The sequence below is a fragment of the Nymphaea colorata genome, chromosome 9 (genome assembly GCF_008831285.2).
Source record: "Nymphaea colorata isolate Beijing-Zhang1983 chromosome 9, ASM883128v2, whole genome shotgun sequence".
NCBI lineage: Eukaryota > Viridiplantae > Streptophyta > Magnoliopsida > Nymphaeales > Nymphaeaceae > Nymphaea > Nymphaea colorata.
The window spans coordinates 8,679,887-8,751,975 of NC_045146.1; the positions used below are offsets into that span (position 1 = coordinate 8,679,887).

Genomic DNA, 72,089 nt, shown 5'->3' on the forward strand with positions numbered 1-72,089 from the left:
TGTCTCGGTTTTGGCTTATATACAAGTGTCAAACTGGTTCTAAACAATGTCTTGAGATGATATGCAAACAAACCGAATCAAGTAAAGAAAACGGTACCAAAGCAAATGAGTCTTTAAATTAAGTCAAACAAGTAAAGTAAAAGTCTGAATTTGGGCCGAAGCCCCACTTCGCCCAAGTTCTGCTAGTCTAAATCGTGCAGTGGGCTTCAACCCAGTATGCCTGAGTCGTACTAGGCTGAAGTGATCTACTCTCCATGCCGAGCCCACCTTCTTCTAGGCTTGATCGGCCTAGTTCTTCCTCTTTCGGACTAGGTGGGTCCTGGTCTTCTTCATCTAAGCTAGGTGAGCCTAGGTCTTCTGCACCTAGACATGGTGAGTCTATGTCACCTAGGTCTTCCCTGAACCTCGCACTCTTAACCTTCCAAGGTTTTGCAACGCGTCTTCCACTCTGCTCCACGTAGATCCATGCTTGAGGGTTAGCCTCACAAGAGAAAACACTGCCTTCTCTCGAAAACACCTTTGAAGCTTTTGGGAGTTTAACCTCCCTAAGCTTTCCACCAAGTTTGCTAGTTAATGCCTTAGGTGCTAACGCTAGGCAGGAACCAGGATAGTTAACCTCCCTAGGCGTTTGACCTGCTCTCGAAGTCGTTCCCACCTATTCTTTGCAAAACTCATAAGCACAAAAGTTAGCCTCACAATACGAAAGAGCGCCTTCAGCGGAGGTACCCACATGGGATGTACGGGCCATAGGTAGGCTCGTATCAACCCCACTCTCCTCAGATCGAACTTGTCCCCAAGCTCGTGATGCGGGAAAATGGAGGCGGATTTAATCCAACTTCTCCCAAGAGGTCCCACCATCTGGACCTTCCCACTCAACCAATACTTTATGTCGTTGCCTACCATCCTTCAAAGCGTATCGATGTCTCAGGATCCGGTATGAAGTAGGTTGTTGGTTTGGTATATGCTCTATGTTCCCTGGGAGAGGTCCATGGTGTGGCTTCAATCGAGTCACGTGGAATACCGGATGGACTTGGGCAGCCGGTGGCAAAGCTATACAATAAGCAGTCTTCCAAACACGCTAAAGCACTTGGTATGGACCATAGTACTTGGGAAGGAGGTTAAAATAAGGCTGCCCCAATAAGGATTTCTGCTTGAAGGGAAGTCGCTTCAGCCATACATAATCTCCCACACTGAATTCTCTATCTTTTCGCCCCTTGTTGTAGAACTGACGCATACGGTTCTGGGCCTTTGCAATGTTCAGTTTGAGCGACTCAGGAATCTCTTTCCTAGTGTGAAAAGTACTGTCAAGATCGTCACCCATGGCTGTTCCTTCCTCATAATGTGGGATCGTGGGTGGTGGAAACCCATACACTGTCTCATATGGAGTGACTCCTGTGCTCGAGTGGAGGCTAGTGTTATAAGACCATTCTGCCCACGTTAAATGTTTGACCCAAGTGTGGGGTCATGTCCTTTCTTAACATTTGAGATATGTCTCTAACGTCTTGTTCACTACCTCACTCTGTCCATCAGTCTGTGGATGGTGGCTAGTGCTGAAATGTAAAGTGGTCCCTGCTAGACACACGTATTCTTACCAAAATGCCCCTAAGAAGATCGAATCTCAATCACTCACGATGGTATTGGGATCCCATGGAGTTTCCCCACATGATCATGATCTACTACTGCAACTAGGAGACCCTGATATAAACATGGTAAGGGTACGAGGTGAGTATATTTTGTCAATCGATCAACTACCACCATGACTGACTCTTTCCTCTCAGATCTCGGCATAGCCTCTAAGAAATCCATAGAGACTTCTCTCCACGGTTGTGTAGGAATGTGCAAAAGAACTAGATGTCTTAGAGGCCTGACTGCCTCATATTTCTCCCTCTGACATATCTGATAGTCTCGCACAAACCATTTAACGTCAGCCTTCAAGCCTTCCAATCAAAATTGGGGCTTGATTCTGCCTATGGTCTTGGTTACTCCCTCATGACCAGATGTAGCCGACTCATGAAAATGCTTCATTAGTTCGTCCCTCAAGGTGGACTGTTTGGGTATCACAACCTGGCCTTTGCGGTATAATAGTCTCCCACGCATTGTGTAGTTAGGGATGGATCCGGGGTTCTGTGTGATGGATCCCTTCAGCAATCTAGTGCTATCCTCAACATTCTGATCCTGCTCAATCTTATCCCATAAGTTGGTGCTCAATACAGATAAGGTCATCATCATATGCTCACCCAAACATGAAAGTGAGTCCGAGCCATGTTTTTTGGGTCTTTCTTGTACTCTATGGTGAAGTCATAACTCAACAACTTAGAGAGCATCGTTGTTGGATTGGAGTGGTCACACGCTGGTTCACCATATACTTCAAGCTATTGTGGTCGGTCCTAACCAAAAACTTGCGTCCCAACAGGTATGGACGCCATTTATCCACTGCTAATACCATCGCAATGAGTTCCTTCTCATATGTGGAGAGGGGTTTAACCCATTTTGTAAAGGCTTTAGACATGTAGGCAATGAGATGCCCATGTTGGCTCAAAACAGCCTCAAACCCTACATCACTAGCATCGGTCTCGATAATAAACTCCTTCTCAAAATTCGGTAATGTCAAAATCGGTGTTGCCATAAGTGCTTGTTTAAGCTGAGTGAAACCCTCTCTCGACTTATCGGTCCACCGAAATGGGCTCTTTTTCAACATTTGGGTCAATGGTGCAACTATTGACCCGTACCTACTGATGAAATGCCTATAATAACCAGTAAGCCCCAAAAAGCCACATAAACCCTTTGGGTCTTTAGGTAAAGGTCACTGCTCGATAGCTACCAATTTCTCTGGCATGCTCTAACTCCATTCTTGGAAATGATGTGTCCCAAGTATCCCACCGATGTCTAGCCTAGCCAAAGGTAAACTTAGACATCTTGGCATATAATTGGTTGTCCCTCTAGATAGTGAGGACAGAGTCTGAGTGCTTTGCATGCATCTCTAGTGTTGGACTATATACAAGTATATCATCAAAGAACACCAACACATAATTCTATAGATAATTCCTGAAGAGGTCATTCATGTACCTTTGGAATGTGGCTGGTGCATTAGTCAATCCGAATGATATTAGTAAGAACTTGTAATGCCCATCATGTGTTTGGAAGACTGTTTTATGAACATCCTCTTCTTGCATGCGTATTTGGTGGTAACTGGCTTTTAAGTCTATCTTCGAAAAGTAGAAAGCTCCAATCAACTCATCCAATAACTCATCTATGACTGAAATATGATATTTGTCTTTAACTGTGACTTCGTTGAGAGTACGATAGTCAACACAAAATCTCCAAGTACCATCATTCTTTTTAACCAATCAGACCGGCGAAGAAAACAGACTATTGCTTGGCTTAATAACTCTACTGTCAAGCATTTTCTTGACCAACTTCTCAATTTCGGCCTTTTGGCTATAGGCATAATGATAAGGCCTCACATTAACAACCTCTGCCCCTTTAGTCAAGGTAATACGATGATCACAAGACCATGTAGGAGGCAAGCCCTTAGGCTCTGCAAAACTGATAGAAACCGATCCAACACACTATGAATAACCCCAGGAATTTCTTCAACATTTTTTGTGGCTGGGGTAACGTCCTTCACCATGGACACTAACCAATATGTGGGCTGATTAGCAACAAGTGCCTTTAAGGCTGGCTTAGGGTCCACGTTTGGCTTGATTGCCTCTAGGGTTACTTCGCCTCCACCCTCCTTAGGAAATGTCATGGTCATGTTATAAAAGTCCCATGATATTTTTCCTAAGGTCTTCATCCAAAGAATTCCAAGAACCACATCTACACCTCCTACTTGGAGAAGGTATAGATTCACTTTGAACGAAACTTTATGCATCACCAAATTTACTTTTTTGCAAATCTCATTGCACGAGAGCTTAGATACATTCCCTATCATGACAATGAAGGAAGCTTGCGGATTGGTCTTTCCTTCTACTAGATGAGCCAACTTCAAATTGAGGAAGTTGTGGGTGGCTCCAGTATCGAGCAAAACTACCACTCGGTTTGTTGTTGAGCTTACCCACAACCTTCATAGCATTAGGTCCATTAGTGATAAGTGCGTGACACAAACCCTCTTCATCTTGCTCGGCCTCTCCTTCTAACTTGGCTACCTCAGTGCCCTCGTTGTCCTCCTCTTCTTCCTCATCACTATCAATTAATTCATAAAGCTGAAAATGTTTGCACTTATGACCCGCATGCCACTTTTCTTCACAATTGAAGCACAACCCCTTTTTAATCTTTTCCTCTCGTTCTTGGCGAGAGATATATTTGATCAGGATATTGTTACGAAAAGCTGGTTTTTCTACCTTTTTGAAGTTTGGAACATTTTTCACCAAATGGGTCTTGGACCTAGAAACAAACCCTGGTTTGGTAGCCCTTTTCCGTGCCTCTTTCCTTTTCAATTTATCTTTTAGTTTCCGTGCCAATGCAAAACATTTCCTTAACTCTGTGGGTGGATTCATAAGTATTTCAGTTTGGATATCTTCATCAAGACCCTCGATGAAGTGAGAAATCATAGTCTCCTCATCTCTATTTCTCACCATTCTTGAGAGAGCCTCAAACTTGTGTTGGTACGCCTGCACCGTAGATGTTTGACAAAGGTGTTTGAGCTCTATCTCATGGTTAACGAAAGATGTGTCACCAAATCGTAGCAATAAGTCCTCTTTAAATAGGTCCTAAGGGGTGCCCCTATTTAAGTCTTCCCACCACCAATACCATTGCATGGCCTCCTCTTTTAAGTACATCTTTGCTAAAGTGATCCTTTGCCTTTCGGCGATGTTTTGGCACACAAAATATTGTTCAGCCTTATATATCCATTCACGTGGTTGGTTCCCATTAAACTTAGGGAAATCCATCTTAGGCATAGGGAGCCGTGGCTCCTCTTGGTTCCTGCCTCTCTGTCCTTGGTGGAAACCAGCATGGTGCTGACCTCTCCTTTGCCCTTATAGCATATCAATCTCACGGTCTAACTCCTCTTTGAAATCACCCAAAGTCATGGAATGCATAGACCTATGCTCGGGCTCTCTCCTAGGTTCCTCATGGTGCTGTCCCATGTTCGGGTTTGGCCTCTCATGTTGTTGCCTTTCTTGATTCCGCCTCATCTCTATGAAGGCTCTCCTTATGTCCTCTAGTGTTGGTTGCCCATTGTTTCTTCTAGCTCTTTTCCCCACATGGATTGGCTCCCCGGGTTGAGTTGCCCCATTGGTCAATTGAGGGTGTTCAATTTGGCGTGGGATAGAAGGCTGGTTTTGAGGAATGTGGGTATGGGCTCGTGGTAGTGGAACTACCCCATGGCCTTGTTGGCTTCCCTCTTAGCATCGTCTAAGAAAGCTTCACTCACTGCTCCTATGGGTGCCCCTCTATGATAGTAGGAAGTAGTATGAGAATGGGGTTGGTCCTTTCTTTTTTCCAACGTGTTCATCCATCCATCTAATTGGGCAATGGGTTGGGTCATTCTAGCTAATTGGCTTAGGATTAGGTCCAGCTTGGAATTGGCACCCGACGAATCCCCTCACTCAACTACATGGGTCTCCTCTACCATGACTTGCTCACCCTCTACCTCATGGGTTTCGGGTTCTACAGTCTTAGCCTTTTGTGGAGCCATACCTACTCAACTCAAGCAACAACTGAACCAAACAAAGGGTTGAAAATGCTGAACTGAAACCACTACCAATCTGAAAACTGCTAGAAAACCGCTGCTGAAATCTGCCACAAATCTGCCCGGACTGCTCCTGCACCGGCCGAACTCGCACTGAAATCTGACTGTCCTCCATGGCCTACAAGCAGCCAAAACAGCAACAAGAAGTCCTCCCACGGCTCTGATACCAACTGGTAGGACCGAACCTGTTGCGGCCAAAGAAAACACAAGATGTCGTCGTCGATCCCTCTCCAAGATCTAGGAGGAGGTTATTTCTTTTGGTATCACAAACTGCTTATATATATATATATAGTTTTATTGTTATCCTTGTAAATTTCTTTTGGTACCACAAATTGCTTATATATATATATATTGGAAGAAAGGAGGATTGAACCTATATTGTCACCCGGCACCCGACACCCGGCTCTTTGGTGTGATCGTCCAGCTCTTTTATTGTCATCCTTGTAAATTTCTTTTGGTACCACAAATTATATATATATATATATATATATATTCACACAAATGGAAAGGTTCTTGAAAGGTCAGGATTCTCTGAAAAGGTTTGCAGACAAGGATGGAGGTGTCTATCGATGATCTAGTCGTTCAGTCTAGAAAGCAGTGCGTTGGTTCGACCCGTCTGAGTGGTTTTATAAGGAGCTGACATGGTTAGGAAATCAACGTCGCGTTGAAAGACGAGGCACGAGATGGATCCCATCCCGACGGTGGAACCAGATGAGGTTTTGGAGACGGGGGATCTTTTGCTTTTTCCCAGGACTTGAGTAGAAACCAGCAGTAGCTATGGATTCGGGCAAGTCTCGATAGCCAGGTCAGTCGGTCAAGACTCATTATGGTCAAGACTCTACCAAAAAGGTCAGGACTCTTTTGAAAGGTCAGGACTCATTGCAATTGTATGTCATTAGTACTCACTTGACTATATCTTGATTCGAAAAGTGTCTTAACAAATGCATCTCAAGCTCTCGTGAGGTTTCCTCGGAAGTGGAAGAATCGACCTGTGGAGTCAAGAAGGCTCCACTTGACAGCTTTATGAAAAAAAAAGCAAGGACTTTCAATCAAGTCCTGACCTATTTGGTATGGTGAGTACTGATGGTATGTCATCAGTACTCACCATACCAAATAACATACAAATGAGTCTTGACCTTTTTGGATCCTGACCTTTCCAGAGAGTCCTGACCTTTTTGGTATCGGCAAACCGGATACGGACGACCACGGTCCCGACCTTACCAGCACCGGAGGTTGACTAATCAATGAACCGAACCTCATCATGACTGACCACAAGGTCTGTCTAGGTGTGGTGACCAAATATGAATAGTCAGAAAGAGGAACAGTCCACGAAGGGCAAGGAACAAGTGCTCTAAACACTCTAGTTAACTTCTTGCCAACTTGGGATATTTTAAAAGAAAAAAGGAATCCTTAGAAGACAGCTTTGTTATCTTAGAGAGCTTGGATTGATTAAAGAATAGTCACTGCCAGTCCTTCATGAATGGAATCTCATTGAAGAGAGCAAACCTTCCTTTTGAAGCGATAGAAAAAACATTGAGAAAGTTATATGAAAAAGGTACATATTTACAAGGAAGCTTAAAAATAAGCTGAGCGAGAGTACACATGGAATATACCTATATCCCAGTTTGTGTGAATGGTATCTTTCTTGTTGTATTGTATTTTACTAATTGAATGTAAAATGGGTTTCTATTAATCTGCTCACTGGGTCATTATGACTCAATATTTAAGTATTTTTCCTTTTCAGCAGAATGAGATAGAACTCCAGAGCAAAGCAGCTAAACATCAGCAAAGAATCACGACATCCAAGTTACCACCATAAATAGTAGATAGTTGTTCCATCTTTTGGTCTGTTATGTTTCAGCATGGCATGGAGAAAGAATGTGCATCAGTACAAACTAATGAACATAAACTTTCTTTGTATCAAAACCATTTAGCCATTTTATCTCATCAAGCCATCTTAAGTTACTAATAAGCAAAGAACCATGTGCCATAAGGTTATTTCTTATCAACCGTACCAAAGTTATACATGTTCTCACTGATATCAAAAAGTTTGGATATGTTCTTCCTTTTTGCTAAATCTTCAGATGTGCTTTTGAAATTTCCCCAAAAAAGAAACCACGAGAACCATGTGAACCCTGAAAAATTAGAATAAATTTGCATCGCCTTTGGATTGTTGGCACCGCCTTTTATTGGTCAAATGGGATTCCTTTTATAGGCGGTACCGTTTCACATAATTGGGTAAATATGAAAAGACAACGTCATAGCATATATGGATCTGAATTATTTATCTGCATTGGTTGTGCTGTTTAATCGATTCAGGTTTCAACATAAAATTCTCTCTCTCTCTCTCCCTCTCCACATTTAAGAGCAGCCACTGATAGTTTGCTGTGATACGAGGTGGCAAAGGACACAGGTCCAAACAGAAAACCCAAGCTATCGAGCCTCAAACGTCTCACATAAAATTCCATGTGGAACGAACCTTGAAATAATGAATACAGATGGTTCTAGCTTTTACTTTTGAAAGAGCAGTATCCAAGTTAAAAGAACAATGGGAAAGAAAAAGAAAAGAAGTTTACACGGCAGATTTAACAAATACAAGAGATGAGAGGTCCCAACAAAAGTGAAACTCATGGGAAGGAGGGACTTGGAAAAGGGTAGCAGATAAGCTGATAGAACGACTTTAAAAAATTCAAAGCTACTAATGAAGTGGTGAGTGCTGTACAAGTTGCGAGTTATACTTTAGAAAACGATGAAGAAACAGAATGCCAGACATAATTTATTAGGAATGTCATAGAGCAAGTTAATCAACAAAGATGTTGAGAGTCTTAATCAACTCTACGCCATATGACGCACGAAGATGGCATGGCCTACTGGCGTTGCTTCTTCAGCATTTGCTCAGCCGGAGCATCAACCTGATCACAAATTAACAATGTAATATCATGTTTGTTACATATTCTAATAAAACAAGATTTATAAGGCTACAACATTTTTTATTTTACAAGAAACAAGGTACCTAGGTGGACCAGTCTAGGTGCCGACTAGGCGGTGCCTAAGCAACCCACTTAGGCATGGTGACACCCAGGAGGGTTGCCTAGTTGACTTGCATGGTACCTAGACATATACCTATGTTCACTTTAAATACTAAGCCATCCACACCTTGTTCTCTCTCTTTCCTCATTTTATGCTCACTATTGAGCATGTGAGGAGGGAAAGACAGGATGAGACATGAACCATATGCAGCAGTATGACTTAAAATGGTTAGGCATCAACAGTTGAGAGTGCGTAATAACTTGATGAAGAAAAGGCCAAAATTTTATGGTCAAGACACAGAGAAGTTCTTAGCATAGAGGCATGAATGGTTGCGTCCACAGGTCCAACTATCAATTCTAAATATGATATGTTAAACATTGTAAACACGATTTAGAATTTCTATTGTGAGAACCATGAGAGAGAGTACCACATTTGATAGCTTTTCACTGATATATGCCATGGATCTCAACATAGCGTCCAGGTTGTCCTTAGAGACTTGAAATTTTACTTCTCTCTCCCCTGAAGGTGATCTGGAGTAATCTTGAAGCTGCAACATGGAAACTGGTAATAAGCTAAACCCCTTGACCGATGCAATGTCATGAGCGATAAAAGGAGAAACTTTTCAGCAGGTAAAGGTAGAAATGAAAGTCTGATGCTTCCAATATAATTGATATATTGTGTCATTGTTTTATTTGTAAGCTTCACAGGTCTTATGGATGTCAAATATTCGTTCATTTATCACAATTACGAATGCAAGGCTACCAAAAAAAAAAGTGCAAATGGAACTTCCACAGGAAATTGCTTTTGTCAATGAAGAAACATTGAACAAGACATATTGTAACATTTAACAGCTTTTATTTTGTATTAAGAAACATACTCAGCACATTATAACAACTTCACAATTGATTCAGTTCAAAATCTTCAAATAAATGAAAATACATGCAGTTTCTAAAAGGTTATGATTCTATTTGTTGGGCCATCCTAACTACAATGCAATTTAGATTTTAGTTCAAAAAATTGGATTGATTCCAGCAAAGAACTTATGGAATTGATGAACTCCGGAAAGATCAAGACCTAAAAGGGGTTCACATGACCCAAGCTTACTTCTGAAGGAAGGCATGCAAAAAGAGAGAAAAATAAATCAACTACTCATCCACTGTATATGTTCTCAATGCAAGCCATCTAATAACAAACATGAAGCTCCATAAATGCTTAGTTGTCAAAATCTCCACTACTATTAGTCGGACGATCAGTTATCAACTGACCGGTGTTTCAAACCAAGGACTAGTTGTTCAGACTAGTCAATTAGTCAGCTTAATCGTTGGTCAGCCAGCTAATCCTTGAAATAAAAATATATTCATATTTTCTAATGCCACCCAATTCGGGCCCAAGCCAATGAACAAATTTGTAAAATTGCTCTCCGGAACTTTTTTCATAAGAACGATCTCATGAAGATCATGCAACTTCAATTCACACAATGCAACCTCATCCAAGGTTGATAAGGACTCCCAAGTATTTCTGAAAAGCCTTGTTACCTCGATGCATAATCATAATCCTTTATTGAAGATTACATTTATTAGGAACATATATTATAATATGGGTTTCTCTATGATATGACCAAGCCTCACATGCTAACTTAAACTGGCAAAGTCAGCACTTGCCAACACTATCTAAAGCCCAAACATGAACTTGATGACCTATTCAAGACTTCCATTTTTTCTCATAGCGATCAGATTTTCTTTTCCATTCCGGCAAGATTGATGACTTTACCATTCACTTCTCTAGCAAGAGTCAACTTCGGTTCCACTTTTGTTTTGTCAATAAAGCTGACAGCCCTCTACTGCTGTCACGACCCGGCCCACTCCCACACCGGGCTTGGCAGGATAGTCCATCACTCAGCCGACCTCCTTATATGTCCCCAAAGATTCCTCTCAATTTTCGATACAAGATCAAACTTTCACACTTCCACCCCCCCCCCCCCCCCCCCCCCCCTTCATGCACGTGTCCATGAGTGTGGAACTCCATGTCTAAGTATTGAACCGGCTCTGGTACCAATTATCACGACCCGCCCCACTCTCACACTAGCCTTGAATTCCTAGTCTGGTGGATCCCAACCCGTCTCCTTGCAGCTTCGATTTCAGCCCCAAAAAGAGCTACGGGCAATCTATCACTTAGTTGACCCCTTTATAATTCCCCAAAGATTCCTCTTAATATTCGATACGAGACCAAATTTTTTAAGTAGTAGTGGGATGGGTGACTTCCTGGGAAGACCTCATGTTGCATCCCGAAGTGTGAAAGTTTAGTCTCGTACCAAAAATTGAGAAAAATATTTGGATACATATCAAGAGGCTAGCTGAGTGATGAATTGCCCCAGTTCCTAGCCTTTTTGGGGTTGTAACTAAAGTTGCTAGGGCGCAGATTGGGATCCACCGAATCAAGAGCCCAAACCTGGTGTACGAGTGGGCTAGATTGTGACAATTGCTATTAAAGTCGGTTCAACACTTAGATCAGGATTTTCACATGCACGGATGCATGTGCCTTAAGGGAGGGTAGGTGTGTGAAGATTTAGTCCTATATCAATGATTGAGTGGAAACTTTAGGGACTTATAAAGGAGTCGTCTAAATGATAGCTATCACGGATGCTCGTAACCCTTTCAGGGCTGAAAGGAAGTTGTTAGGAGGCGGGTTGGGATCTACTGGACCAGGAGTCCGAGTCGGTGTGAGAGTGAGCCAGGTCATCACAACTACCAATATGATGTTGCATGATTGAAGTCCATGCTACATGGCTGGTAGTGATAGCTTTGAGAAGGAAATGGAGATAAGTCTTCAAAAAGAAAAGAAACAGAGAGCTTTGACTTGAGAAGAGATGGCACCACGTCACGCCAAAATGCCTTGAAGCAATGAAACTGTCAACAAGATGAAAGAAGAATTAATCTCCTCGAAACTGGTCAAAATTATCAGTAGCACAATTTATGAGGCAATATTCAAAGGCTCCCTATAATCAGTCAAGATCTAATACCATGTAAGAGAAGACTTCAACAGAACCCATGAGTTGGAGTAGTGTTTCACAAACAGTCACACAAGATCGAAAACATGAGCTCCAAAAGCTCACTTCAGCATTTAGACATGCAAGAACTGAGAATAGACTCAATTGATCAAAAGATCAAATGCTGTAACAACTTACAAAAAGTTAACACAAATGGGACTCTCTATCCCTGCACATGATGCAAGGAGAGGGAGCTAGCTGTTGGTTAGCTCCAACATCTAGAAAACTAAACATTGGCTATTAGCCAATGGCTAGCACAAAGGAAAAAATAAACAAATAAAAAAGTAAAAAAGTAAAAAAAAATCCATTCATATACATCCTGTTCCTCTTTTTTACTTTTTCAGAAAGGTTTAATCTCATGGAATGTGCACTAGCTGCTATATCACATGGTGCGATGTGCAGGTGTTGGTGCAGGTGCAGATATGGATGCGCATGCGGCACTTCTAATAAAAAATTGGGCACAGGTGCAGCTATGCATGTGTGTGTGTGTGAAAAAGTTAAAAAAAAACTTGTTATCAGAAGCCTTTAAGTATAACAAAATAGAATTTGAAAAGTAAGATGATAAAATTTTTTTTTTTAAAAAAAAAGACTTTTTTGGAAATAACAACAGAAAAGAAGTTATAGGGTTTACAAAATCCTAATCGCTTTCATTTTTCTCTCCCACAGCCTGCCATCAGATATGTCTCTCTTCCTCTTCTCTGCTTTTTTCCTCCTCTCTCCTTCCTCTTCTTCCTCTCCTCCCCCTCCTTCCTCTCCTACCCCTCCTCTACCACAATCGTGCATGAAGCATTAGAGATAAGCCTGGGCCGGGCCGGCCCGATTATCACAAATGTTGGGCAGACCCGATTGAACAATTTACAGGCCTGATACCCGACCAGATAATAACCTGGCCAGGTCGGGCCTGAGGTCTATGGGGTCCCGGGCCCAACCAGCTCCCTGGTACACTGCTCAGACCGATAAACATTTTATTTTTATCTTAACCTATTCGTGTAAATTTGGATTGAACTTGGGTTATTTAAAGTTGTAAACTTCATTTGGCTCGCTGAAACCCAAGAGAAAATATGAAACTCTAACAGGTACCTAAGCCCTTTCTATAAGGGAGTCTTCGGGTGCCACTCCTCAAAAAAATATCGAAAATATAACTAAAGATTATGGAGTGGAACCCATTTTATAATGGAGGCTTGGTACCTATGTCACTCTTCAAGAATATTTGTAGAGGACTAAAGAGGAGACCTTATTAGCTTTTAAAGTAAGACTTTATTACATGTTTTCCAAAATAAGAGAGGACATCATTCAATGGTTTAGTCATGCATCAAGACAGTTGAGGAAGGCCTCCTCTAAAAATGGTTATAAAAAGGGCCTCAATTTACTACTTAGTGGAAAAAAATGTTGAACGGGCCAAGGGCTGTCAGCATTGCTGGAGAACCCAAACCCTTAAGGCATCAATACTTCAAAAAATAAAATAAAAAGCAAATAAAATTTCCCCTCAATGTGGCACAACCGCATCTTAGCCATTGATGCAAGTCAGGTGCAGTGCCTGACCCATACCTATGGCCTGCACCAAACTCATGTTGTGTCGACCCAGGTACAATTGCTGTGTTAGCACATCCTAGTGATATAGATTAGCTCATATAGGTTATCATCTGCCATTGACTTTGCGACCTCGAATTCAAGCAGGCTCACTCAATTATGAGGATCTAAGAAGCACAAAGATCCAATGGAGCTGAAAGTTCATACCTTTAAAGTGATAATGGCTACTCTGGTTGATGCAATCGCTTTCTGATTCTCTATTGTCCATGTCATAGACTTTAAGGATGGAATAAACACCTAAATAGTCCATAAAGAAATAAATCAAACTACCATTGAAAGGGAAACAAATTAAACAAATCCCTCTTTGTCGGAATTTTAGATGCTTGTTCCTCCAAAAAGTGAAAATGTAGCACAACTTGTCAGGAAGGAATTAATATATCTATTCAGCTAAAATGGTGAAGTTAACATACTTCTAGTCACAAGGTACCTAACAAGAGACATGTATCACTTGTGCAAACTGCAAACTTATTAAATAAATAATGCTGAAGGGCAACTAAACATTGATAGCAAAAAGATTCAACAGGAAGATTGATTTTGTGAATCTATCAGTTCCGTGGAATTCATGAAATTGAAGGATATGATAGGAATATCACATTTCTGTTGGTGTCAATTATCCATTTATCTTACTGCATGTAGTTTTTAGTCATACATTTATGACATGCAATGTTGAGATACAGCTGAGGGAGAGAAAAGAAAAATAAAGAAAAATCTTATTCACTAACTCTAATCCCACGTTAAGAAGGAATTACAGCGAGACAACAAACTTAAAAAGTAGATCCCTAAGAGAAAACATAAATAATAAAGAGAACCTCTTACAATAATAAAATAAAATCATAACTTGTAACTATTTACTAAAAGCCTCAATAGAAGACTCATTTCTCAACAAAACATTTGTTTAAAGCACTGTCACAAATATCATGTTTCATTTGCAAAAAAATGCAATAAACATGTTAAATATGACTCAGCTGAAAAACATCAACAAAACGTGTCTTTTAAAACGGTGCCAGAAAATAAAAAATAAAAAAAAACACGTTTTTTTTTTACTGCACATGAGAAATTCTGTTTTTAAGTGTTCAGCCAGACCATTAGTTTTCTATTTCCTAATTTTGATTTGCTGTTTTGATAGCATCTGCTATCAAAGGTGTGTGTAGTAATGGAGATTAATCAGTAACAGATATAATAAAGAAGAGAGGGAGCTGGTACCAGAAAATTAAGCGCAATAAAGAAGAGAGAGAACAGAAATGTGCATGTAGTAATGGTGATTAATCAGTAACAAATGTAATAAAGAAGAGAGAGATGGTTAACCACAAAATTAGGCACAATAAAGAAGAGAGAGAGAGAACCCAGCTTCTCCTCAAGGACCTCAACTAATGAAACCCTAATCCCATGGCATTAACTCCTTCATTAACTCGGTGGCTGAGTAAGTTGGTTCTAGCATGAGGGCCAACAAAATTTATTATATCATAATCCTACAGATGGCTATTATTTACTTTTAATCTACTATTTTTCACCCACTCGTATCATGTTTATCCGGTCATTTTTCCAATGTCTTCTTATTAATTTTTTTTTTATTTTAGTTTACCTAACTTTTATGATTTTTAAAAAAATCTGCCGAGATTTTCCCAAAAAATATAAGTTTGCCACATTATATCTGAGAAATACTTCACCATATAATACTCATAAATGATATATAAAGATTTAATGATGCTCACCTACGAATGAAAACTCTTACCCAGCAAAGCACAAACAAAATGTAAACCCAACTAGTGACTCGACACATAAGCCCTAACTTATGTAGGAAATACTTTTCAAATTTTTCTCAAATTTTACTATTCTATGTTTTCTCAGTGTGATGTTCCACAACTAAATTATGCAGTGGACCCACACTTCGGCCAGATGCCTTCTAATTCAGGATAGGCAGTGCACCTTTGAACAATGATAATGTGCATTGTGAACCTAAACTGTGATGCGCAAGTACCTACTCTTTATGCAATTCCTTCAAACCCAAAACCTGTCTTTGTTAAATTCGATTTTTCAAATCTCTCTTTAGAAATAAAAAACTGTCCCTGCCACAAAGAAAGGATGCCGATGAAATTGTCAATATAATGTAAAGATGGGATACTGACGTTATTCTATGGAAGCAGATAAATGGATATTGGAATTACACATACCTTACATACTTCTTTATGGCATAAACTGCCACTGGAGACCTCTCTCTCTCTCATAAAAGTGTATGTATGTTAGTGCATGTGGTGTGTGTGTGTGTGTTAGGCCCCATTGTAACTCGTAGAATCCGGTCTTGTGGGTTTGTAGTTAGGAATAATCCAACCCACTTTACACTTACATATAAAGGATGTAATGAGAGGGATTAATACCCTAATGAAAAGATTACCTTTGGAGGTTGGGCTTCTGTTTGAAGTGCATGTGCATGCTTGTTAGCTATCCCTTGTTAGCAGGCAGTAACTGAAAACTAGGACTGATCTTGATGATAGAAACTCTTTGATCACACTCTTGAGAATACCAACAAATTCAAGATCGCACACAAGGAGAAACCTCAAACTAGAGGTGAAAACCAAATCTCATATAATACACCAAACCAGGCCTTAAAGCCCATACAAACCAAAGGACAACAATCCCTTATTTATAGTACAAGAAAAGGAAAAGAGGAAGAGGGAGAGGCTATTCGGCCAGCTCCAACGGCTAGAAATCTAGCCGTTCGAAGCTGGTCCAACAGCTGGTTCTTCTCCTTTTTACAAATAAAAAAACTAAAAAAGATAAAATAAAAAGAAATAGAAAAGTACATAAAAAGGAAAAGAAGAACACATAAAAGACCTATGCACACATATATATAAAAATATATACAACCATATATCAAACAACCAAGGGTATATGTGCATACGTACAATAAATCTAAGCTTTAAATCCTAACACCCCACCTCAAACTTATGGTAGGATTACCGAAAGTTTGCCAAGAAGGAACTGAAATCTAGCTGAAGCAAGTGCTTTGATGAAGAAATCTCCAAGTTGATATTCACGCACAATTTTACTTCGGAAACATCAGCCAAAACGCTGGGTGAGAGGCAGAGGCTCGACCGGCATTCAACGTGGTCGTGGGCAATGGGAGTATCCTCAAGTGCAGGGAACGCTGCTGACAAGAGACGTTAGAGATACAAGGGCACAAATTTCCGATGGAACTATACACACTGGCTATGGCAGGGGCAGACATTGTGTTGGGAATCCAATGGCTACGACATCTCGAGAAGGCGGCATTGGATTTCCTAGGAATGAAAATGCCTCTGAGGAAGGGCCACCACGGCCCACATATGCTGAAGACAACTCCAAAGCCGATGACAGAAGGTTCAGCCATGATCGATAACCAACACGTTTCATACCCACGATGGTCACTACAAATTTGTAGTGATGCCTTTTGGACTGACAAACGCTCCCGCCGCAGCACTTGTGCCGGTTCATCCTTGTATTCTATGTCAACATTCTAGTATATAGCAGGAACGAAGAGGAACATCTTCAGCACCTGAGGGAGGTACTCGCTAAATTGCAATGTAACCAGCTGAGGGCACGACTATCTAAATGCCAGTTTGGGATGACTCAACTATCATACTTGAGACATGTTATCAGAAACAGCAAAATGCAGATGGAAGGCAATAAGGTAGCTGCGGTAAGCAACTGGAAACGAACCCATCGTTTAAGTAGTTGAGGGCTTTCCTCAGTTTGGGGAGTATTACAGGAAATTTGTGGGGGGTTTGGTATGTTGGCAGCCTCACTCACTGCACTTACCAAACAAGGGCAATTCTTGTGGTCGGAAATTGCTGAGCGAGCCTTTGACACCTTGAAGCAGGTGGTGACCACCACTCCTGTCCTACAAATGCCCAACTTCAAACTGCAATTTATCGTAGAATCTGATGCATCCGACTTGGGAGTGGGAGTTTCCTTCAATGCAAAGTCTGCTTATGTCACACCCCAACCTTTTTTACCCTCAAACACATTTTTTTTTCTAACATAAAGCATTGAGGTGTGATGACACAACGATTTAAAAGAGGGAGCTATGTCATTCAAGACAATGGGGCGAACTTTCATTCATATAACAATTTTGATTCATACAAAATCACATCTAAGTGTACGACAAAAATGCCCCAAAACATAGAATTGATGTCTAACGAAAACAACACATGAATACAATCAAAATAAGATGCGCCGGCGCTACAAAAGATCCAAAACCTCCCCAGTAGGGCGTGAGTAAAACCATCTGCTTAACCTGCTGCCCCTGGTCCACCAAAACCTGAAAAAAATGAAACAACAGAAGGCTTAGCCTTCGTAGTATGGCAACAAGCCAGGAAAATTCCAAACCCTCTTAGGTAGGGCTCAATATCATAAAAATAATCTATCGTCATGTCGTGTCAGGGCATAGGCACATCATTTGCCAAGAAAACCCCTAACATAGACCACGACATGTAAAGGCCACTCAAGGGCCACAATATCACAATCTCAATCACATGCAAGGCATGCTTAAACATTTCATTTCATTCATATCATTCACATGCCCATCAAACACATACATTCGTTCACACACAATTCAATCACATACTTTCATTTTCATTAACTTTAGTGAATTGACAGTTCCTGTGGGTGCAAACACAAGCACGTGCACACCATGGGCGGCCCATAGCCGAGAGACAACCCCCGTGGAGGCCCATAACGATATGGATCCATTCATCCGCTGCAGCGGTAGAGCATTCATCCATGGGTGTGTGAATTCCACAGAGAGATACTCAGCCTTCCCTAGGACACCCAGGTTGGGAAGGCGAGAGTCCAACGCTCTAAGCACAACACACAACAGTACCCTGGGGCCTTGCACCGCCTGCGCTCCGAATAGGCGAGACCAGTGGCGAAAGCGAGACGTCTCCCAAACACAATGCCACAACCCACTGGCCTCTCATCTCTTATTCATTCTTAGTTAACATTATGGAAACACAATCACAAAATGACCAGCTAGCTCATGAGGTTGGTTCACTCCTCAAGTGCACCCATACCTCCAAATGCCTCCACACGAGGGCTATACATATAATTTACTTTCTTAGCTAGCCGTCATAGCAATACGGGTACAACTACCCTCCAAATCATTCATTTGCATCACTGCCCACGACAATGTGCATGCAACCAAACACAACATTCACATCAATTATAACATCAATCACATCTTTGAAAACCTTAGCCAAACCACAGAGAGTAGTCTCGATCTGTAATTGGGGTCGAGGAGACGCTCAACTCGATACCCCACATCATCTGTCCTAAACAATTATCAATTCTAGCATGCACATGCAAATGCGTCACATTTTCAAAATAAACTACTAATAACCTTTCAAAACAATTCATATCATATATCAAATCATGTGCATGCATACATACATTCATTCACAAAACAATCAATCAATTCACATCACAATCCTAGGATCCCACGATCCTCGGAACACACATTCACACAATTGCCCCAGGCAAGGATTTGCCTGGAATGCCGCCATAGCTGTGGCGCGCTCATAAAACTCCTCCAAATGCCTCGAGCTTCGAATCTGGTTGCTCAAGGTCGACCGGACGTGCCCGGTGTACCTCCAGACATAAGCAAAGATAAGGTTTCTACTAGTTACCTTACGATCCAAACAAACATAAAACAAAATCATTGAGACACATGTCATTGCCTCAAGAAGGTGTCGACGGGTAGTGTTGACCAAAAAGCCCTCCAATAGGCCTCCTCCTAACCTCTTGACGTTGCCACCAACGTCAAAATTCATTGTTTCGATCAATCCATCACAACCCAATTCTCATTTGCTTTCTTTAGTCGAGGCGTCAACCCCAATCATATCCAACTTACGTATGCTTTCCCCTCGGACTCCAAAATACATCCGTTCACAAAAGCATTTGTCGCGTGCTCACTAAGATGGTTTTAAATCTTCCCCACAACCTCGCAATCTCTACCATGCTTCCCAATTGCTTCGAAAATCAACACCCCAAGCTTAACCATCGCTTCTCCAACATAATCCTAAACTTTCCCCAAAAAGTAAAGTCGCTAACATGCATCCCAATTCATCAATTCTACCTTCTAGCATGATCAAACAATAATTATACGTGTTCGAAAGAAAAATATACAATAAAATAGGCTCAATTACGCCTTGCTCACCCCAAAACAAGAGTCTATACTGCTGCAATCCTTCCGGCAGCCACCTCACGAGTTAGAGAGGTCCTCAAACGGCTAAAATCATGCAATGCCGCCACCACAACACCTTCTATTCGCTGCTATGAAGAGAAAGATGCAACCCCAAACTGCAATTCCAATCCAACAGCCACAACTAGTGAGAAAAGTAAAACTATACTCAAGAGGAGGAGTTCGGCTAAGGGATTGATTCTGTTGGGAGAGGCAGGGAACAACGAGGGAGAGGGAAGCTGGGACAGAGAGAGAGAGCATGAGAGCTGTGAGTGGGAGGAGGCTGGCGGTATGGAGAGGAAGTGTAGTGAGAGAAGAGAGGGCAAGTAGAGAAGGTTCGAACAGTTGGGGAGAAACGGACAGAGGGAGTAAGAGAGACCGTAGAGGGTGGTGCAAGCGAGGAGCACGAGAGAAAAGAGGGAGACGGTCAGAGAGAGGTCGTGCGGTTGAGAGGGGAGACGGCAGAGACAGTGAGAGAGGGAGGAGGAGAAGAAGGAAGAAGGAAGAGTTAGGGAGAGGTTGAGGGCTTACCCAAACGCCGCCGCCGTTCCTTCCTCCGCCGGCCCAAGCGTCGCCACTGCACCCTCGTCCTCCTCCTGGTCTCACACGATCGAAACAGAAGAAAGAAGAGCGACGAGGAAGAAGAGGGAGACGCGAGGGAGAAGGGCCCTCGCGTCGGGCTCCTCACGCACTTGGGTTGGGGTTCGGATCTGGACCCGACCCGGCCCGCCTGAAAGACATCGAGCGTTGCAGCTTATGAGCGGGAGCTCATCCCGATTGCCCTTGTTGTGCTGAAATGGTAACAATTGATGGGGCGTCGGTTCCTAGTGGTAACCAATCACAGCAGCCTACGATTGTTTACAGCAGCTGACTAACTCCAGCACTACAGAAATGGCTGCTGAAACTCATGGGGTTCGAATTTGAAGTACACTACCACAAAGGCAAAGAAAACATGAAAGCAGATGGGGTTTCAAGGACAACAAGCATGCAAAGGAGTAGCTTTTGTGCCTTGTCAAAGTGCAAAATGAATTATGGGAGCAGATTCGCCAAATGCATCAGAACATGCCTGCGGTCTAGCGCATTAAGGTCCAGCTGCAGAACAGCCCCCTTAAGTGCTATGGTTATCAGTGGAAGGACCCCTATCTCTACTATCAAGGGCGCGTCTTCGTTCTAACTCCATCGGAGCAACTGCAGAAGATCAGAACATTACCATAGTGCCCATTCCTCCGGTCACGAAGTGCGGATGGCACCTGCTGACGCATGTGTTCTGCCTTTTACTGGCTCGGCATGAAGAGAGCAGTCAGAGAATACATTCATGGATGTGATGTGTGCCAGCGCAACAAATACGAGACCATGGAACCAGCCAGGCTGCTACAACCCTTACCCATTCCGGATTGGATATGGGAAGACACCTCGATGGACTTGGCGGAAGGACTGCCCCCTTCACGTGGTAAAACTGTTATTTTGGTTGTGGTCGATTGTTTATCTAAATATGCTCATTTTGTGGCCCCCACCCACCCCTACACAGCCAAATTTGTGGCCAAAGCATTTCAAGAAGACATTGGCAAGCTTCACGGCTATGTCACATGGGTGCGGGGTGCGGATGTGGCGAGACATTATTATATTGTATATATATCAGAAAATTTTAAATAAAAATTAACAAATAACCACTACAAATCAATAAGGATTAGATCATTAGAGTTCTAAGGATTGTTCCATCAACCGATTCAACAATTAAAAAAATAAAATGAAATTCGTCATTCTTGTCTTAATCTTTTCATCATTCTAAACTTCCTCCATCGATTTCTTGATTATCTTCAGTCCTTTCACTAAAATCAATGTCATCAGCAAAATCATCAAAAGGAATAACAGGATCAGCTAAATCCAAATTAGCAGTTTGTAAATTGCGCTCTCCATCAAAATCGAATTCTTCTGCTTCCACGTTCCAGTATTGAGATGATCCACAACTGCATTTGATTATAAGAAGAAGATTAAAGAGTTGAAATATTGAATTAACAAAATAACATAAACAAATATAGAATCATAAATGTATCATACCTATATTCTTTATCCTTTCTTGAAAGTAGACGCAAATTGGAGTGCACATAAACGAGGTCTTCTGCACGCTTGCTAGTAAGTTTAATCCTTTTAATATTATGTATATGAGAATATATGCTCCAATTCCTTTTGCAACATGACGATGTAACAGACTGACTAAGTAATTTCAATGCCACTCTTTGGAGAGTTGGCATTTTGATCCATATGTTGACCACCAATCAAAAGGACTTAATTCTTCATCTTCTCTTGCTATGTCTACATCTCTAGATTCAAATCTTCCTGCATTGAACTTTGAATAATCACTAGCTTGTTTTTTAACATAGGGATCTGAATAAAGTCTCTCCATGCATGATATTCTATTCTTCGATATCTCATGAGCTTGATTTGGAGGGACACGTCCAGGAGCTCCTTCTAACCATCTTTTTGAATAATATTTAGGATTTAAAGAATGAGCCATGCAGTGTAGGGGAGTATTGCTCTTACTCAATCAAAAGTCCAACTGATCGCCGCGTCTGTATTGTAAATATGCAGTTACAAACAATCCGGCTAAAGTAATAGGAATTAGACCTAACACGATTCCAAATAAAAAAACTTCAATCATTTCGATTTGTTGTCTTGTTTGAAAGGGGAGAAAAGGTAATATCTATCCCTAATCTAAATAATAATCTGCATCACCCAATAATCTCAACGTCCACAAATTTTCAATTGATGCTGGAAGTCAAAACCATAGAATACCTGGAATGGAATCTTACAGAAATCTGAATTTTAAAATTCTCATTTTTCTGATTTGATTGTTCATTCAATTAATTTCAAATAAGTTGTATCTTGCTCAGACCAATAAATAGAGTTGGGGTTATAATTGAAGCAGTCAGTAAAAAACCGAAATAACTACTTATCCCATTTTTCTACCAGTAATGAATGAATGCGATAAAAAAAGTCTGAATTATCTAGTACAATACATTTCTTTTCGTGCTTGAAAACAACAGACTGAATTTGCTCAATCATATTATCCCACATGGCTCATCCTTATCCACTTCCCTCAGCATGCACCAAATTGGTTCTGTGAACTCCAAAAAATATGTCAACCTGTCCTACCATTTATCATCCACAATAATGTTCTTGATTGCTTGAGCTTTAACCTCATCTTCAGCATGATAGAAATTCCAATCTTTGTCAGCCACCATATGAACTAATGCTTACTTTACTCGTTGAAAACTTTTCAACATGACGATGATGGATGCAAATCGTGTCTCAGCAACTTTCAATAATTTCAAATATGAATAACTACCAAAGAGTGACAATGGATGTTGGTGACTGACAATGAAATTTCTGATATTCTTTGCATCTTTTTCCATGTCTTGAATCCATGAAAATGGTTCATGTCCTCAAGGATCTTGTTCTTCAGTTGGTGGAATGCATATGTCCTTCAATGCAAATTCAGGGTAAGTGCAACACATGGAGGCCAAAAGACATGAGGAAACTCACTCATCAAACTTAAGCCAGCACTCTTACAGACAACAGCATTATCTGTGATGTTCTGCACTACCTTATCAGGATCAACCTCTTTGATGACTTCTATAAATAACCGCTTCAAATATTCAGCATCTTTGTACTCCCTAGATGCATCAACTGTCTTCAAAAATACTGGCTCATCACAAGCAATAGCAATAAAGTTAATTAGTGGATGCCTTTGAATGTCTGTCCACCCATCAAAAACAATTGATGTTCCAGTTCTATTCCATTTAAACTTTGTCATAGCCAATTTTTGTTCAACATCATTCTTTTCATATCTAAGAATTGATGTTTGTAATCTTTCTGAGCTTGGAGGTAAATATCCAACCAATTTGCTATTCGCAACTGCAAGCACAAACTTCTTCCAATGGGGATTTCTAGTTATGCTAAAAGGAATGCAGCTAGAATAGAAAAACTTACTGACTAGCTTATTTGACTCTGCTCTTCCACCTGACTTAAAACATGTCTCTAAAGTATTCTCACGGCCCTTTCGTTTCTTATCAACAACCGTGAGACACATGGTTTTGTCACCACCGCCTGTTCTCTTGCATTGATCAGCAATCTCTTGTAACTTCCTATACTCTCTAAGTTTGTCTGCAGGAATTTTGGTACATGATCGAATTCCAAGACTTGCTATCTTCAATAGATGTGCCTTTTACTCTTGTGTAAGATCCAACAAATGAACCCCCACAATATTTACACACAAAACGTACATTGCCACCACTACCGCTGCCTACGAATGCATCTTTTGTGACAACCTGAATTCCTTTCCACAACGGTTGCTCTTCGCTTGCATATACAGAACCATGTTGTGAGCCAGACCTTGATTGTGTAACATGATTTACACTTGATGAAGAAAATCCTATTGCTGGAGATTCTGACGTAGTAGTCTTTGCTTTGCCTTTGTTAGCCATCAAGTAAATTTCACCTTCAAATTTCAAACTGAAAATTTAAATGATAATTGATAAATCTAAGTCTTCATTAACTTTAAAGTTGCGAGTGGCACCGCAAAAACCACAAGAGGTTCAATCACAGCTAAATAGAGAGAACTCACTCGTAATTTAATGAAGGTTGTTGCAGTGTCACAAAAAAATAGACAAGCAACATAGGATGGGTGAAACTGCAATAAACTTCAGGGCAGCAGGTTCAAACCAGCCTCACAATCAAGAAAAAAATTTGCTACTCCCTTTCAGAATAATCAATACAGCAGTCCAATTCAATGAAATTGCTACGGACAACAAAATAAAACACAGTGTCAATGAAAGGGAAGCTTCGATAGGAATAGGAACAATCACTTCACCAAAATGCACAACAAATGACTAATCTAAACAAAACCGCACCTTCTGTCTTAGATACCATGTTGAAACTGTTACGATCTTAACATCTGCTTTTCAAACTTGTAGCATTTTAACCAAAGTTTATCACAAAAAGAACATTTGTAATGAAGTCTACAAACTGATATCAGAAAAGATAAAAGGTAGAACTTAGAAGAATAGCCTTTGCAAAGTATGTTTCTCAAACATAGTGATCTTCCAACAAACATAAAAAATCAGCAAGGCACAACAAGAGGAAAATCTATCGCTAACATGCTTGTGAACAAAATAAAAAATGCTACAAACAGAAAGATAGAAACAGAAATATAGAGTATCATAGGATGGGTTGCTGACAACAGGAAAACAAAAAAAATCATCAGAAATCAACTGGAGTCGCCGGAATGTTCAAAAGAGGGAATCGGCAGTAATTGGGCAAATGGGTAAATCAGCAATGGGCTTTTCAATTGAATGTTGGGAATGTCTAGTTCGGGCATGGGGATGGGAAACGGGGAACCCGTCGTCTAACTAGTTGGTTGGCCGGAAAACGCATAAAATCCAGGAAAATATAGTGTGAAGGGCATCGGTTGATGAGGGAGTTGAGTGCACCTACCTGAACCAAGTGACGTCGAGGAAGACTTGTGGCATAGAGGGACTGGACCAGTCAGGTAGCATTCAAAAATCGACCAAAGAAGACGCGATTCACGACAATTTTGAGAATGCTGGAAAGAAGATGATTCACGCCAACGCTTCGCCGGCGAGTTTGAGGACATTGGAAAGAAGACAATTCACCGGAGAGAACCACGATTCGCCAGAATTCTTCATTGGTTGGAAAGGAGCTTCTCACGAAGCAGAGGAGCAGTCGGCCATTGGGCAGTTGAAGGGTTTCAACGAAGAATAAAACTCTTGTTCGATGATTTTCAAGTTTAAAAAAAACGTTAAAAAAGGACATATTTGTCCTTCGCATGTCCTGAAAGCACCCGACTCGTCGTTGATCCGAGTCGGGTGTGCCTCCGATGCGCCGTCCATTTCAACGGGTGCAGTAGACTTCACTGGACAAGTGTTGACCGTGTCCAGTGCCATGTCCTGCTGCACCCGTCCGTGCACTCACACCGGTGTTGGTGAGGCAGCCTGTTAAACGAATCTGTGTGTGTCTGTGACATAGCTTCACGGAATGCCTTGGACTATCACCAACAATCATGACCCTTGTTCTTGAGTGCTTTTTGGAAGGAATACTTCTGAATCTAGGGTACCAAGCTTCAGCTGAGGACAGCCTACCACCCTCAAACAGATAGCCAAAGATGGACAGCGACTGAAACTATGGGCTGAATATCTTTATTGGGCAGAACTCACCTACAACATGCGCTAACATTCATCCATAGGGATCACGCCATATGAGGCTGTATACTGCAAACCACCGTCAGATATTCACAGGTACCAACCGGGCACAGGCAAGGAAGAGAAAGTGGATATGCAACTAAGATGCAGAGATGTTATTCTAGAAGACTTGAAAGCACACCTCGCAGCAACTAGAAACCGTATGGTACTTCAGTCTAACCACCGGCACCGCAGCCAGCAGTTCAAGGCGACTGCGTCTTCCTTCTGAGACCAGCACAGGGCTCAAGATTTCGACTACCAAGGAGATACAATAAACTGGCTTCTTGTTATGTAGGACCATATAAAATTCTACAGCATGTAGGGCCATTGGTGTATAAGCTTCAAGGGGAGCTCCATCCACGTTGTTTTCCATGTTTCCACCCTGCCCTCCACAACTAGCTGAACAGGAGGCAGCTAGAGCTCCTTGCATTGATGGACAGATTGCCATTCAACTCCATCGGAGACTAGGCACAAGAACAGTTACAAAGTCCGCAACAAAGTAACCAAGTGGCTAATAGAGTGGTCAAACTATCAAGACCTCCCTGCAACCCGTAGAGTCGGGTCTGGTGGGATAGTAATTAAGAATAATCCAACCCACTTTACACTGATATATCAAGGATGTAATCATGTAATGCTAGGGATTAATACCCTAATGAAAAGATTATCTTTGGAGGCTGGCTTGTGTTTTAACTTTTAAGTGTGTGTGTGCACTTGTTAGCTATCCCTTGTTAGCAGGCATTAACAGCATTTGTGTGTGTGTGTGTGTGCATATATACTTCTTAAGTCCCGGTCCACACATTTTCCGATTATTTCACATGAGTATTGGATTTAGCCATTTAGGTGCTTATCTCACAAATAAGGCAGAAGTGACAATCAACTCAATTTCAATGACTCAACAGGTTGGCAACCCTATCATAAGGAGTTTAGTCCCAAATTGAAGATTGTTGGCAATCTTCGACGGCTTATAAGGAGGTTGGTGAAATAATTGGCTGCCCTGGTTCCAAACTTTGTTGAAGCTAGAACCGGAGCTGTTAGGAGTAGGTTTGGATCCATTAAATTAAGAGCCTGGGCCCAGTGTTGGAGTAAGCAGGGTTATCGCATTTGGTACCAAAGCCAATTCAACGCTCGGATGTGGGGTCTCACATGCGCAAATGCATGTGCCTTAAGAGAGGTATATAACACCCTATTATAAGAAGTTTAGTCCTATATCAAAAATTGTTAGAAATCTTTAGGGGCTTATAAGGAGGTTGGTGAAATAATTGGTTGTCCTGGTTCCTATACTTTTTAGGATTGGAACTAAAGCCAACAGGAAGAGAGCTCAGATCAAACAAACTAGGAGTCTGGGCTAGGTGGTGGGAGTGGACTACCTTACAGGTTATCTAGTCATCATAGGTGGTATATTCCTTGAAGAAGAAGAGGAGAAGATGAACAGAATTTTCCAAAAAATCATTTTCTTTCATTTTCATTTTTTATACATCATACTGTTAATATCCTTCCTCAGTCAGTTTTAGAAGCAGGTAGGGAAAGGAAATAGTCCATATACCAATTTATCCTGCATGCCTTCACAATTGTGGAGCTGGATGAGTCTAGTCCACGATGGATGGATCTTTTGAATATCCAACAGATGGACGTAGAATATCCAAATTTAATGGACAACAATTTTTGTTAAAAGAAAAACAAAACACGAAAGTCTGATGTGCATAGATTGGTTTTTACAATCAACTTGCTTGGCTCATAAAATATAATCAAACATCGTAGTCTTCACAATTTTTTTTTTTTTTTTTTGGTTTTCTCCTGCAATTTTCCACATTCCACCACACCCATATGTACAAATAGACTTTTGAAAAAATGTTCAAAAAGCACTGTCCAACATAGATGGAAGCCAACCCAATCTAAACTTATATATATATATATGAATTGAAATTAGTCAGCTACCTCTCTGGCCGGATGGCTATATTTTTACTTTGTGTCCCTAAAAGCCATCATAAAAGGTGCATTTGTAACAGACAGCTGCTTGATCATGGTTTTCAATGACATAATACACCTTTTGAGATGTTTTTTAGTGAAACAAAATAAAAAAAATAACCATATATATATATATATATATATATATATATATATATATATGGATTTTTTTTTTTTAATTTGCTCAAAATCGTTGCAAATAGATACATTAACAATGGTTTACGTTGGACCATGGTTTTTTGTGGCATATTGTAACAGTTTATAGAATTTTCAGCAGCAGAGTTTAAAAAATCCATCTGGCAAAATAAGGCAGCCAGCAGATATGTGTGTGTGTGTGTGTGTGTGTGTGTGTGTGTGTGTCTGTGCGTGTCTGTGCGTGTATTGCTCATACTTGAGTGCAGTAACTTCAGCTGTCAGATAATATTCAATTGGATGGTTATAAAGACTGCCAGCACAAAAAGATGTTGCCAACTTAGAAAAATGGATATCCTCTAATTCTTTGAAAAGTTATTCTCTCTGTGCCTATGCCCATTTGTATTGTCATTCAATAATATTAACTAAAAATTAAGGTATATGTGGGTGTGGGTGTGTGTGTGTATATATATATATATATATATGTATATATATATATATATTAGTGCTCTTAGTTGAGCAATGTTGTAAAACGCGTATCGTAAGCCGTATCGGTCGGGCTTTAAGATACGCCGTATCGTAACGTATCGTAACCGTATCGTAAATTTTTTTAAAAAATTATTAATAAATCAGAAAAAATTTAAAAAAATTCGGAAAATTCATAAAAAAATTAGAAAAAATTAAAAATAATAAATTGTTCATAGAAAACATGTTTGAGATAATGATAGACTTATTATTGCTACAAACTTACGCGTTCATCATTCATAAACATCAAAATTCATAACAATAATACAATATCATTCAACAAAGCATAAGGCCATAAGCCATAAAGTGATAAGTCATAAATGATAAAACATTCAATCAAGTGTTCAACAACCATAGATTCATAACTCTTAAGTTTTTGATACATATAAAATGAAAGCACTCTTGACTTGACTCTCATTCATGATTCATCATTCATAATCTTCATCATCTTCATCTTCATCTTCTTCTTCATCGTCAAGAATTGGAAGATCTTCACCAACATATTCAGCACCAGCACCAGCAGTAGCAGACTCTCCTTCATCAACAAAGTCTTCTATTGCTTCAACTTCAAGGTTGAAGCATTCAAGATCTTCATCATCAAATATTGTAGCTGGTTCTTCTTCAATCCATGGCTCTAGATCGTCAAAATTTTCCAAACTGATAGGATCGAACTGAGATGTGTGCTTCCTTGCTAATGATTTTTCTAATTCTCTACATTAAATAAGAGAAAATTTGTTAGTATATAATTTCATATAAATATATTGTACAAAAAATGTAAAGTGTAAACATTAATTAAGCTATATGCCTATATTACCTTTGTTTCAACCTCATATTATATCGAACAAAGACAAGGTCATTCAACCTTTTATGTTAGAGCCTATTCCTTTTTTTGCTATGGATATGTTGAAACACACTCCAGTTCCTTTCGCATCCACTAGCACTGCATGTCTGGCTGAGGACTTTGACTGCAAAACGTGCTAGGTTTGGACAATCAAACCCATACCTATTCCACCACAAATCTAAACAAAAATATAACAAATCAATGTGAAAGTTTTAAAAGAATCAAATGTAACAAATGCAAAGTAAATTAAAAATTTCTATGTATTTACCTGGACGCATCGTTGTCCTGGCTCGAACGGCGGCAGGTAGTCCCATGTTCCGAAAACAACTATCATATAGATCCAACTCATTGTGCACAGCATCTTGTTCTGTAGAATCTTCCACTAACACATTAATACAATCTAACAAACCATGCATGACTTCTCTGTCCTTCTTAAATGTAGGAGAAAATCTAATTGCAGGATTTAGATAATAAGCTGCTGCATGAAGAGGTTGATGAAGCTGTCCAGTCCACCTTTTATCTATAATCTTCCATATGGTCATATATAACTTTTTCTTTTCCTTTAAGTTGTCTCGAATTGCCTCTTTTGCTTTGTCCATAGCGTCATAAAAGTACCCTATAAAAGGTCTGTCCTCGCTGTCAGCCAACCTGAGAACCTTAACTAATGGAACACAAACCTTCAATAGCTTCACGCATGATTCCCAAAATACGTTATTGAATATAATATCCACAACTAAAGAAGCATTTCTTTTATGAGCATGTGGATATGCAGCCCATTCTTCACTAGCAAACATCTGTCTCAAAGGAGTTCTTTGTTTCACCACACTCTGCACAGTCAATACATTTGTGGCAAATCTAGTTTGTGCAGGTCGTATTAATTCAACTCCTTTTGTAAATTTTCTCATCAAACTCAATACATATGCATGATTATAGATAAATTTTGTTACCTCTTGACATTGGTCAATGGCTGATTTCATATCATGCATCTCATTAAGATCTTGAAGCATTAAATTAACACAATGAGTGGCACATGGACTCCAATAAAATGTTCTATACTTTTGAAATAACAAATCTCCTGCAGCTCTATAATTTGCAGCATTATCTGTAATAAACTGTACAATGTTTGCAGGTCCAACTTCTTGTACGACATTATCAAAAACATTGAATAAAATCTCAGCAGTCTTAGGAACATCAGACAAGTCAAGAGATTTCAAGAACATTGTACCTTTAGGACAATAAACAAGAAAATTTACAAGTGTTCTTAACCTTGTATCAGCCCAACCATCTGACATAATGGAGCAACCTGTTTCCTTCCAACATAATTTCAACTCATCGCAATGCTCAGACACTTCTTTGACTGAATCCTGAAGAATTTTGCCCCTCAACTGATGATATGATGGCATTTTGAATCCGGGGCCTATAGAAGCAATTGCATCTGCCATGGCTTGGAATTGAAAAGAATTAGCTGCATTGAATGGAATACAGGCATCATAAAACCATTTCCCTACCTGCTTTTGTGCATGATATAGCATATCTTTAGATGTCATAGCAGCACGAATCTGCGGCTGACCACCTGGGCTGGTATATGAAGGGAAAAAACTCTTAATAGAGCCAACACTAGACCTACCAATAGGAACTCTACCACTAGGTGGTCGCATACCACGCCTGGCCCTAACATCTGTTGTGTCTCTCCTCTTCCTTCCCGTTATGCCAGATCGACCTCCTTCATACATAATCCCTTTTCCTCTACGATCTCTACCTCTTGAGGTCTCCAAATCTGTTCTTAGACTGCTATCGTCTTCATCATCACATTCATAAGCTTCTTCCTCTTCTTTTTCATCTTCCAAAGGCACATTATAGCCTACATCTGCATCTTCAATTTCTTTTTGTATTCAATTTTGACGTAAAGCATGAAGCATATCTAAACATTGTTGACGCACAAGTGGAGGCAAAGGTTTGTTTGGTCCTCCAACACAAGGAGACACATTTGTGGAGGTCCCTGCCAAATGGTGTTTCATTCTAATAATCCCTCCTGAAAGTGTATTCCCACAGAAGCCACATTTGAGTTTCAAACGGTTATTCTCCTTCACCCTTTCGCACCATTGCCATGTAGGATCCATATCTTCAAAAAAAAAAACGAAATCCTATGGTAAACTTAATGAAAAACACTCAAAGTCTTCAAATCTACGATTATACAGTAAAAAATTAAGAATACATGGTAAGAACATGAGATTTCATACCTTACGAAGAAGAAATGTCTGAAATGAAGAAAACCCCTTTCCTTCCCACGAAAATCAAGCACCCACGCACAAATCGACCACTTAATCTTCGATTTGACGATGAAAATCAAGTTTTTCACGGTGAAAATGAACGATCGCCCTCCCTCACGGCACTATCCAAGCGTTAGAAATGAAGAACGGAAGAAAAATTTGAAAAAGAAGCCGAATAAGTAGGTCTCGGCCCCCTTTTGCGTTTTTAGGCCGTATCGTACGATACGTGCGATACAGAGCCGATACACCCCCTTTTTACGATACGGGGGGTGTATCGTATCGTTTTCTTCAAACCATACGATACGTATCGTACGATACGGGGTCGTATCGTACGATACGTACAACATTGTAGTTGAGTGCACTGACTTCAGCTTCAGCTGTCTGATAATATTCAATTGGATGGTTATAATAAAGACTGCCAGCACAAAAAGAAGTAAGTTAGAGAAATAACTATCATTTAATTCTGTTAAAATATATTGTAATGGGGAACCGGGTCCATATCTGGACCCGGTCCTATGGGGCACGGGTACTGAGGCTGGCTCGGTACCCTAGGCGGCACTCTTTCTCTCCCTCCTATATATTCTTCACTTACGTGTAATTGTTAAGTTAAGTGAATATTATTTTCTCTCTCCTAGGGTTGCGGTTTGCCCCTAGGTCAGAGCTTCCCCGTGGTTTTTCACCTTTCAGATGTTTTCCACGTATATCGTGTGTTCTTTCTCTGCTCTCTCCTTGTGGTTCGTGTTTCTACATGGTATCAAAGCCAACGCGTGTGAGATCGTTGGTGTGCGAGTAGTGTTTTAAGCCGCCGCTGTCACTGTTCCCAGCGCTGCCGCAGTCCAGGTACGCCGCCGCCGTCGCTGTTCCCAGCGCTGCCGCCGTCCAGCACCGCCGCCGCCGGTGTGTTTTTTTTTTCTCTTCCGCTGTCATCCAGCACTGCCATCGTCGTCGTTCCCAACGCCGCCGCCGACTGTATTTTTTCCAATGTTGTACGTATCGTACGATACGACCCTGTATCGTACGATATGTATCGTCTCGTTTGAAAAAAACGGTACGATACACCCCCCGTATCGTAAAAAGGGGGTGTATCTGCCCTGTATCGCACGTATCGTACGATACAGGGCCTGTATCGTACGATACGGGGCGATACACCCCGTATCGTACGATACGGCCTAAAAACGAAAAAGGGGGCCGAGACCTACTTATTCGGCTTCTTTTTCAAATTTTTCTTCCGTTCTTCATTTCTAACGCTTGGATAGTGCCGTGAGGGAGGGCGATCGTTCATTTTCACCGTGAAAAACTTGATTTTCATCGTCAAATCGAAGATTAAGTGGTCGATTTGTGCGTGGGTGCTTGATTTTCGTGGGAAGGAAAGGGGTTTTCTTCATTTCAGACATTTCTTCTTCGTAAGGTATGAAAAGAAGCTTATGAATGTGATGATGAAGACGATAGCAGTCTAAGAATAGATTTGGAGACCTCAAGAGGTAGAGATCGTAGAGGAAAAGGGATTATGTATGAAAGAGGTCGATCTGGCATAACGGGAAGGAAGAGGAGAGGCACAACAGATGTTAGGGCCAGGCGTGGTATGCGACCACCTAGTGGTAGAGTTCCTACTGGTAGGTCTAGTGTTGGCTCTATTAAGAGTTTTTTCCCTTCATATACCAGCCCAGGTGGTCAGCCGCATATTCGTGCTGCTATGACATCTAAAGACATGCTATATCATGCACAAAAGCAGGTAGGGAAATGGTTTTATGATGCATGTATTCCATTTAATGCAGCTAATTCTTTTCAATTCCAAGCCATGGCAGATGCAATTGCTTCTATAGGCCCCGGATTCAAAATGCCATCATATCATCAGTTGAGGGGCAAAATTCTTCAGCATACAGTCAAAGAAGTGTCTGAGCATTGCGATGAGTTGAAATTATGTTGGAAGGAAACAGGTTGCTCCATTATGTCAGATGGTTGGACTGATACAAGGTCAAGAACACTTGTAAATTTTCTTGTTTATTGCCCTAAAGGTACAATGTTCTTGAAATTTCTTGACTTGTCTGATGTTCCTAAAACTGCTGAGATTTTATTCAATGTTTTTGATAATGCCGTACAAGAAGTTGGACCTGCAAACATTGTACAGTTTATTACAGATAATGCTGCAAATTATAGAGCTGCAGGAGATTTGTTATTTCAAAAGTATAGAACATTTTATTGGAGTCCATGTGCCACTCATTGTGTTAATTTAATGCTTCAAGATCTTAATGAGATGCATGATATGAAATCAGCCATTGACCAATGTCAAGAGGTAACAAAATTTATCTATAATCATGCATATGTATTGAGTTTGATGAGAAAATTTACAAAATGAGTTGAATTAATACAACCTGCACAAACTAGATTTGCCACAAATGTATTGACTGTGCAGAGTGTGGTGAAACAAAGAACTCCTTTGAGACAGATGTTTGCTAGTGAAGAATGGGTTGCATATCCACATGCTCATAAAAGAAATGCTTCTTTAGTTGTGGATATTATATTCAATAACGTATTTTGGGAATCATGCGTGAAGCTATTGAAGGTTTGTGTTCCATTAGTTAAGGTTCTCAGGTTGGCTGACAGCGAGGACAGACCTTCCATAGGGTACTTATATGAGGCTATGGACAAAGCAAAAGAGGCAATTCGAGACAACTTAAAGGAAAAGAAAAAGTTATATATGACCATATGGAAGATTATAGATAAAAGGTGGACTGGACAGCTTCATCAACCTCTTCATGCAGCAGCTTATTATCTAAATCCTGCAATTAGATTTTCTCCTACATTTAAGAAGGACAGAGAAGTCATGCATGGTTTGTTAGATTGTATTAATGTGTTAGTGGAAGATTCTACAGAACAAGATGCTGTGCACAATGAGTTGGATCTATATGATAGTTGTTTTCGGAACATGGGACTACCTGCCGCCGTTCGAGCCAGGACAACGATGCGTCCAGGTAAATACATAGAAATTTTTAATTTACTTTGCATTTGTTACATTTGATTCTTTTAAAACTTTCACATTGATTTGTTATATTTTTGTTTAGATTTGTGGTGGAATAGGTATGGGTTTGATTGTCCAAACCTAGCACGTTTTGCAGTCAAAGTCCTCAGCCAGACATGCAGTGCTAGTGGATGCGAAAGGAACTGGAGTGTGTTCCAACATATCCATAGCAAAAAAAGGAATAGGGTCGAACATAAAAGGTTGAATGACCTTGTCTTTGTTCGATATAATATGAGGTTGAAACAAAGGTAATATAGGCATATAGCTTAATTAATGTTTACACTTTACATTTTTTGTACAATATATTTATATGAAATTATATACTAACAAATTTTCTCTTATTTAATGTAGCGAATTAGAAAAATCATTAGCAAGGAAGCACACATCTCAGTTCGATCCTATCAGCTTGGAAAATTTTGACGATCTAGAGCCATGGATTGAAGAAGAACCAGCTACAATATTTGATGATGAAGATCTTGAATGCTTCAACCTTGAAGTTGAAGCAATAGAAGACTTTGTTGATGAAGGAGAGTCTGCTACTGCTGGTGCTGAATATGTTGGTGAAGATCTTCCAATTCTTGACGATGAAGAAGAAGATGAAGATGAAGATGATGAAGATTATGAATGATGAATCATGAATGAGAGTCAAGTCAAGAGTGCTTTCATTTTATATGTATCAAAAACTTAAGAGTTATGAATCTATGGTTGTTGAACACTTGATTGAATGTTTTATCATTTATGACTTTATCACTTTATGGCTTATGGCCTTATGCTTTGTTGAATGATATTGTATTATTGTTATGAATTTTGATGTTTATGAATGATGAACGCGTAAGTTTATAGCAATAATAAGTCTATCATTATCTCAAACATGTTTTCTATGAACAATTTATTATTTTTAATTTTTTCTGATTTTTTTATGAATTTTCCGAATTTTTTTAAATTTTTTCTGATTTATTAATAATTTTTTAAAAAAATTTACGATACGGTTACGATACGTTACGATACGGCGTATCTTAAAGCCCGACCGATACGGCTTACGATACGCGTTTTACAACATTGGTTTTTTCTGCTGCCGTTCCTGCGTTTTTCAGCGCCGCCGCCGGCTGTGATTTTTCCGCCGCCACTGACGATCCCCAAGATTGATGATGCCCTGGACACGGGCAGCAATACCAAGAGTGAGAACTTGCCTGTTCATGTCACCTCCATCCGGCTGAACAAGGATAACTATCTCTCGTGGTCTGCTGCCCTAGAAATCGGAATAACCAGTCGTGGTCGCTTGCACTATATCACTGGGGAGAAACCTGCACCTTCTAAAACTGATTCGCAATGGCCGACCTGGGCGTTGGAAGATAGTCAGGTTAAAGTATGGATTATTAGTTCGGTTTCCGCAGATATTCAGCCTTTGATCTTGCGTAAATCGACTGCATATGATATGTGGACTGTTCTTGCACGGATGTATGGTCGTAAGAAGCGTGTTTTACGTGCATATCAAATCAAACGTAGCATATATGCTCTTAAACAGGGTGATTTATCTGTTGCCTCCTTTTATGCCGCCCTGAAGACTAAATGGGAGGAACTCGATTATCATGTGAATGATGACTGGAAATGTGGTTTAGATCATGCCCTGTATTGGGAAAAGGAATGGATGGACCGCACCTTTATCTTCCTTGGAGGCCTGCGTGATGAGTTTGAATCCATTCGGAGCCAAATTCTTAACTGTGATAAGATTCCTGGGATCGAAGAAGTGTATGCTCGTGTTGAGTCTGAGGAACAACGGCGCCAGATTATGCATATTGACTCCAGTCGGGGGAGTTCTCCAGCAGCCTTTGTGAGCCGTACTTCAGGGACAGGGCAGCGTCCTACTCGATGGTGTAGCCATTGCAACAAAGTGGGTCATTCTGTTGATTTTTGTTGGGATCTTCATCCTGAGAAGCGTCTCGTCTGGGGTCGTCCTCCTCCTAATCGCCGTGCTCCTTCTGTGCCTGAGCCTAGTTCGGGGTCATCCAATGTTGCCAAATCCAAGCTCTCCTCCGATCAACTCAAAGAGTTGCAAGCATACATTAGTCGTTTGTCTACCCAGGATGATGCTTCTACTTCTGAGGGGGCTAAGTTAGCCCAGGCCCTTGTTGCTACTAGTGATCAAGGTAATTCCTCTCTCGGTGATTGGATTGTTGACAGTGGGGCTACTCATCATATGACAGGGGACCCTAAGATGTTTCAAGAATACAAGTTGACCTCTGGGCAGCAGCGTGTGTCTATGGCTGATGGTTTTTCTATCTCTGTGGCTGGAAAAGGGAGTTTATCATTACTGAACAAATATTGTCTTCAATCTTCATAATGCCCTGCATGTTCCCAATATTCCCGTAAATCTGTTATGTGTCAGCAGTATTACCAAAGAGCTAAACTGTAATCTAATTTTTTCTGCTGATCGTTGTTTCCTGCAAGACTTGGGGATGGGGCAGAAGATTGGGATTGGTTCGGCTATTGATGGCCTCTACAGACTGCCCGTACAGGTTGCTTCTGCTTTGATTTCAGCCACTAGTGGACAGTTGCCTGGCGTGGAGGACAGATCCGCCATTATGCGCTGGCACGAGAGACTTGGTCACCTTCCATTCTAGTTGCTTAAAAAGTTGTTTCCTAGGATGTTTCATTATGTTTCTTTGGACACCTTCGCCTGTGAAGTGTATCAGTTGTCTAAGCATGTTAGGGCCTCGTACCCTATTTCGTTCAATAAAGCCAACAGTCCTTTTGCTTTGGTTCACTCTGATGTTTGGGGTCCTTCCGGAGTACCCACTTGTCGTGGCTTTCATTATTTCATAACTCTTATTGATGACTACTCCCGATGTACGTTCGTGTATTTGTTGAAAGAACGTAGTGAAGTTCCCGGCATTGTCAAAAACTTTGTTGCATTTGTTGAAACTCAGTTCCAGACCTCTGTTCAGGCCTTCCGTACTGACAATGCCCGAGAGTATGTCTCCCAATCCCTTGATGAATTCTTGCGAAGCAAGGGTATTATTCATGAAACATCCTGTAGCTACACCCCTCCTCAAAATGGCGTGGCTGAAAGAAAAAACCGTCATTTGTTAAATGTTACCCGGGCCATTATGTTTCAACGTCATGTCCCTAAGAGGTACTGGGGGGACGCACTTCTCACTAGTGCTCATCTTATTAACCGTATGTCTACTCGTGTGTTGAATGGTCATTCCCCTTATTCTGTGTTGTGGCCTACTCAGAATCCCTGGCCTTTGAACCCTCGGGTGTTTGGGTGTGTTTGTTTTGTCCATGATCATAGTCTCACTCTTAAGAAACTTGATCCTCGGTCCATCAAAGCAGTCTTTTTGGGGTATTCCTCCACCCAGAAGGGATACAAGTGTGTTGACCCTAGCACTTCCAGATTATATGTCTCCAGGGATGTTACCTTTTATGAACATGAGGCATACTTTCCTGTGAATCCTCTTCAGGGGGAGTGTCTAGGTGACAGAAGGGAAGAGTATTCTTCGCATCAGTTGATTCAGTTCATGGATTTCTTGGATTATACGGTTAGTTCTCCAAGTGTGAAAGACGCAGTCAGTGAGGACAGAGACAGTCAGATGGAGGGGGGCCCTGTGGAAGAACAGTCCCGTGATCACTTATTTGGTCAGGTTTACAACAGGAAGAAGAAGGATGTGAGGACGTTGATGTTACCAATCCCAATCTTCCCAATCTTGTGAGCTCCCCGGATGATCCAAGTCCAATGAATGAAGAACTTCTCATAGCCCTGCGCAAGGGCACCAGGTCATGTACTTCTCATCCTATTCAGAGATTTGTTTCGTATGCAAAACTCAGTAAAGACTACAAGTGCTTTGTTACTTCTTTATCTATGGCTGTTATTCCCAGGTCAGTGGAAGATGTCAGGGAGGATCCTAAATGGCTACAGGCCATGACAGAGGAGATGGACGCCCTGGAAAAGAACAATACGTGGGAGCTTGTTGATATCCCCAAGGGAACTCACTTAGTTGGTTCCAAGTGGGTGTTTAATGTGAAGTACAAACCTGATGGCACTGTAGAACGCTATAAAGCTCGTCTTGTTGCTAAAGGGTTTAGCCAGAAATATGGGATTGACTATCTTGAGACGTTTGCTCCCGTGGCAAAACTGAAGACCGTAAGGGTCATCTTAGCTCTTGCAGTGCAAAAGAAGTGGAGCATGGACCAACTTGATGTCAAGAACGCCTTCTTGAATGGTCACCTTGAGGAAGAAGTCTATATGAGCATGCCGCCTGGACATGCTCAGAACGGGAAGTGTTGCAATCTCAAGAAAGCTTTGTATGGTCTCAAGCAGTCCCCTAGAGCTTGGTTTGAAAGACTAAGGGTTGTAATGAAGACTAATGGATATAAACAGGGAAATGGTGATCACACCCTCTTCACCAAGCAGAGAAATGGTCAGGTGAGCCTTCTACTTGTATATGTTGATGATATGATTGTCACAAGTGATGACGAAGAAGAAAAAAAGAAGATGAAAGAAACGTTAGCTGCGGAATTCGATCTCAAAGATCTGGGTAAACTAAGGTACTTTTTGGGGATTGAGATCGCGCGATCTGAGACTGGACTTGTTATGAGCCAAAGAAAATACACTTTGGATCTTCTAAAAGAGACAGGTAAACTGGGATGCAGGCCCTTTCTTACTCCAATGGAGTCTGGCACAAGGATAAGTATCAAAACTGGGACTATCTTGGATGAGGAAGGAAAAGGGAGGTATCAACGGCTGGTTGGTAAACTTATTTATCTCACTCTTACTCGCCCGAATATTACGTATGTTGTGGGTGTGTTAAGTCAGTTTATGCATGCCCCTACTGATTGTCATTGGAAAAGTGCTGAAAGAGTATTGGGATACTTAAAGAATGACCCAGGGAAAGGACTGCTCTACACTCGACAAGATCAACTCAGCATTGAAGGATACTCTGACGCCGACTGGGCAGGATGCACAGATACTAGAAGGTCTACCACAAGATACTGCATCTTTCTTGGAGGTAACCTGGTGGTATGGAGAAGTAAAAGACAAGAAGTTTGTTCCAGGTCCAGTGCTGAGGCTGAATATAGGGCGGTTGCTATGGGGGTTACAGAGATATTATGGCTCAAAATTCTTTTAGCAGATATTGGGGTTAAAATGGAAGAGAAGATGAGGATGTATTGTGACAACAAGTCTGCTATTAACTTGGCAAACAATCCGGTCATGCACGACAGAACCAAACATGTGGAGATCGATCGCCACTTCATACGGGAACGCATAGATTCAAAGGAGTTGATTCTGCCCTATATGAAGTCTGAAAATCAAGTTGCTGATGTCTTAACTAAGTCTTTATGTACATCTCAATTTGAAAAAAATGTTAGCAAGCTTGGCATGTTTGACATGTATGCCAAGCTTGAGGGGGAGTGTTAAAATATATTGTAATGGAGAACCGGGTCCATATCTGGACCCGGTCCTATGGGGCATGGGTACCGAGGCTGGCTCGGTACCCTAGGCGGCACTCTTTCTCTCCCTCCTATATATTCTTCACTTACGTGTAATTGTTAAGTTAAGTAAATATTATTTTCTCTCTCCTAGGGTTGCAGTTTGCCCCTAGGTCAGAGCTTCCCCGTGGTTTTTCACCTCTTTCAGAGGTTTTCTACGTATATCGTGTGTTCTTTTTCTGCTCTCTCCTTGTGGTTCATGTATCTACAAATTCTTTATTAAAAGTCATTCTCTCCATGTCCATTTGTGAGTCATTCAATAATATTGATTAGACAGTTGAGGTTAGGACATATAGGTATTCATATCTGATAATGCTTACATATATATCTCTCCATGTCCATTTGTGAGTCATTCAATAATATTGATTAGACAGTTGAGGTTAGGACATATAGCTATTCATATTGATAATGCTTATATATATATATATATATATATATATATATATCAAGCCTACAAGAATACACACACACATACACACACATATATATATATATAGATGTATGTTGTGCCACAGTGTCCGCTCATGGTGAAAGTGGATTTCACTTTGCAACTGTCTGTGCCCATGCTAAGTTAAGTGTTTGGCTCCACCACCGCAAGTTACGATAGAAAATAAATGTTCAATAGGATATTAAGTTCATGTATGGAAAATAGCAATTAATTGTGAACTAAATCTAAAATTGCACTTCAACTTCTCTTTTCCCCAAATTATGGATGTTGTAGCATCTGAAATGCATCATGGCTCTGTGATAATCAAACTTATAGTAACACAGAAACAGAAAGTGGAGTACCAATTTGCCAGGAGCAACACCATCCTGCTGGGTAAATGCACAAGCCATGAAAGACTGTTCTTGGTTGGCAAGTTGCTTTGCAGGATCATCAATATCAACATGGCTTAAGTTACTGACAACATCATCTTGGCATGGCCACAATTCTGCTATATCTGTATTCAGCAATCTTGGGAGTGCAAGTGCAGGTGTAGAGCTAACCTTAGCCTGATAAGACACCCTTGTGTTTGGCCACATGGGCTGAAAGATAACACATAGTGCATATATACTGTCAGTGTATTGCATATGTAAGAGAACAGGAGAACCCAGAAACTGACCCACAGCAAGCTTTTTGACAAAGATATGGTACGATATTACAGTGTGGAGAAGACAAAAATTACGTGATCATTTGAAGCATCCTCTTTCCAGCGAGCTTGGCATTTCTGCAATAGTAACACAAGGTCGTTCTGCAACTGAAGAGGAACTTCACTGGGAAGTAGCTTCTGAATTTCATCCTGACAGAGACTCTCACGTGCACACTTTCTTATCAACAAGCGTAAGCAAGCCAATACCTACAGTGATCAAACACATTGATTATGCTTAAATTTAAAGGAAAAAAACTCATCCTGCCCATAAAATCAATAAAGTGGATATTGCCAAAATCCAAAGAAAGAAAAGCAGCCTAGATATTCACAGGCTGATCAAGCAAATGTGTTCATTATATTGAGGATATAGCTACTTCAAATAATTGGTGATAGATTATCCTTGTTGAAAACCAATGAGTTGACGTAAAGATCTAGCTTGGGGGTTAGGCCCCCTACCTTTCTTCCAACAAAATGGATATATACAAGGGAAGGCCAGAGTAGACCTTAACTATAAGCACAAAGGATTGACCCAACCCTTCACCCAAAAATTGAAGACAGTCATAGCCTACAAGCTATGCATATACATTTTCAAGTCAGCAAAATAGTCATTTCTCCACAATTATTTGAAGAAATAATTGGCATAATCCATGATCAGGCATCCTATGTCAACTGTTGCAGCACCCTACTCCACAAAAATTCTCATCTGAAATTGGTCAAGACACCCAGTCCAGCTAGTATTTGGCCTTCTTCCTTCCAGTCTTTGTCTAGTTTTCCTCACCCAATCTTTAATAGGGGAGACAATAACATAGTCATCACCATATTCCTCATGAAATCTGAGAATGCGTTCCAAGACTTCCATTTCTCCGTCATGAATCCTTCCACGAGCCTTGATAATCACCACACAACTCATTTGACTATTATCCACATAGCTTAGACCAGCTATTTTTGGTCCATGCCTAGTAGAAGCTCTAACAATGTTAATTAACATTCCATTTCTATTGGAGGCAATGGTGTCCACACTATTGAGACCAGTTTCCATCCAAATTCTCAGTTTAATTTCTGTCTCAGTAGGCCACTTGACAGAGGAAAAGCTATCCATGCAGCTCCTCCAAACATCTCTTTTAAACCTACTAACCTGGGTTAAAGGCTATCATGGAGACATCTATTCCTGAGGCACCACAAATTCCAGCAAACAATTAAAAAGGCCATCCTCCAGCACTGACGTCTCCACTTCCCCGTTATCCTAGCTTGAATCCATCTCTTGAACGCATCTGCAATTTCACCTTGGGGAATTTCACTCTATCAAACTTTGCAGCAATGTACCTCCAAACTTCCTTTGCTATTTTACAATTTATTAAGACACGGGCATTTGTCTCCTCAGCACAATGGCAAAAAGAACAACGGTTAGCTAGGTGAATCCCAGTCTTTTGAATCCTATCAAGAGTGAGCAGTCTGCCTTCACACGCGATGTAGGAGTGCCAGCAGCTCTTGGATGGGGCGTAGCTAGCCCAGAGCTTCCTCCGCCACCACTCTTTAACACCCTGAATGTGACATTTCTTGATAATCTCACCTGCCTTGAAGCTCGTCTTACCATCATCACTCCAAACTAAACTACCCTCTGTATCCCTTAGCCTAATGTTGGCTGTGGACACTCCAAGGCGCGCAGCAATGGCAATGGATGGACTTCCCTGGTTAACACGACTATGTTGACGAATGCTGATATTAATCTCACTACACAGCAACACATACCATTCCCATCAACCCTATTGATAAGGACTTGCCCCGACCAACGGTCAATCTAAAACCCGATTTGTTCTCCATTCCCAACTTTCCAGTCAAGTTTGTTTTGTATCTAGCTCCATCCCCACCTCAGTCCTTTCCAGCCTCAGCTTGAATTAGGGGATCTCTTGAGTATCCATAGAATGTGAGAGCTCAAATATTTCTCCTCAAATATGTCGGCCCAAGGGTCCCGATTGGTCAACATCCGACAACATCTGCTGGATAGCATTGCTCTGTTGACATCCTCCAGCCTTCTTATACCAACTCCTCCTTCCTCTAGAGGCAAACACAGTCGCCCCCATTTGACTAGATGCATGTATCTAGAGCCATTTTCCTCATTGCACAAGAATTTGAAACAAGATTGTTCGATTCTCATTAAGACGACCTTAGGCAATCTAAAAGTCATCATCCAATAGTAAAGCAAGGAACACATATCGGATGAGGCATAGCCAGCCCGCATAGGACAAAATCTGTGCCTTCCATCTAGTCAACCTCTTCTCCACCTTAGTGAGGAGTGGCAAGCACAGATCTTCTGTGAGATTGCCTAAGAATAGAGGTAATCCAAGATACTCCGAAGGGAGGCTTCCACTAAACCATTGCAATATACTGTAAACTTCCCACATGTGGCAATCAACCATAGTTCTAGCAAAAATCATAGACTTTTCCTCATTCACCTTCATGCCAACAAGGCATTCAAAATCCTGCAAAATAACTTTTATAGTAGTAATAGTTTTCTTGGTGGCCTTGACCAGCATAATCACATCGTCAGCAAACAACATAGCACATCCATTAGTCCTCACACGCCGGATTTTAGGAACAAGGATGTTTTTGCTAATTGTTTCATTGATGATTCGTCTATTGAACATTTCCCTAACAATACGGAAGAGATAGGGGGACAAAGGGTCACCCTGTCGCAGGCCGCGCCGCCCATCAAATTTCTCTCCCATCCTGCCATTCACGAGTACTCCATAAGACACAAAGGTTACACACTTCATGACTCTAGCAATAAATATCACCATCTGCTTTGGAGGTTCCAACAGCTCAAGGAAGTCGACCCGATCATCCAGGTCCATCTGCCCGCTCATCTCCATCCCCCTGGCGAGCTGCCCACACGTCTCCATCTGCCCGCTCATTCCCAGCTGAGTCCCCTCTTCCCCACGCGACGTCCTGTTCAGAGCTTCTCTCTCCACGCGAAACCCCGTGCTAGTAATAGTTGAGAAGTTATAACACAACCAGTGAGTTAATACTTTCAGTCGCAAGTATAGAGTTTGGCCTACTAAACAGTGGATCAGATCCATTAAATTGATAAGATATTATTGAAGAAGCCTAGTTGGGTATACCAATGAGCAACTTCGCCCATGTTCAAAAGAGGTTCAGAATACTAAGCAAATAAATAATTAGAAAACTGGAACATATTGTAATTAAAAATTTGTATTCAGAACATAAGTGACGTCCATAGCAGAAGAGAAATCCAGTGCTAATAAACTAATCAATTGGCCTGTCAATAACCTCTTGAAAAACAGAAAAAGGAAAGGACAGCTGCATGCATACTAACTGACAAAGTGATCTACCTCACCAGGCTAAGCTTCTGTCCAGTTACACCAACAGGCCTTTCAGAAAACTGGTCAACACATTGAATTAGGAATGCAAAGGCATCAAGTCTAGCTGTTTACAGGAGTTGCAAAACTCCTATTAACATGAGTTTGCATGTCCTATCAACAGGCTAGTGCCAGAACCATTTCATAGACAACGTTAGTAGAAAGGGCAATACCATTACCTTTATTTTTAAGAGAAACATCACTATCATCAAAAGATGCTTCTCTCATAACAAGATAAGAAAAGACTACAGATGCAGGAAGATCCATGTTTTATGGAACAGAGATCAGTTTAACTTCTTTGAAGTTTTCTTGTATTTTATTTTTGTAACTTAGCATATATGTTAAATTTTCACGATAAGGGAGTAACTACATAGTCTTTATGTTGTCATCAATAACATAGAATACCTTACATCTTAGACTTTCAAACGTATCAGAGAGGAACAGATGCTGCTCATATCTTCCTTGTGAGTTGTCGGATGGGATCTTTTGGTAAATCAAGAACCATTACTCTTGTGGTCCATACTTGTGTCTCCTCCCACCTATTTTAGATTGTGTGGACCAAAGGAGTAAATAGTTAGAAAAAGGTATGGTGGTTAAAAAATTTGTAATTCAGAACATATGCAATGTCCATGTCAGACTAGAAAATCTAGTGCTATTGAACCGTGTTAATTATGAATACTTGGTCCTTTACTTTTTGCTACATCCCCTTTCAACAGGAAGGTTATTTGATTCAACTGCCCAATCACTAACCTCTGAAAAACTGAAAGAGAAAGGATAACTGCATGCTTTCGTGATAGTCCCATGCTAACTGATACATATTAAATTACCTCATGCTAAACTTATGTCCACTTACACCATCAGGCCACAAGCACCTTCAAGACATGAAATTCTCAAAGCATAAACCGTCAACATAATAAATTAGGAAAACTAAAGCATCAAGTCTGGCTGCTTATGTGACTTGGAGGACTCCTGTCAATATTATGTTTGTAAATCCTATCAGGGAGTCTACTATCTGAACCATTCCATTGTTAAAGTTGCAGAAAAGGCAATATTGTTACCTTTATTAATAAAGGAAACTCAAGGCCAATATCACCCAATGAATGCTCCCTTTTACAGGATTAGGAAGGAACATATGCAGATCAATCAAGATCTGTGTTCCATAGAACAGAAATCAGTTTCCCTTCTTTGAAAATTTCTTATATTTCATGTTTGTAATTTAGCTTATACATAAGATCTTCCTTGTAAGGTAGTAACAACATACCTTTAAATTGCCATTCCATGAGATAGAATACCTTAGAACTTAAACTTTCCCAAGTACCAGAGCACGAAGATATGCTGCTCATATCTTCCTTGTGACTTAGTCACTTATCACAGATCATGTTCGGTCACTGAAAGGAGAACATAATGTTGGGGAGAGAGAATTATCTGCATCATCACCCTAGTTTGTACACCATTTAGACCGCCACGTGTGAACCTTGTCTCTTAAAAGCTTGATGACAACACTTGCCCTACTTGATTCAGATTGAGCAAGATGTCACACATGAAGTCCATTACTGGATATTTCATTTTGGGAGAAATCCAATTTCTTGGAAGACAATGAAGGAAAATGTCGTATCTTGATCTTTAGCGGAAGTCCAACACAGATCTATGGCGGCAACCATTTGTGAGCTTCTCTGACATGAGGCAGTTTTTGAAGAAATAGGCTTTCCTAAGCCCATGAAGCTGTATTCTGATTATAATCAACCTGCACTTCTTTATCACATTAGACCTAATCTTGCATGAAAGGATTAAACATATAAAGCTGAATTGTTATCTTATAAGTAAAAAATGCAGGTGTTCTTATAGCAACTTCCTATGTGCCAACTCGGTAGCAATTAGCTGACATTCATATGAAAGCACCTAACTAGAAACAGTTTAATTTCTTGGCAGTTAATTTGGGTGCTACAAATCTTCATGCAAGTTGAGGGGAACGAAAAGGTAATATTTTCAGCATTTCCTTTATCGCTAAAGGAAAGTCAAGGCTACTAGCGTTCAGGAGACCTTTATCACGTTCCAAGATAACAAAGGAAGACGGAAACAGCAGATAATCAAAATTTATGTTTCATGGGAACTGAAATCAGTTTCCCTTCCTTTACATTTGTTACACCGTTTTTTTGTAACTCACCTTGTCCAAGATTTTATCATGCGGACAAACATGTTAGAATCCACCGCACATGAAAAATCACCTAAAAAACAAAAGCATGAACGAAATTTATATAACCAAAATCGAGTATACTAAACCAACAAGTGACACCCACATGACCTGATGATCAATGATAAACAAAAGGAACCGATATATGCTTAAAGGCTACACCAGCAGGGAGAGATAGAGAGAAGATTGCCTACTGGATCGAGCTCAGCTGGCGACTGAATCCCGAGGAGGCATTGAACATGAGTTCGTTGTTGCGATTTCAACCCGGTCTTCCTTGTACTCCATAAAATCTGGATAATCTCTTCCAGAGATTCGGTAGATTTTGCTCCAAGGAGCTTCAGAAGGTGCCGGACTAATGACTTATCGTCCATGGTAAGGGCAGAAGCCGCAGATATTCCCGGCAACTGCTCGTTGCCGTGAAGCCGGAGGACAAGGAACACGATCAGGAAAGCGGTCTCCTTTTCGGTTCTGAAAGTGTTATCGCACTTGGATATAGGATCCGCCCCGGATAGAAATGGGGTCGGTCCGGCTTCTCTTGCTCGTCTCCGTGCACATTTTTTGGGTGCCATGAACAATCTCTTCTTGCCGTTGATGGAAAAATAACAACAATAACAAAACCATCTGCTTCAAGCATAGTTGGCAAAGTTGCCGAGCTCTCCTTGCTTCCGACTCAGACTGACTTGCCTTAAAATCGGCCCCACTCTACCTGACTTGGACTTGACTCGCTCGATTCAGCTGCATCAATTAATAGTTGTTTTAAAACTCGACCGAGTAGTCAACTTGGTGACCCCGCCATCTACCGATCCGAGTCTGTTCTTGCACTTTTACTCGAATGTCCTCATGCTTTTACCACATTACCCTTCATTGCAAGCTTGTATGTCCTTTTTCTGCTATAATAAGTGTCTAGCAAAGAGTCGATCTTCGTCCCTCCATGCATAGATTTCCTTCTATATGTTGACTTCAAGGTTGACATGTTCCACCTTGGGGGAGAATTGATTTGACTATTTTGATGGAGCGTCAGCTTCAATCTGCATACTAAAGGAGAAGACAGTTTCAAGAAGGACAAAGTTTCGAGAAGCCATAAATCTGATTATTCATTGTCTTTGTTAGGCACAATGACAGAATAGTATGAAGAGAAAAGAACACTATGACTAGAAGGCATGCTGAATAAACAAGCAGAAAATGGAAATATAGCCATTACAAATTCATGGGGTTGTGTGAAGCAATGAATAGGATATCTGTGTCATCATGCTTTTGTTCAAAATGGTATGCTATTTGCAGTGTAATATAATTATTGCAAGCTTAGAACTACATTTCATGGATTGGTGGACTGTGGACATTCCAATGAAGTAATTCGAGCAGTCTACTAGGTAACTATACAATAAGATTGTAACAAGTTCGTCAAGAGGTGTTTAAAATGCCATATTCATGATGGCCCCATACACGCTCATGTTGCACATTTACATTCTGTGGTATCACCATAGCCCTTTTCAATACGGGCCTTTGATATTGTAAGCCCTATCAATCATCTTGCGTCTAACTGACACAAGTATTTACTTGCTACAATGGAGTATTTCACCAAGTGGGTGGAAGCGATCACCTTGAGAATTATAGAAGGTAAGCATGTTGTGTTTTTCATTCACAAGAATATCTTATGCAGGTTTGGGATGCCACGTGGCATCATATCTAATAATGGAACACACTTAAAAAATGAGAGGATGTATGTTTTTTGCTCAATGTTCAGGATCAAACATAATTTTTTGCACCCTACTATTCACAAGAAAACTATCAAGTGAAAGCAACAAACAAAATTTTGATCCAAATCATGGAAATGACAGTGGAGACTGGCAGCACAAGAAATTGAAGAACACATTATGGGCTTAGAGGACTACAATCAAAATTCCCACCAATGCCACCTCAGCAAAACTCGTGTATAGCATAGACATCGTCATCTCGAATACAAGTTTGCATTGTTATTGAACTACCCATAGACCAATATCAAAAAAAAGAAATTTTATAGGTAGATTTGCTCGATGATAAAAGAGTGCGAGCAACAGAACATGCAAAGACATAGGCAAAGAGTAGTCAGACATTATGCCAAATTAGTGATCGAATGGAATTTCAAAATCAATGAGCTAGTGTTGAGATCAGCCATCCCATGAAATAATTGTTCTTGTGGGAAGTAAGCCTCAAATTGGCCGATCAACAAGCACTTATACTGGTGTTTGTCGTCGCCAACGTAGGCCTTCACCACTATAGAGCTAACGGTGGTTTTCTCCACTATTCCTTACTATAACAAAACCCACACGACGAAAAAAACATAAACCAGAGTTGTTTGAAGCGCATTTCCCCATCAATGAGCCGTGCATGTCAACCTTGGCAGACACATGAGATGTGCACCTCAAGTGCCTACTTCTCTCTTTCTCCCTCTGTTTTGAGATTGACGCTTATATCTCATTCTATTTTCTTATTTCATATAGTCATGTTTTTGTTTTTGTTTACTTTTTGGTACAAGGAGGTTCATGCTTAAACAGATTGATCTGTTTAACAAACTATTTACGAAAAATAGACTTCGCATTTTGACTTATGCACTCAAGGAACTTGAACTAGTTATTCATAGTAAGACTTCCTAACATCCATAAGTTTGTCATTCTAATTTACTGTATTGATTGTCATTTTAATTTGCTTTATTAATTAAAAGCTACAGTAAATGTTTTTTCCTATTTCAATTGTTGAATTTCCTTTAGCATTGAAATTACGATTATTTTAGTACTACAAATGCAAAGCGGCTGTAGTAATACGATTGCACGAAAATAAAGTGAAATGTTTTGAGGAATCAACCTCAGTTTGATACCTGAGATCTTGGATGCCTGTGGTACTGAACCTGATCATTCTGTGATCAATGAAAGTTGGGACTCGCTTGTGAAGCTTTTGGGATATCCTTAACAACAAAAGAATGCATGAGCAATACAACAACCACCACCATTCACCTTTGGTAGCTATATCATTGCCATCCTTCATATTGTTATGCAGAAGCATCTTGGTGTTTGCATGAAAAAACTCCACCAAAATCAATTCCCTTTCAGGAACAGAAAGGCCCCTACAGCAGATAAATTATGGATCTTAAACCAAACATATAGTAATCGTGACCATAGAGATTTTCACATATTTAAAATAAAAAAGAATTTTCTCCACACCACTATTCCAGAAAAATTATAGTGGCTGAGATTCTAGCATATATAAGAGTGTTCACCATATCGCTCTAATATGCTCCCAGACACTCGGCTGTATTATGCATATACACAAACCGAATAAAAAAGGTCCAAGTGTGCTGCATATGTATTTTCATAACAACCAAAAGTTCATATGCTCAGACTTTCTTGAATGTTGTTACACTGGAAGGAATGCAAAAGGGCACAAGTGAAGAAGACAGTTTCAACTTTACTTACATATGCATGATAATTCTTTTTCTAGCACCTTTCCCATAAATTTTCGTACTAAATGTGAAGTTTTTCAATCATTCTTTTTTAGGAAATTTAATACAAACATTAAGATGGCAATGGCACTTCACATACCTTACACAACATCTACTCAAGGTAAACCATTCCATCTCTGCCTCTCGCTCTTTGGCGTTAATGCTCTCAAAACCATGGTATCAACTAAGAACATCTGCTATAAGTGCAAGTACACATTTCCCAAGTGAAACAAAGAAGTACATCTATGTCAGGTGCATGTTATGAGAGACAATAACATACTATAATTAACAGTATAATACTTGCAATTTACATTGTGTACAATTTCCATCCTGTTCTCTCTAAAGATATGTAAAAACCTTTAGATCAACTCATGTTCTATCTCAAAATGACTTTAGGTGGAACCTAAGCCCTGGTTGGACAACCCCCAAAACCCAGTTTTACCAATGAACCCAATTTTTGAAATGAATCGGGAGGGATTTCATGACTCGATAAATAAAGCCAGACCCCTGTCAAACTAGGTTTTGATCTAAACTTGATTAAAAATTTGTAAGTGCTAACCTGGGGAAGCTAGAATAGGATGAATTCAGTACCTTATCAGAGGGTTACAAAATAGGGAGAGAACATTAGCAGCTCTTTCCTATGTTCATTAAATGGGTTTTGTTCACTAAAGAAAATAAATTAGCACGGTTTCATTGCATCATATTCATAATTTATAGTTTTTTGAGAGGCATGCGTGACTCTAATGGCACATTGTTGCTATTAGTGAATAAATGTTTTATGCAGACTTCATAGTTCCTCTCCCCAATGGCAAACCATAATTTTCCATCTAGTGTCTTTTTGCGTACATAATGACTTACTTTTTATAAAGCTTTATACCAAGTTCAAGAGAAACAATTATGGTATGGGATGCTTTTTGCACCCTTATTCGTTTTGCAACCACCTCATATGGGAATACAAAATAAAATTTTCAACGCCAGAAGCAAAAAAGAGATAGTAACTTATTAGAATCCAAGGAAAGTACAAGGGCCTTCACTGACTTGTATAGGCAAGTTTATGCAATACTTGTGGAGTTGGCTTGAACTTTAAGTGTGCCTTTTCCTTCCCCTACTTGCCACATGTTCATCTGAAGAAGGCATCCTTCATATAGCACGTAACAGCTAGACTCAGTTTAATTGCCTCGAAGTTGAAAGACATTTTTAATTGCCGAGATGTACTTACACCCAAAAACCGGACAAAGAAACTTGGATGTCTTTCCTACCAGCTTCTTGTAACCTGATTTCAAGTAATAAAAGGATGTACGGTGGTGAAAGAAGTGATGGACTTCCTCACCATGCGTTCTGCTGCCTTTACTACAGAGACAATAACCGATAATCTTTACATGTGTGTATATCCAGACAATTAAAATATGCTCTAATAGTGATGTTTTTCATTTTCGTCAACATAACTCTAACATCATCCCAAAAAGGGCAGGGTTGCACTTTGAGAAATGGCAAGGGTGTATCATGGACATATTACACATGTACATATGCATAGGCACGTGTCACAAAGAGAAAGAGAGAGAGACCTTTAAATGATACTTCCTCTCCAACTCTTGCCAAAGCAGGCCCGTGGAGATGCCACACATCCACCAAGTTAACAGCAATCTTTCACCGATCAGGAATGACGTTGAGGGGTCAATGACATGGAATATTGCAGTTGCTGCTCCAAGTGCTATGTCACCCTCAACAAATATGGCATGACAAATACAAAGTCTAGTCCAAGGAATGTCTTCCGTCAAATTTTCAACATTGTGACCAGCACACATGGGCAAAAAAGTCCATGCTAGCCTGCAATTACAAGCCAGATAAGTATTCCTTCACATTTAGGGTTTCAATCATAGTCCAGCATTTGCATTTTAATCTTTAAGTCGTCAACATTTGCATTTAAAATTTTTAGTCTATAAGTCGTCAAGGCAATTTTCTACTTTCAATTAAGAGTTACAATACTTATTAAAACTCATGCAATAAATCAAATATTTATGCTTCAATTCTGGCCTTTCATATGCTGCCAAATATATCCACAACATTTAAAATGAATATAGGACACATTTGGATTCTATGTTCAAATCTGAATTTATTTTAAATAAATATCTTATATTGGATCTCCACACACTTTCAACATCAAATTTTAATGTATAATAATATGCTTCGAATTCAATAGTGTATTTAAAAGTTGGATTCAAATTCAGTCATAAAATTAAAAGTTGTAAATAAATATCTTATATTATTGGACCTCCATGCACTTCCAATTCAAATTTTCGTATTTAAAAATTGAATCCAAATTCAATCATAAATTTGAAAGTTGGATTTAAATTTAAAATTTAAAATTTAGATTTGGATATGACATACATCTGAATTTGTATCCAGATATATGAGCACACGATAAATCAATTATGGTGAAGAGTACAAGGGTTGTAAATGGATGGGAGATGGTACAATATGATTTGGCGCCCCAAATTGTTTATTATCTTCCAGCATTTAGTCACTTCATATTTGGAATCCATAGATTTGATGTGGATTTAACGTGATATATCTTTGCTAATGAGCTAAAAGATTTATAGTAAAGTTGATGATCCATCAAATTAAGGATCCCAACTCAAACTTAAGATCCACAATTAAAATCTTTATTTTAGCTTAACATAAGGTCTGACTTACAATTGGAAGGAGAAGGTTTGTACTTGAGCCTGCGATTCATCACCAGCTCAGCAGTCAACACAAACTATTGCTATTCAATTTATGTAGGGTGCAGTGTGAGTAGAAACATCATCACTAAAAGTCTGAACCCTGTAAACCTCTTTCCAAAAAGACAAAAATAAAAAAAAAAAAAGAGAAGAAAGGAAGTAAAGAGAAGCACCGGCCGATCAGAGAATCGAATTCAATTCTTCTTCAATACAAGACCTGAACGTACGTAAACGTTTATTCACACAATGGTCGTCGCCGCCATGAACAGTGGCATCAGAAGCCCTTACCACCTTTCTCTTTGGCGTTGTTTCTTCCAGCATGGAGGCAACAGCCAGTGGGCCGAACATCATGCCATGCACAACAGCCCTACCCTCAGGACCAACGGCTTCTTTTTGCGAACGGAGCCGTAGTCTGCGTCCTTGTCCAATACTTCCAGCACCCTTTCTTTGGTCTGTAACATGTTGTAACCTAATCCACGATGTAGTTGCCATTGCCTAACTCGGCATCCACCGACCTGATGATCTCCATTAGAACCACACAATTACCTAACAAAAACATATAGTGGTAGTGTATGAAGCTCTAAAATATGAGGTATATTTCTACTTGAAAAGTGTACTGATTTAAGAAATTCCAAATGTGGGTTGGAAATGAGAAATGATAAGTTTCTCCAAAAAATTGTTTGGAAATCTTACGCAATCTAAAATTGAAACTCTATTTCTACCTCCAATCCATATAAAGAAGAAGGGGGCCATGAAGAAGTGCCCTTACGTGAATTTAATAAATAAGAGGTCTCTTCTCTCTTAGTTCAAAAGTCACTTATGTGCTAGAACGGTCTCATGTTTCGAGACTGAAATTATGATGAATTTGCATTTAGGAAAGCGTTTCTGGAACTCGGTAAAGTAAAAAATATAGACATAATAAATCTTCTACCTTCACCTCCTAAATGAGGGTAGGGCTTTTCGTTGACGATTTCTTGCTGGATTTAATGAGAAAGTGACCTCTTGGTCTATGAATACATGCACACTAGAAGTCTTGACATATTCCTCTTTTAGTGAGTGTGTGCACTATCATGATAGGGTGCTACACTGGCACATGATTTAAAAGTTTAAAAAGAGAGAGAATTAAAGTTGCGTAGTTGATTTTCTAGTTCGAAGCTGGAGTAAGGTGGAGACTTACGACAATGAACTAGATTTTATAGATCAAACAAGTTAGAATTAATCTGAATTGTTGTTGCTCTATTTACTGAAGAATGTGATTTTTGAACGTTGACACATCTTTTGAGTGAGAATGCAGGTTTTGTCGGCACTGGAAGCAACACAGATGCGCCCACAAGCATGAGAAGAACGCATGGCATGGTTGGAATGAACCACCGTTATATGTCTATACCGGTGTTTATAATCGTCGCTATACAAGCTTGTAGCGGTGGTTTTCTGCGCCGCTATCACAATCTATACGGGTGATTTCGCCGATATCGGCCGTCACTGCTATAGATTTATAGCGGTGGTTTTCTTCACTGCTATTCGTTACTGTAAACAATCTCACCCAAGGATAAAAACTTAGGCAATGTTTGAAGCGCACGCCCCCATCGATGAGGCTTGCACGTCAGCATTGGCAGACACATGAGATGTGCACCTCAAGCGCCTGCTTCTCTCGTTCTCCCTTTGTTTTGAAATTAACACTTATATCTCATTCTATTTTCTTATCTCATATAGTTATATCTCATTCTATTTTCTTATCTCATATAGTCACGTTTTTGTTTTTGTTTGCTCTTTGGTACAAGGAGGTTCATGCTTAAACAAATTGATCTGTTTAACAAACTATTTGCAAAAAATAGACTTCGTGTTTTGATTTCTACACTCAAGGAACTTGGACTCGCTATTCATAATAATACTTCCTAATATTAAATAGTTTGTCATTCTAATTTTGCTTTATTGATCAAAAGCTGCAGTCCACGTTTTTTCCTATTTCAATTGTTGAATTTACTTTAGCATTGAAATTACGATTATTTCACTACCGACAAATGCAAAGAGGCTGTGGTTACGATTGCACGGAAATAAAGGGAAATGCTTTGAGGAATCAACCTCAGTTTGATACCTCAGATCTTGGATGCCTGTGGTACTGAACCTAATCGTTCTGCGACCAATGAAAGTTGGGACTCGCTTGTGAGGCCTCTGAGATATCCTTAACAACAAAAGCTTACATAAGCAACACAACAACCACCACCATTCACCTTTGGTAGCTATATCATTGCCATCTGTCCAGAAGCATCTTAGTGTTGGCACAAAAAACTCCTCCAAAATTAATTCCCTTTTAGAAAGGGAAAGGCTCTTGCAACATATGAATTATAGATCTTAAACCAAACATACAGTGACCGTGAACCACATAGATTTTCACATGTTAAAAACAAAAAAATCTTCTCCTGCCCACTATTCGAGACAATTCTAGCGGCTGAAATTCAAGCAGATATAAGAGCATTCATCGTATCGCTCCCAGACACTCGGTTGTATTATGTGCATACCGAAACCCAATAAAAAAGGTCCAGGCATGCTGTATATGTCATTTCATAACAACCAAAAGTTCATATGCTCTCCCTTGATTGCTGTTACACTAAAGGAATGCAAACGGGCACAAGTGAAGAAGACAGTTTCAACTTTACTTACATATACAGGATAATTCTTCTTCTAGCACCTTTCCATAAATTTTCGTACTAAAATATGGTTATGGGTATCGGGAAAGTACAATTAATTCCTCACACCTTTAGCTGTCACAAGTTGTTTGAACATACAATGGAAAGGGGCGTTGGAATCTTGTATGGTGAACACTCGAATCAAGGCTATACCAGCAAATATATTCAGCAAAGACTTGGTATGTGTCACGACCTTAGCCTGTAACGGTGATCCTCTCACCGGTATAGGCCACGCAACTGAAGGCACTTCTAGAATCTGCTGACCCAGAGCTACCATTGAGGACGCCACCATTGCAACTAAAGCTTATCATCTTGTCAAACGCTACCCAACGAAAAGCTTTGGGATGAAATACAACTAATGTTGCAAAAGCCTAGTCCAACATGCACCAATGTCAAATTTATGCTCAAATAGTATCTGATATCCTCATGAAAAATTGCAAAGTCATGTGCTAACACAATGGATTACCCAAAACTAAACAATAAAAATGCATATTAAATTACTCATGTTTTAGAAAATGGACAAAAAGAACAAGTAACATGATTAAATCATGGCATTTGTTTTTTCCAATAAGAATACCACACTATTTGGGATGTCAAAATACTTTAGAAATTCAAATTGACCTAGAAACTTACTATTTTCAGGTATCTTCAAAACATATAACTGCTAGTTTTAACTACGTTGTAGATGCCAAACACTATGAGTGTTAGCAAGACTTGGTAGGATGAAGGCTTTATCTCCTATATGTCCAATAAGCTATGCCACATTCTACACCATGCATGAAACAAAAAATAATCGATAGAAAAATGAAACTTTTAAGGTGGCTAGCTGTCAAGTGAAAATATAGGCACAAGGCGACTGAAAAGTCATAGTTTCAATAAGACTTGTGGAATATCTAGATGTACATCTACAAGGCCTAGTCTGAGCCTGAAATTATAGCCATTGCAGACACTTCAATCCGACAACCAAGAGCTGCACATAAAGCAGGCCTCTGAGCAGCAGCCTCCTTCTCATTGCCACTTATCAACAACTTTTTCCTTATCAGTTGTACTTGGTTGGTGTAATGCTACAATACCAAAGAATTTTCGATCTTACCATCACTCATTTTGATCGAACAAGTTGGCGATCTATACAACCTTTCATACAACGCCTCGAACGGTGCCATCTCAATACTTGAGTGGTAACTACTATTATATGCAAACTCTGCCAAATTCTCATGTTTATCCTATTCTCTTTTCCAGTTTAAAACACAAGCATGTAACATGTCCTTTAAAGTCTAGATGGTCTTCTTAGATTGCCCATCAGTTTGGGGATAGAATATTGTGCTCAGCTTTTATAATTGTCAATTAAACCTAGAGATAAAACATGGACCTCAATCTACAATAATAGACTTTGGTACTCCATGCAGTGTTACTATTTCACCAATATACAACTTTGCGAGACTTTCCAATGACTGATTGATTATGCTTGATAGAAAATGAGCTGACTTTGTGAGTCGATCAACAATCATGTACATGACATCATGTTGTCTTCTGCTATGACGCAAACCTACAACGAAATCCATCATAATGTCCTTTCATTTCCACACAAGAATATATATCCTCTGCAACAAGCCTTCTGGTGTTGATGTTCTGTTTTGACCTGTTGGCAAACTAAGCATTTTGTCACATATTTTGCAATTTCACTTTTCATTCCAGGCCACTAATAATTTAGTTTTATGTTCTAAAACATCTTTGTACTGCCAGAGTGTATGAAAAATTTAGATTTATGAGCTTCATCAAGCAACTGACGCTTCACCCATCATCTTTAGGGACTCACAATCTTTGTTGAAACCATAAAAAACCATCGTCATCTTGATACCAAGGGAAATATGTTTTCTTACTTTCTTATGTGTTTTTAGCAAATGCAGGGTCTTCTTTTTGTTTTGCTATAATATCTTCCAACAATATATATCGTATCAAGGAAGTCATAGTTGTTTTGCTTTCATTACAAAGGTAAGGTTGTCATGCTATCACATCTTGTAATAATGTCCAACAGTGATTCATCATACTACATATCATTGCGTCTGCATGTCTGCTCAAAGCATCAACCACCACATTCACTTTTCCTAGATAATATGATATTTTGAAATCATAATCTTTTAAATAATAGACTCATCTTCTTTGTCTCAAATTGAGATCTTTTGGGAGAATGTGTACCTCAACGACTTGTGGTCTATGAACACCTCAAACACTGTCTCATGGAGATAGTGTCGCCATATCTTCAACATGAATACTACAGCTCTCAATTCCAAATCATGAGTGGGATAATGTTTCTCATGTGTCTTCAACTTTCTAGATGCATAAGCCACCACATGACCATGTTACATCAATACACAACTATAACCGATTCTCGATACATTGGCATATACTACAAATCTAGAATTTCTAGATGGAAGGGTCAAGATATGTGTAGTTGTAAGCCTGTCCTTTAGAGTTTGGGGACTCTTCTCGCATTCCTTATCCTAAATGAACTTCACTCATTTTCTTAATAACTTAGTCATGGGTGTAGGTATTTTCAAAAAGTCTTGTATAAACCTATGATAGTACCCTATTAATTTCAAGAAGCTTCTAACCTCAGTTATGTTGCATGACATCCTCCACTCCTGTACTGCCAACACATTTGCAGGGGGTCTATAGAAACTTTATCCTTTGATATTCTAGCGAAAATTCACATTTTGAGTACTTGCATATAACTTATGCTTGTGTAAATCTCCAACACACTCCTTAGGTGATCTTTGTCCTCTGCCTCATTATCTAAATACACCAAAATATCATCCACAAATACAATAGCAAATCGGTCCAAGTAGTCTTGGAAAACCCGATTCATGAGTTCCATAAATGTTGCATGAGCATTGGTCAACCAAAAAGGCATGACCCTGAATTCGTAGTGTCTATATTTAATTTGAAAGGTAGTCTTAGCAACATCTTCCTTCCATAACACCTTTACATTCTTGAGTTGATCGAACAAGTCATCAATTCTAGAAAGCAGATACTTATTCTTGATGGTGACTTGATTCAACATGCGGTAATCTATACATAAGTGCATCGTTCCATTATTCTTCTTGACAAACAACATGGGTGCTCCCTAAGGTGGCCCGCTGGGTTGACTGAAGCCCTTATATAAGAGCTCCTATAGTTGCTTCAATTCTTCTAGCTCTGTTGGTGCCATATGGTATAGTGCCTTAGAAATGAGAGCTATCCCTGGTAACTACTCTATCTTGAATTCAATTTCTCGTATTGGAAGCAAACTCGTCAACTCTTCAAGAAATACATCGGGATACTCACTCACAATAGCTACATCCCCTAACCTGGCTTAGTCTTACTAGTGAATACAACACTTCCCTTTTATAACAATCGTTTGGACTTTAGTGCGAATACCATTATCTTATCAGTTCAACTGAATTTTTGAGCTTCGAAATCCACTAGCTACATCTCATGAGTCAACAATTGTATCTGCTTCTTTTTGCAATCTATGTTCGCATAATGCGTATATAGCCAATCCATGCCTAAAATAACATCGAATCCACTGAGACTTATGATCACCAATTGTGCAGGCAAATGGTACTGATGAATCTATACATCCACATAAGGTAGATACTGGTTACATGAATCTTGAGCGTGCATAGGTTGATCACTTTTAAGACATATGACATCATCTTAGTTAACACTTCTAGTGAAGTGGAAAATCAACTAGATAAAAAGAATGAGTCGCTGCATCAGATAACACTCAATAATGTGAGAACCTGTAAGTAAAGTATCTTCAATGAGATTCTGTGCTTGAATCTCCTCCAAGGTAGTCACATGGACGTGTTTGGTGGTCTTTTGTGCACTTGAAAAACCAGCATTGGGCTTCTTCAACTCATTTTTGGGCAATTTTTGAAGAAGTGTATCATCCTTCCATAGTGTAAACGCGCTTTGGTCTCTCGATAACACGGCTTCGCAGGGTGCACACGTGAGCAAGTGGTATAGGTAGGTAGAGTCGAAGTAGTCACTTTCCGTTGTGTAGTGTCACTGTGAGTAGGTCTGTTTTGCTTGAATGCTCTATCATCTTGCCTCCCATAAGGCTTTGCCTTACCCATGAAGTTATTGTGCTTGTCTTGCATCCATCCACTGTGCAAGTGTTCGCTTGGTTTCTTATGGTGGTCCATTTGTGTCCTTGCCCAATCCTCCTTCATGAGTCTAGCCATAGTAACTGCCTCGTCCAAATTGTGAGGTTTGCTAGACATCACCTTGCTTCACAGTTCGTCATGCAATTCATGCACAGACTTGTCTACTCTGTCCTTGTCAGTGGTGTAGAGATGTGAGAAATACACCTCTAACTGTCGATACTTCGCAACATACTCCTCTAAGCTCATGTGATTTTTTAACTCAAGGAACACTTGCATTTTTTGTTTCTTGCATGGACTGAGAAGTAGGTCTTGAAGAATAAATCTATGAACTGCTTCCATGAGATCGGTTGTTGACCTACCAATCGAATCTCACGAATTGATTACCACCACCGTGTGGAATCACCTTCGACAAGTATGAGTCGTAGTTCACTTTATCTCCTTGTAGCATCTTGAGAAGCTCAAACAAGTGCTATACCTCTTCAATCCACAACTTTGTTGTGTCTAGGCTGCTATTTCTAGTAAAGACAAGAAGCTGCATCAATATAAACTGCTTAAATGACACTGAGGTTGCCTTCTCCTTAGGTGGTGCACTGGTGTCTCCTATAGATATGGATGGCTCCTCTAGTTACTAACCATTCATTGTATTAGGGAGGTCAGCATCTGCAAAGTCGTCAGCAATATAACCAGTTGATTCACAAGTGGAGTCTGCATTGATGGGGTTTGGGCACCCACACAAGTCTGGGCGAATGGTTGCCCCTACATGCTATTGTTCACTGTGGTATGTGCATTTGAATAGGCTGAACTTGGCTTTCTTTGTGCTTTAGTAGCTGGCCCAACTTGCTTCTTACCTGTACGTTGGTACTTCAGCGGATCCGCTTACTAAGGGTTTAACACATAAGGTCTTTCACGAACATGTTGTTCGTATGAGGGTGTTATCCTTGGATGATGTGCTGGTTTAGTGGGAGTTTGTATTTTGTTTGCTCTTATGTATGAACACATATTCAGTTTTTTTTGTAGAATAAAGTTTAGAGTTCTTTGGTTCCATTCTGTGTTTGTGTTTTTTGATCTCCATAAGGTTTTAAAGTTGGACCAGTTGAGAATAGACATGTTGTAATCACATTACATGTAATTCTCATGCTATACATCCATATCAGACCTATGTCATTGGTTGTGTTAACATTTGTGATCATTGAAGGTTTAGCTAATTTTAATATAGCGAAAGCCGCTTTGGTTCTGTGTTGATATGATCATGGACGAGGTTGGTGAAAATGACGTTTAATAAGATAGCAGTTATGAGCTCCTAAGGTTTTATGTAATGTCTGAATGTATAAAGACATATTTGGCCCAAGTAGGAGATTGTAAGATCATTTGGTGGGCTAGCATATGTCTATGAGGAATTTCAGACATTATGACTGTCTTAAGGTAAATATCCACTTAAGTGATTGCGTTTTGGGATATTACGTTATTTTAGATGGTATGGGGTAATTTTGAAATGTATAGATACTTGTATGCAATTACGGACTCTTTGATGGGTGGAATCCGTAATTGCCTTTAATATAAAATGGTAGTGGTCCCTGGGGTCGTGCAATGGTTGCTTGAAACGCTGGTTTGTAGGGTTGTCTCTTCTCCATCTGAGAGAGACCTCACGTGCGCCGCAAAGACCCTGGAAGATCCTACTGTGATCTACCGTCCAGTTCCTCAGATGGATTCAGGTACGCTTCCGCTTCAGTTTAAGGTTTTGTTTAATTCAATGATTTAGCATGAGCATGATCCTGTTTTAGGGCATACCATTTGTGGATACCTGAAGGGGAGAAATCCCAACAACCTCTTGTTGCACTACCTCCAATGTAGAGGATTAAAAAGTGTAAACAAAATTCCATGTCCGTATACTCATTTAAAAACTTCTCACATTCAAATATGCACAATCATATGTGCATTTAAAAACTTTTAACATTCATATTTTATCTTTCAGTTTAGTGGATGATTGATTTCATTCTTTTTTTCTTATTTTTTTGTATTGTTTCCCACTCAATCTTGCAGTTATATTTCGGCACAATCATTTTCGTTGTTGGCAAATGCTTGTTGCGCATGTTAGTAGTATTTATATGTATGTAATGCCTTGTAACATATTCAATGATGAAACACTACGAAAAAAAACGTATTATATCGTGTCATTACCAGGATGATTTGTGTCCTTAGTACATACACATATATATCGTGGTGATTTATATCACTGATATAGATCTATAGCGATGGTTTCCGCCGGTACATTATTCTACCCTCGACCTGGGCTTCACGTCCCTCATTTTTTTAAAAAAGAAAAAAGAAGAAAAAGGGAAAGGAAGTACCCAGTTTCCTCATTTTTGTTCACATGCGCATGAAAGAGAGAAATGATGAAAGTGAGTTGGAAAGGCTACGGTTGCACACAGAATGATAGAGGGAAGTAGAGAAGATATTCTTCTCCATTTCGCAAGCTTGTCTTCTTCCTTTGACAGTACTTCACCATATGCCAGCCTCTCTCTCTCACTCTCTTTTTATTTCTCTCCCCTTCCACTACAAGAAATTAGGGGAACTGTAGTGTTGTAGATGACAGAGATGGCACGCACCCAAGAGCCATTGGCATTGTGATCTCATGTTTGTTAACGTCCTTAGATCACCCTTTGAAATTTGAGTTGGGTCTGACCCAAGGAGGCACATGGCATATTGCATGAATTTTTAACCTTTTTTCCATATTTTTTCACTCTATATGTATATATTTTTTTGCTTTTTGATTTTTCACATAAATAATTCTAATTTTTATTGCACTTTATTGAAAGTTGTTAGTTAGCTATGTATCTTTTTACATTGATGATGTATTAGAATGTGTCTTGCCATAATTTTGTTGCTACTGCCATAGGTTTTGGATGTATCATTTCTTTTACATAAGATATGGATCTTGAGAAATCTACTAGTTATGTAGGTGGTCTTTATAGAAAATAGTCATGTCTCATTCTATTTCTGTGTGTTTCAGGTTTTCTTTAGACCTTTTTGTTTTTTTAGTATTCTCATTTTTGTAAACCCTAAATCTGCTGCCCAATTTTTTATTATCAAGAGATTAGGGGTTCATGAAAAGGATATGACGTCCTCTCTCTAAACTTACAGCTGCTACATGATATCGGCGATCCACCGGCAGTGACGTTTGAAGCAAGCAGCAGTGGTGTCTTCTTTCTCTCCTTTCTATCCTCTTCTTATTCTTATTTTCTCTTTCTTTACTGGCATTTATCTTTGACATGCTGAAGGCATCCTCAAGGGAGATGTTTGTTGTGGAGTCTAATCACATGTGTGCATGTACGCATGATTAGACTCCCCATGTGGAACTCGATATGCTATGTGATTTTGAAAATTTTGTGGTGGTGGTGGTGGTGAAGGCTGCGACTTGTGTGGACAGATTTCTAAGTGCAGCCTCGCATATTATTCAAATATGACTAAAAACAACAAATTAAATGCTGAAAATGAGTACAAAGTAACCAGAAACCCTTTTTCATATGGGCCTATGTTGAAATTAGATGGGCCATATTATGAAAACTGGTTGAGATCGTTTATGATGTCTATGACTGGGAATAGAAAGACGTCTTTGATTGAAGAAGACAAACCTAACTAGAAAACTAGAAACTATACTATGTGAGAAGAAGGCAATAACATGGTAATGTCCTAGATTATGAATAGTGTACTGTTTCAAATTGCTCCTATCATAGCATACAATACTACTGCAAATGAGATGTGGGAATTTCTAGTGCAGACCTACTTTCATGATAACAATCTTAGGAAGATACTTTAGGTGGAGGGAGAGTTGTTTAAGATGCAATAGGGAGATTAAGGCTCATCTCAATACTTTGCTTCTCTAAAGGCAACATATGAAAGACTAAATCTCTTTGCCCTCCTTGCAAGATCTGTTATAAATTACACATTGAGCGCACTATGGTTGCCAAATTTCTATTTGGCCTGTCAACTGAGTATATAGTAGGAAAAGCTCAAATGCTCACTCGGATAGAAATTCCAGATTTGTTTGATGTCTATAATAGGCTTAGCAGATTAGAAGTGACGCTTTCCCAACCTGCCAGTGATGTACCTGCTTTGACTCTGGCTATGTCTAGAGACCATGGACGGGTCTTTTTTAGGTGATAGAGGAAGAGGTACTATCATTGTTCTATTGCACGTGGGAGATTTTAGTGCACTTATTGTGGAAAATTAGGGCACTTGGAAGTCCGACATTGGGATAAGCTTGGTCGACCTACTGGAGCTACTTTAGGAAAAGAAGGGAAAGTATCCATTGGCAAAGGTACTTCTTCCTCACAGGTAGCTGTAGGGTTAGAACAGATAGCAATTTTGTCTTTTGAGAGAGCTCTACTACCTCTCAACTGACTGCTTCACTCTGAGGTTGAGTCAGGCAAAATACAAGCATATACTTTCCCAGAGATCTTCCACATAGATGTTGTCTACATCTGCCACTACTGTTGTTATGGATTTTGCCCTCACCTATTGGTAACCCAAGTATGGTGTGGTTGATTGATTCTGGAGCATCCAACCATTTTTATAGTAAGCCATAGTTATTTTTTGCATCGATCAGGTTTGCCAAGTCTTGATATACGAAACTAGTTGATGGTAGACTGTCCCCTATCATTGGAAGTAGTAATGTGAAGCTTTTTTATGACCGTACTATTAGATAAGTTTTGTTCAAACAGGAATTTCCTATTAATCTTTTATATGTTAAGAAATTAGCTACTCATTTACAATATATAGTCATTTTTTACCCAAGTTTGTGTTCTTTTCAAGACTTACAAAATGGAAAGACGATTGGTGGTAGCTATGAGAAAGGGGGTGTCTACTTTCTATAGGCGCTCATGTGAAGTGGAACATCCTCTACTCTTTTGAAGCTGACCCTTTACCAATGGCATCTTAGGTTGGGACGTCCCTAAACTGCATCATATTCTCCCACAGATTTCATACTAGTGTGAAGCTTGCTACTGAGCAAACATACTAGGCATAGTTATCCAGTTAGTCAAAGTTCTTATAGTCAATATCTATTTGGCCTTATTTATATCACCTAGTTGTGTTGCTAGTAGGTCCTAGTTTCAGTAATATCTTGTTCTGGTTGATGACTTCTCTAAAGTTACTTGGATCTTTTTGCTAAAAGAGAGGACTGAGGTCATTTATATTATCAAAAGAATCATCATTGAAATAAAAACTCAGTTGATTTCATTGTTGTCTTTCACACTGATAATGCTCTCGAATTTAAATCCTTGATTTTGATGCAAATTTACTTCGAATATGGAATACGTCTTCAATTCACTTGCTCTCATACCTTTTAACAAAATGCAGCCACAAAAAGAAAGCATTGACAACTCTTAAATATAGGTCCAACACTTATGTTGCAAACTCATATGCATGTCTGCTTTCGGGGTGATGACATCCTTATTGCTTTCTTTTTGGTCAATCAATTACCATCTTTAACCATTGATAAAATACCAGTTCATCGATTTATCCTCACAGACCTTTATTTCAAATTCCTCCAAAAGTCTTTGGATGTATATGCTTTGTGCATATTCTTGGTCCCAAACGAAATAAACTTGCTGTTGAGACTATTAAATGTATATTCAGGAGAATGAGATAGATCAAGAGATTGAGGGCGAGGAAGAGAGTTCAGGAGAATGAGATAGATCAAGAGGGAGGATCATAGATTGGGAGTAAGTGAGAAAATGACAGAACGAGGGTGAGAGAGAGTTCGACTTCAGCCCCCTGTTCCTCCTCCACCTCTACTGTTGTCTCCTCCTCCTCCCTCTGTCGGCGCCTTCTGCCATTCCTCCACTGCCACTGCCACCTCATGAGAGAGAGTTCACCTTCTGCCGCCTGTTCCTCCTCCACCTCTACTGTTGTCTCCTCCTTCTCCCTCTATCGCCGCCTTCTGTCATTCCTCCACTGCCACTGCCACTGCCACTTCTTCTTCTTCCTCGGCTCCTACCCACCTTCCTTCATTTTCAGCTCTTCCTCTTTCGCTCACCTGAGATGCTAAGAAGAACCCTCAAGCCCACATGCTCCTCTCAGCACAGGTCCAACATTCGGTCCAGATTTGGATCCTGATCCAAATATGCCCATTGCTCACCTACGAAGATGTTAAGCATTACAGAACACCTAGCAGGACAAATTCAAGTGGCTTACGTCTAAACCCAAACAGCAAAATTTGATGTGAACCTATCCCAAGCACCAAAGGAATGAGAAACCCTTGGTAGCACGAACTGCACAAACAGAAGCAGCACAAATCTGAACCAACAACCTAGGCTGAGCAATCATTGGCAAGGCAGAGATCAACGGTGAATAGGGTGGACAGTGAATGGGCATGATGCTGTCTGAGGGCAGCCCTTAGACGAAGGCCCAACATGCGAGAGAAGAGCCAAGAGCAAAGAAAGCCAAGAAACCTTGAGAGAGAGAGAGAGAGAGAGAGAGAGAGAGAGAGAGAGAGAGAGAGAGGAAACTCAAAATAGAGGAAGATAAAGAGAGTTACCAGAGATGAATGGATGCAGAGAGACGAGCAGTAGTGGAAGGCTTCCGGTGGTGGGCATCTGGCGATGAAGAGATGACTAGCTGGCGAGTGAAAACAGTGTACCTCATGTGCACACGGTGTGCCTAACATGTATGCATCAGGCACGCACCCCACGCTGACTTGATGCATGCGCAACATGGCCTTGATGCACACACATCAAGGTAAAGATGCACCATCCGTGAACTCGGTCTGTTGAATAGGGTGGTGTGTCCGATGCACATGGATCTTTTGGTGATGCATGTGCATCTAATAACAATGGCTGCATGTGCACGTTTGGTGGTATGGAGTCCTCATGCACAATGAAAATGTGGTGGAATAAAATCTTTTCCAACTCTCACATGCAGCATGCATACTTTGATATGTTTCTTGATGAGTTATCAAAGGCAAAATGGACTCTTTCTTACCATTTGTTATCTATAACATACTCAAAATTACATATTTTCTCGTTCCACCTTAGACAGCATTCTTGACTTTCACATCTCGTCTTGAAACTGATTCATAGAAGTGCAAGTGCATACTCTAATGAGTTGATCCTATAAAGTGGAGTTGGTTTTAGAGTTTGGTATTTATAATGCATTCTACCAATCTTTTCATTCTCCAAATCACATACCTTTGCTATGCTCTTTTCAATGGCTTCAAGAAATTCTCTTAATGGGCTCTGTTCATTGTACATCTTCTATAAAGTGCAACAGTGCTCTCTACATGTTCAAAATGATTCATTCTAGCCATAAATATCTCATTTAAACATATTTGTAGCCGATGTTGTCTATCATGCTGATAACTTTGAACCTATTCAATGGTGATTAGCTGATAGAATAATGTAAACTTTCTTTATTTTTTTTTCAAATTATTCCACACTTGTTGATCCATAAAATTGTCTCTTTAGAATCTAGATATACCCTATGTTAGGCCATTTTAATGGGCAAGTGGCCACCACTATTGATCAAGTGTGGCATAAGGGAAGCTGGCCATTTTCCTTAGTCACATGAAGGGCCATATCCCTTTATTTTATAAATTAAAAAGTAATTTAAAATATTTTATCTGAAAGGTTTTGTTTTTCAAAGAATGCATCTTTTCCCAAAAGGTGTTTTCCAAAAGATGCATCTTTTTTTTCAAAAGATACTTTCTCAAATGGTGCATCTCTTCCCACCAGAAATACATATTCAATGAACTATTTACATTGGGTTAAGGGAAAGCTGAAAAAGTGTCCTATAAATAGAGGAAGAATGTCATGGAATAAGTTTGTGCTTTTACTCGCACGCCCGTTTGTGCGAACTAGTTCCCAAAGGATGTCCAACTTAACGCCATTGTTCATTGAATTTTCGCATCAAGTTTGAAAGTTGATCCTGGCCCAAAAGTGCTAACATTGGTATCATAGTTAGCTTTCTAACCTGAAACTCAATCACAAAAGGAAACTCCAAAACAAGAGAAGGGCATATTTGAGAAGCCTAATTACTCTGCCAGTGTGAATACCAACACACGGACAAGGCTTCTCATCTGTTCTTTTTAAAATCTTTTCTATATTCTTGGTGCCTCAATGGAAGAGGCTAATTGATCCATGTGGCATGTATGCATGACTCTTACTGCACATGACCCTCTTTGTCTTTGAACAACAATAGGTGCACATGACTTGCCATTTAATACTACTTGTTTCCATGCTTTTAACTACTCTACCATATTGTGTGCATGACCAAAAGATAGTATAATGTATAGTTGCATGCATATTAGTAGTGCATCATATATTTGCTACTTTTAGCCATGTTGGTGCATCTAAAAATCCAAAAGAAGGAAAGCAAAAGAAAAAGCGGCAGTGAATGCATATTTAAAAAAGTATTTTTTTTTTCTTTTCATCTACTTTTTTACCATTTGTTAATGGAGATAACCCATCTCTCAAAGAACCCATTTCACTGGTACAAGACAAATACATAAAATTAAAGGACTAATGCAGAATCGTAGAACAAAGAGGCTCTATACTTGCTGGATACCAGAGAAGGAGACAGCCTTCAATAGATAGCTTGCTATTTGTTTTACGGCAAAGAACACACAACCCTTCCTTGTTCCGAAGGGCATGAACGGCCTTCAGTAGATAGTTTGATATTTGTATATAATGGGTTTGTAATATAAAGATAACATTACACAGAAATAATTTTATATATTTCGTGTATTAAGGTGTTTTCGTATTTCAAGAAATCAAGAAAAAAAATGCACATGCACGTACTAAACAAAAGTACTTGCATATAACTGGTGCACAGAGTTTTGCACATTTCAAAGAAAAGACGTAACATGCTATCTTTTTTGTATTCTATCACTGCATATATTAGCTGATACTTTGTATTAATTACAATATATAGTTTGGGAAAGTTATGAGCAACCATCACATGCTAAGTTGTTCATTTTTACTAGGATCAATAAGAACCTGAATTACTCTAACCCTGAAACCAATACTATAATTGCAAGTCTCATTCAAACAATTGCATTCTTTTATCTTAGCATCATATATGTTATATATACTCAAATAATTACATTCTTCATGATATATGTTACCATATATTGTAGGATTAACTAAAACTGCAACTCCAAACGGTGCCTAAAGAGACACAAGATATATTGAAAAATAATGACGCCTACTTAGGGTAATGGGATAGAAGAGATATGGTAGAGTACGGATGATGGAGCTTGGTGTCAATCATTCTCAGTTCAGGTCATCCTCTAATTTGAGTGTCATACATACCCTGCAACAAGAAATGCAGCCCTGAAGGATAATGTTTCTTCAATTTCTGGCTTAAGTTACATAGTTTAGACACAACAACTTAGTGATACAGGTTATCTAACACTTAATTTACTATAATGTGTTTTATTTGTTAAACTTCATTCATAATAGAACTAACATGTTTTATTAATTTTCATTGTAGATAACCCAACCTCACCAAACCTTATATAATTTCCACCTCGGTGATGACATTACCATCTGAGTAATTTACGTTCATGTTTTTTGTAACTTTGAACTGTAGTGAGTCAGTTGTATTTTAATATAAGTTCAAACATTAGTCATACATATATGTTTGGTTTCTAAACATTTAATTGTTTCGTTCATTTTGTTTGACAAATGAAAAACGTAAGCATGCATTTTGTATATGTATTTTTTATTTCACAAAAAATATGTCATATGTGGATTAGGGAAAAAATTAAATGTTTTTCCAAACATTTATGTAATTGTCGTTAAAAAATTTTATCAATGTCTAAGAGCATTGTTGGTATACATTTTTGCCGACGTTTGGTGAGATGTCGGAAAAACTGAACTATTACCGACGTTCTTGAACATTGGTAATAATCAGTGTTACCTACGTGTTGAGTGCGTCAATGATGATGATGGCCCTACACCGACGCATTGCTCCCATATGTTGGTGATATTTTTTACTGACACTCTCTTCACCTACGTTGAACCGAAACATTGGTAGAACCTTTACTGACACGTTACATGTTTCGCTGACATGTTCTGGCCATCGATAATGCTTAGGTTTTTTGTAGTGTCCCTAGGATGCAATTCCTTGTCTCACTTTGTGCAAATTAGTGCTTCTTTGATCAAATATAAGACTAAATATCAGTTTGTTCATTACTCCAATGTATGTTGGGATGCTAGTTGACGCTTGTTATTTGCATAACATGTTAAATAGCAGAATCAAATACTTTCTTGATATAGATAAATTGATGCATATACAATGCCTCACACACACACATATGAAGAGTAAAAATCATATATTCATGCATGTCTAAATTAAATCATTGGAGTTAAGAGTACGCATGCTTTGTTATACCACGTGCACAATTGAATGCACGAATTGTTTGCTATATGTTTTGTGAACAATAAAAGAGGCGATTGATTTTCTTTTAGTAAGAACCATGCATGCTAAAACATTTTAAACGTTAGATATTTCATTCACATAGAGAGACCTTCATGATCCAAAACCCCTACAAGGAAAAGGGGGGAACAAGAGAACAGGAAAACAGAACTCGAACAGAAAAGGAATAATGGAGAGAATGACGAGAAGAAGAAAATAAAAAAGGGAAAAGAAGAAAAATGAAGTCTGATGTTTTACCCATTGCCGGACCTTGTCCTACTATTGTCTTCTGGCAAGGTTGCTGGAATCTGAGGCTCCCAACTTCTTTGCTAGTGCATATTTTTGTTTCCCTCCAAAGCGAGAAACTGAAGTAAAAAAAAAAAGATGCTCCCTTCGAGACATGGAGCAGAGCTGATCTCTATTAGTTAAAAAAAGGGGTTCATACTTACTGTTGGAAGGGAGATTGACGGTGGATAAAGGCTTCTATTTTTAAGTCTTTTCTGTTAGGAGGAAAATAACCCTTGAAGGTTGGACCTCTGTTTTCAGCCTAATCTACAACTTTCAACTGGTCAGGAGGTAAGGAACCCCAATAGTGGTTGGATTTATTGATTGATGGAATATTTATTGGTCCTACTTTAGTCTTTGGAGGGCAGCCTTTGTTTGCCATTGGTTGTTCGATGTTGTTGTGCAAGCATGATGCCAGAAACTAGTGATCTAGTCGTTGCTAAAATGAAAAGGGAGAGAGAAGGCAAATGTGAAAATGGAGAGAATTGGGTGAAATGGTATTAGAACTGAGAATAAAAATTATTATGTTACGCTTAATGCTTTACACATTTTCTGAAATAGTGTAAAAAGTTTTCTGAACCTTTGTGCCACATTTTATTTATTGAAAGATGCTAAAGGGGCTTTCTACCCATTTTCTGAAAGAGTAGGTTTTCAAAAAGTTTGATCCTTTGGTAAATCCAAGAGCATGCTATTTTTATCCCAAAATTCATTTTGCCCAAAAAGTTGTTTACTAGAAATTACACAAAAGAGTTTGGAGCAGCTTTTCAGTTCATACCCGATATTTTTTGAGAAATTATTTTCTGTTGCCTTAAATATTTTGTTTTAATTACAGAAAATAGCTCAGAGAAGTTTTAACCTTTGTTATCAACGGTCGCCTATGAAAATTTCAAATCGAGGCATATAAATAATTTATAGAATAATTAACTAGAGCTAGTGGCCTCTTGTATGTTATGGCCTTTCACCAAAGAGTGTGAAGGGAGTGGCCTCGCCTATTACGTGCACTCTACAGAGTGCATGTCATGGGGGGGAGGGTGCTCCTTTCACGCCCTCCGGTGAAGGGCCATAACATCCAAGTGGTCCTCAACCATGTAGCTAATCTTGGTTTATATGAATATCTGAGTTACGTTGGAAACTAGAGTTTGGAAAGCCACAATTGGTTTAAAGGAACCCCATAATAGTGGGAGTAAATTTACAAAACCCTTGATGAAAATATCATCCAAATTATTTTCCAAACAAGTTTCTCGTATGGTTTATGACATGCTTGAATTAACATATTTTGGTTGTGATGAATAAACTTGGTTGAAAGTAGAGCCCTGCAATTGATGAAGTGATACATTAACATAACCCCAATTAGTGGGATAAACTAATGTATTTCAACCAGCATGGTCAAGCGGGAGATGTTAACCCATTTTAATGGGCAAGTGGTCATGATGGACTCTTGTGGGTCAAGTGTGGCTTAGGGGGAGTCAATCATTACCCTTAGTGTCACGTGAAGAGTTGCATCACCCAATTTAGTAAATCAAAATAATATTTTAAAATAATTTTTTTAAACGGTCTGTTTTTCAAAGAATGCATCTCTTCCCAAA

At 39.6% G+C, this 72,089-nt stretch overlaps 1 protein-coding gene across 7 annotated transcripts; it reads right to left on the minus strand.

Moving 5' to 3' along the window:
• Positions 1–8,350: 8,350 nt before the first annotated feature.
• LOC116260470 (uncharacterized) lies at positions 8,351–47,358 on the minus strand. 7 transcript variants are annotated; one of them, XM_031638842.2, is made up of 6 exons: positions 46,967–47,358; positions 41,241–41,411; positions 40,864–41,100; positions 13,509–13,598; positions 9,156–9,272; positions 8,351–8,607 (listed from the first exon to the last, which is right to left on the minus strand). In XM_031638842.2, the coding sequence occupies exons 1-6, from the start codon at positions 47,339–47,341 to the stop codon at positions 8,563–8,565; spliced, it is 1,035 nt and encodes a 344-aa protein (XP_031494702.1). In that variant the 5' UTR covers positions 47,342–47,358; the 3' UTR covers positions 8,351–8,562. The 7 variants fall into 7 exon arrangements, 6 of the variants coding, with proteins under 6 accessions (XP_031494702.1, XP_031494701.1, XP_031494703.1 ...); XM_031638841.2 differs by having other exon boundaries at positions 9,153–9,272; XM_031638843.2 differs by lacking the exon at positions 13,509–13,598 and having other exon boundaries at positions 9,153–9,272.
• Between the last annotated feature and the right edge of the window lie 24,731 nt (positions 47,359–72,089).

What these genes read in the sequence shown, in the direction of transcription:
- LOC116260470 (XM_031638841.2), bottom strand. Translation starts at nt 47,341, where the DNA reads ATGGCACCCAAAAAATGTGCACGGAGACGAGCAAGAGAAGCCGGACCG. An exon ending in CGCCAGCTGAGCTCGATCCA is followed by an intron (nt 41,412 to 46,966) that starts GTAGGCAATCTT and finishes TGATCACTGTAG; the next exon opens with GTATTGGCTTGCTTACGCTT. An exon ending in GTGTTGCTCCTGGCAAATTG is followed by an intron (nt 13,599 to 40,863) that starts GTACTCCACTTT and finishes TGGACTATTTAG; the next exon opens with GTGTTTATTCCATCCTTAAA.